The following is a 72,089-nucleotide window of genomic DNA, read 5'->3' on the forward strand; positions in this document are numbered from 1 at the left end:
AGCTAGATTCTAAGAAATTGTGGTAGGAAAGAAATGAATCGGTGAATCAGCTGGACTTTACATCCACTGTAAATATGAAGACTGGGGAACCTCTGGGGCCTTTCAAAGATGTGTTTGGATCATCCAGCTAGTGCTAACTAAAGGTTACATGGTCCCAGGGTAACTGATCTAGATTAAGCATAATTGGGCAGACCAGTTTCATCACCATTTAGATGTATAATTTGCCAGAGTCAAAGTGGCCAAAGGTAAGGCCAACAGTGCGGTGTCAAAGATTAATGCTACAGCTCATTTGCAGCCCATCAGTAACAATGATCTGGGATCAGCTCTGCCTGAAGCTTCTGCTGACTTTTGAGACAGCAATTTAGACAAAAAAATTATTCTTCCCAAATCTGTTTCTGCTGTAATACAATCACCCATATCTCCCTAATTAGGTAGCCACTATCAATAGCCCCTAAAAGAAGTCCTAATTTACAGCATATTTGGGAATCAAAATTATAATGTTGTGGTGGCTCTGGGCCTTCTCAAAGCTGATTTATCCTACAGGGTGGCCAACAGCCCAAGTCACAGGGACTCATCTCATTCCTGACTGCCAGAGTGAATGACTTTCATCATTTAGAACCTTAGAAATTCAATTGGCTAAGCCTGTGATTCCTTACACATGTGCCACTCTATGTGGTTATCCTGCCCGGAATACACTTTAATGCTAAGTGTCTGGCTATACTCCTAGTCCTAGGATCCTAAGTGGCATCCTGTTTTGTCTTTAATTTTCAGCAGCTCTAATAACAAATGCAGAAAGAAACGCTTAAGAAGCTAGGTATGACATCTATGGCCTTGAAAGCACACAAAGACTGAAAAAACAAACAAACAAACTCCTTTTAAAAATATTCTCTCTCTCTCTTTTTTTTTTTTTTTTTTTTTTTTTTTTTTTTTTTTGAGACAGAGTCTTGCTCTGTTGCCCAGGCTAAAGTGCAGTGGCATGACCTTGGCTCACTGCAGCCTCTGCTTCTCAGGTTCAAGTGATTCTCTGCCTCAGCCACCCAAGTAGCTGGGATTACAGGTGTAACCCACCATGCCCGACTAATTGTTATATTTTTTAGAGATGGGATTTCACCATGTTGGCCAGACTGGTCTTGAACTCCTGACCTCAGGTAATCCACCTGCCTTGGCCTCCCAAAGTGCTGAAATTACAGGTATGAACTACTGCACCCAGTCTAAAAATATTCTCTTTGATCCAGAGCTTAAATTTAGATAAATACTAGAATTAGACACTCCTGAAGAATACATAGGAATTCTTGCTTCCATTTTCTGTCTTTTATCAATCCATGTTTCACCAAGGACTACTGCCTGCATAGCAAACCCAGTAACTTTTAGATCTAAAACATATACATTTCATAGCTACTATTGTGTGTTTTCTAAACCCGTATTGTGATTAGGATCCTTTTCATTTTAGCATTTTCTTTACAGAACCTCGAACCATGCCATCCTTACATTTCACTTATTTTACTTGTCACTCTAAAGTTCTGGTAGCCCACATCTGAATTCTCATTTATCAGTATTCTACAGAATCACATTCTATGTATCTTGTTTGACATGGATTTCTATAAAAACACATATTTTAAAGTATCATATTATAATTATTAAGAGAAAAGCAAAAGTGCTGGCAATCACCAATCAATTCTGCTTCCATGCAGATAATTTTTCCACATAAGCTCACTAGCATCATCCTCAATGAAGACATAGATTTAAAAGTATATTGATGGCAATCGTATCACCACAGATTTGACAAAAAAGGAATAATAACACAAACAAGTGTAATTTTCTCCCCAAGCAAAGCCAGCAATCTCATACAAAGCTATGGACATATTATAGCTTAATTCCAGGGAGACTGGCAATTTTTAAAAAAATTTTTTTCTAATAAAACTGATATCCCTCTAGTTTTTTCTTTCTTTCTTTTGAGACAGGGTCTCACTCTGTCACCCAGGCTGGAATGCAGTGGCACAATCTTGGCTCACTGCAACCTTTACCTCCTGGGCTCAAGCAATCCTCCCATCTAGGCCTCCTGAGTAGCTAGGACCACAGGCATGTGCTACCACGCCCAGATAATTTTTGTATTTTTAGTAGAGACAGGGTGTTGCCATGTTGCCCAAGCTGGTCTCCAACTCCTAAGCTCAGGCAATCCACCTGCCTCAGCCTCCCAAAGTGCTGGGACTATAGGTGTGAACCACTGCGCCCAGCCACCTTCTAATTTTCTCTTTGTTTCACTGAGAAACTTAAAAAACAAAAAATGTCTTTCAAAGATACAAATCTCAGAAGAGGATATTATTTATGTCCAACACACTAGAGGAAAATAAAACATAGGGAGGCTAAAAATTCTGCAATTTCAAACCACTGCCAATGAATTCGATTTGAAACTTTCCCAGCAACCATAAAGACATGAGAAAAGCTCCAATTAGCCCTAGTGGATAAGAAGGTAAGTTATCTTCCCAAAGTAGTGACAAAGAGGTCCCCAATCAACTTAAAGAGGGCAGCAGAAAATAATTAAACATTACATATCCTTATTTCCTCTTTTACTGGCCATTTTGAAAATGAGGGACCCACAGTTTTGTCCACTCTCTTGATTAAAGTGAAGTTCAGAGGATACAGTAAAACCTATGTATCCTGGCAGGACGTGATGGCTCACACCTGCAATCTCAGCACTTTGGGAGGCTGAGTGGGAGGATGGCTTGAGCCCAGGAGTTTGAGGCCAGCCTGGGCAACATAGTGAGACCCTGTCTCTATTTTTTTAAAATGCGTCATTTAGATACAAATTTCCTAAGTTAATTAAACTGGATTAAAAATGCAAGTGGCTCTGTGAACTACAGACCTTATTCAATCTGACTGATTGCTAGAGTGACAGTATTGCATAGTGTTGAAAGCACTCTGAAATGATAGACTATTCAGGTTTGAATCTCACCTCCAATGCTTGCTGTGTGACTTTCGACAATTCACTTAAACTCTTTGAATGTTAGCTGCCTTATCTGTAAAATGAAGTAGAAATAGAAATTACCTCACAGGACTGTTATGATGCTTAAATGAGTTAGTCTTAGCAAAGCACTTAGTACTACTATTGTGGTTTATTCAAAAATGCTCAACATCCCTAGGTATCAGAGAAATGCAAATTAAAACCACAATGAGATAGTATCTGACACCTGTTACAGCAGCAATAGACATCAAAGATAACAAGGGTTGGTGAGAATGTAAGAAAAAGGGAACCCTTGTACACTGTTGGTGAGAGTATAAATTAACACAGCAGTTATGAAAAACAGTATGGAAGTTCCTCAAAAAACTAAAAATAGAACTACTATATGATCCAGCAATTGTACTCCTGAGTATGTATACAAAGGAATTGCAATCAACATGTTAAAGACATATCTGGGCATCCACGTTCATTGCAGCATTATTCATAATAGCCAACCTAAGTGTCCATCAACAGATAAATAGATAATGTGGTACACATACAATGGAATACTATTCAGCCTTAAAAAAGGAAATTCTGTCATTTTTGACAACGTAGATGAAACTAGAGAACTTTATGCTAGCTGAAATAAGCCAGTCACAGAGAGACAAATATTGCATAATCTCACTTATATGTGGAATCTAAAAAAGTTGAACTTACAGAAGTAGAGAGTAGAATGCTGGTTACCAGAGGCTGGAGGTTGGAAGTGGGTACTGCAGAGATATTGATCAAAGGGTACAAAGTTTTAGTTACACAGAAGGAATAAGTTTTTGAGATCTATTGCACCACATAGTGTCCATAGTTAATAATAATGTATTACATATTTCAACACTATTAGAAGAGTAGATTTGAAATGTTCTCACTCCAAAAAATAATAGGTACTTGATGTAATACGTAAATTAGCTTGATATGATCATTCCACAGTGTATACATAGATCAAAACATTACATTGTATTCTGTAAGTATACACAATTATCTGTAAATTAAAAATAAATATTAAAAAAGAATACTACTATTGCATAGTAAGTACTGGATATAAAACATTTTATTAATATTAACTTTGTTTCAAAATGACAGACACTGATAACCTGAAGAAGTATACCAAATTTGGTCAACTCTACCCATTCCTTCAAAATCACTGTGGAGCAAACATATGAACAGGATAAAAGACATTAAATGTCAAATATTTGAATAAAAAATTTCATTCACATTCTACAAAAGATGGTTATGAAAGTATTATTCAGTGCAAAGTTTTAGTTCTGAACTTGGAATTGTGTATAATAAAAGGAGTTTTACAGATTACCATTGCAAACCTGGTGCTATTCAACTGAAAAATAGCAACGATAAATACTCCAGTTAACATACCTTGAAAGCATCCACTTGTCTCCACTCCTTAAGAAGCCTCACTAAAACAAAGATAAAGAATGTAAAAAAGGGGGACAGAGGGACCATATACTCATAGAAACAAAGAAAACAGGAGAAGAGACAATAGAAAAATGCCACAAAAGTTTAGAAATCAGTTGACCGGGGTTGAGTCGCATCCACGCCCCCACAGAGGATACACTGACTGTGACCTTATTTGGAAATAGGGTCTGTGCGGATGTGATCAAAATAAGATAAAGTGACATCCAGGTATAGTGGCTCACGCCTGTAATCCCAGCATTATGGGAGGCCAAAGCGGGTGGATCGCTTGAGGTCAGGAGTTCAAGACCAGCCTGACCAACATGGTGAAACCCTGTCTCTACTAAAAATACAAAAATTAGCTGAGCGTGTTGGTGCCCACCTGCAGCCCAGCTACTGGGGAGGCTGAGGCAGGAGAATCACTTGAACCTGGGAGGCAGAGGTTGCAGTGAGCTGAGATGGCACCACTGCACTCTAGCCTGAGCGACAGAGCGAGACTCCATCTCAAAACAAAACAAAACAAAAATCTAAAAGTGATACTGGATTAGCCTGGGCCCTAATCTAATAACTGCTGTCCTTACAAAAAGAGAGAAAGTTAGACACAGGCAGATGCACAGGGAAAACACGTCATGACAGAGGCAGAGATTGGAGTGATTCATCTGCAAGCCAAAGAATGCCAAGAATTGCCAGCAGGCACCAGAAGCTAAGGCAAAGGCATGGCACAGATTGTCCCTCAGAGTCCCCAGAAGGAACCAACCTCCTGACACCTTGATTTCTGATTTGTAGCCTCCATAACTGTGAGGGAATAAATTTCCATAGTTTTAAGCCACCCAGTTTGTGGTAATTGTATGGCAGATTTAGGGAGCTAATATACTGGTGAACATATGGACTTACCAGAGAAAACTGAAACCCAGGTGTTTTCAGAGGTGATGCCTGGAAGCAAGCTCACTGACACGCAGAACCTCGCAAAGGCTCAGGAACTGGAAGTACCATACCTCTTCAGTGGGATGAGCTGAAAAGAGACCATTAAAAGTCCCAGAAGCAGTTAAGACTCCTAGATTTCCTCCCCTGGCAAAGCCAGGGAAATGTTCTCTATCCCTCATTCCCAACCTGAAACCTGCAAGATTATTTCTTTTGGGAGATATGGAACCAGGATATGGATTCAGGGACACCAGACACAGCTGAAGGTAAAAATGCTATTACGAAACAGTGGTGTAAGTGAAGGTATGCATGATAATTAATTCTTTTTTTTTTTTTTTTTTTTTTTTGGAGACAGAATCTCACTCTGTCACCCAGGCTGGAGTGCAGTGGTGCAATCTCAGCTCACTGCAACCTCCGCCACCTGGGTTCAAGTGATTCTTGTACCTCAGCCTCCTGAGTAGCTGGGACTACAGGCACATGCCACCACACCTGGCTAATTTTTTTATTTTAAGTAGAGACTGTGTTTCACCATGTTGGCCAGGCTAGTCTCGAACTCCTGACCTCAAGTGATCCATCCTCCTTGGCTTCCCAAAGTGCTGGGATTACAGGCATGAGTCACCACGCCTGGTGGAGAGTTAATTTTATGTGTCAACTTGACTGGACCATAGGATGCCCATGTATCTGGTTAAAGAGTATATCTGAGTGTCTATGAGGGAACTGAGTAAAAGAGATTAACCTCACCTATGTGGGTGGGCATCATCTTATTCATTCGGGGTCTGAATAAAACAAAAAGGTAGAGGAAGGGAGGATTCACTTTCTTCTAGACTTCTTCAACTGAATCTTTGATCTTTTACCATCCTTGGTGATCCTGGTTTGCAGGACTTCAAACTTGGACTGGAATCTACACCATCGGCTCTCTAGTTATCAGGGCTTCAAACTACAACATGGGCTTTCTGGGTCTTCAGCTTACAGACAGCAGATTGTGGGGCTTCTCAACCCCCATAATCACATGAGCTAACAGATAGATATAGGTACAGATATAGATATCTATTCATTCTGTTTCTCCAGAAAACCCCCAACTAATACCGTGCATCAGTGCATATAATGAAATTACTAAGACTCCCAGCCTCCTTCCCGTGCCAAGAAGGCTGTATATTCTCAAAGCAAGCAAATAGAAAATTACTCTCTAGAAGAAAATAAATAGCTGGTCTTTGCCCCATCATCTTACATCTTGTTCAGCAGTGAACAAGCCTTGCCTATGTCCCCAAAACACCTTTTTAGAGCATCAACTTTTACATATAAATTGACAGCAAGGATCACTACACAAGATGAAGAATGCCTCTAGCACAAACGACAGGGACCAAATATAAACAAACAACCAAAAAAAAAAAAAAAACCACTCAAAAGAATCAAAGTCAATGCAGAGTTATGTAGAAAGCATTTTAAAAGCCCTATAATTTACATCTTCAGAGATAGAAGGAGCTATATTCATGAAAAATAATGTAATGCTATAAAAGAACAAAGAATAAAAACTGCACTTAGAAATGAAGGTATAGTAAACGAAATAAAGTAATCTGATAGTCATTTGTCCAATTAAGTTGAAAAAGTCACAGAGAAAGTAGAATGAAAAGATGAAGAGATAGAAAATAGGACAGACAGGTAAGAAAAAACATCAGCCAAGAAGGTCTACAATCTAAATAACAAATTTCAAAAAATAAGAGATACAATAAGAGAGGGCGGGAAGAAATGATCAAATAAATAATATCAGGAGAATCCCCATAACTGAAGAGCATGTGTTTCAGGATTGAAAAACTGATCAATAGGAATGCAAAAAGACCCGTAAGCAAGACACTCGATTGTGTCTTAGAAAACTAGGAATAAAGAGAAGATCCTAAAGCTTCTTGAGACAAAACAAAACAGAAACCAAAGCAGGTTACATATCAAGAAATTTAGCGACCTGTGAAGGAGAAGGAAAAGCAATGACGTAGAGTTTCTCAACAATTCTGGGAGCTAAAATATTGTGGAGCAAGTCCTCCAATATTCCGAGTGAAAGTTATTTTCAACCTAGAACTCTGTGCTCAGCCAGAATAAAAACAGTTCCAGACATGCACGCTCTGTGGGAAAAAAGACCTGGAAGCAACCTCCCTCAAGGAACTATTGGTGGATATGTTCCACAACATGAGGGTATATAATCAAGAAAAAGACACACATTCCGGAAATAGGAAACTCACCTCCAGGAATGAGGAATAAGACCTTCCCAGGATGGATGTGAAGCAGACCCAAGGACATCAGTTGAGAGCTGTGCCTTCCAAATTTTGATGTGCATAGGAATTACCAGGGGATCTTGTTGCAATACAGATACTGATTCAGAAAGTCTGGGTACGGCCTAAAATTTGGCGTTTTTAACAAATTCCCTCAGGATGCTGGGGCTGCTGGTTCAGAGACTACACTCTGCATATCAGGGGTGTAGAGAAAAAACAGTCCAAATTGTACCAAGACGACGACGGGACAGAGACAGAGACAGAGACATTTATTTCCATCTCGGAGACAATCGGGAATGAATTAGTGTAAGTCAATAACCGTATAGTAGGGGAGGGAGAGGGATGGAGGACAAGGAGAAAAGGATTAATATTTCACGTAAACATAAATGAAGAAAAAACAAGGAAGGGGCTGTATTGAGGGCAGCCGCATACATCCAACCTTGCCTCTAGTAGACACCTGAAGAGGAAGGTTGGACCACCCTAACGGATTCAGATTCAGTAGTCTGGGGGGCGTCTCTGGAGTGACCCTGGAAGATGCTCCAGAAAGCCTAGATGCGGACCACAAGGACAGAAGACTCCCCTTTCCCTGCCCAGCAGGGTAGTAGGCAGGGCCTCAAAGCGCCCGGCGCCAGGCCTCAGGGGGCGGGGCATGGGCGGAGCCTTTTCCCTAAATTGGCGCGCCCGAGGGGCGCTGGGATTCGGATTGGAGGCTTTGGAACCCGGAAGCAGTTGGCAGCTCTCGAAAGCGGCCGCGGATCGGGGAATTCTGCTGGCGCCACCGCTGCAGAATGGTGGGCGGCGGCACGATGCGCAGGCCCGGCGCGGGGGCGGGGTCGCAGATACTGCCAGAAAGGGTGTGCGGGCAACGCGGGTCACTTTGGGTGACAGCCAGGGCACCAGGAGGCACCGCGTTTCATTCATGCAGTGACTGTTAAGCTTGCTGTGTGTCCGGGGGCCGCGGTTTGCTGCGGGGACCCTGCCCAGGGTTGCTGTTTAGCGCTCTGTAGGGGGTTGGACCAGGAAAGTAGCGCCTCTGCATATTCTGCCCAGCTCCTCTTGGCGCATTTCCTGGGGAAACTGATTAAGCCAACCCACGTTTCATTCATTCGCCCAGCCAGATATATTGGGAACCGATTACATACCAGACATTGTGCGGGGCGCTGCGGATTTGGGGTCAACCTGCCTGTCCCTGCTCAGTGTAGAGTCTCCGGCCTGGGGAGGAGGAGCACAAGCGAATATGCATTCTACTGTGACTTTTTTGTTTGGGATTATAACGCTGGTGTGTAGAAAGTGCCGTGGAAACACTGAAGGAGGATTTAACAAGTCCCAGGGGGTGTTAAAGAAGACTTTTAAGACAACTCTTTGAAAATGGGTTTTGAAGGCAGAGAAGTAAGAGTCTGAGACGTAAAAGTGTAGGAGATGTTTGAGCATAGCGGAGCGTTCGGCTTGGTTGGAGCCAGGGAAATGAGAAAGCAAGAGGGACCTGATCATAAAAACACTATGAGAGGGGAAGGGGAAAAAGTATGTGCATTATCTCATACTTTACTACGATTTCGGAAGTTATGTAACCACTACAGTAGCAATAAGGGGAATCAGGAAAGAACTGCCACTGTGGTAACTAAAGTTTTAGAAAACTTAGTCTGGCAATGTTATAAATCGGACACAGTGAGACATTCTTGGAGGGCTTAATGAACTAGTAAAGGGCCATGTATATAGGCATTCTTCATATTGGGTCATGCATTCTAGGAATACCAGGGTAAAGGAGAAATGCAGCCTCTGAAGGGGACAGCTCTCCTAAATTCTAGTTGTTAGGGATATGGAGATGCTGAACTAGTGTGTGAGTTAAGGCAGAGCTGAAAAACTTCTCTCTGAAGGTTTAGTGAAGAACTACTTTGGTGACCTGAGGTGCTTAACTAGAAATACAATACCACAAATGAAGGCAAGTCTATAGAGACTATAACCATAATGGCTAGCATTTGCATATTATGTGCCAGGACTGTTCTGTGTATTTTTACATATAATAACTTATTCCTTGTAACAATCCTATGATAGAGATACTGTATGCCCTTTTTGCAGATGAGAAAACAAGGCACAGAGAGTTTAAGTAACTTGCCTAAGGTTGGAAATCAGCTGGAAATACGTAGGGTCAGGAGTCGACCCAGGCAACCTAACCTTTAAGCAAAACTGCCCTTTAGCAAGGCAGATTAAGCCTTTTCTGACATCTTCAGTTGGAGCCAGTCTTTGAAAGTCTGACCAAAGACAGTTATAAAAACGGAAGATAGGATAGCTCAGGACTTCATATGTTCCTACTGTTCTATATTTGCAGTTGGAGAAGCAACATAATGAAGTGGTTGAGAATCTGCTGTGGCGCCAGGAGAGTTACTGCAATTACTAAAGACAATTTGGAGAACGGAAGTTTTGTGTGCCAATTTTCAGTGTGAAAAAACAGTTGGATGTAAAGAAAAGTAAATTCTGTGAAGCTGATGTCTCCAATGACCTTCGAAAAGAAGTAGAAAATCATTATAAGCTCTCTTTACCTGAAGATTTCTTTCACTTCTGGAAGTTCTGTGAAGAACTTGATTCTGAAAAACCAGCTGGTGAGTTGCTCCAGAATCATTCTTGTATAAATGGAAAAAGTAATGTAATAGGAAAATGGGATGGGTGTGGTGGCTCACACTCTGTAATCCCAGTTGAGGCAAGAGGATTGCCTGAGACCAGAAGTTTGAGACCAACCTGGTCAACACAGCAATACCTCTTCTCTACAAAAAAATAAAAATAAATAAAATAAAATAAAAAACTAGGCATGGTTGCATGTGCCTATAGTCCTAGCTACTTGGGAGACTGAGGTGGGGGGATCCTTCATTGAGCCTAGTAGTTCGAAGTTGCAATGAGCTATGATCACACCAGTCTCAGTGACAGAGCAAGACCCTGTCTCTAAAAAATATAATTGGGGCCGGGCGCGGTGGCTCAAGCCTGTAATCCCAGCACTTTGGGAGGCCGAGGCGGGTGGATCACAAGGTCAGAGATCGAGACTATCCTGGCTAACATGGTGAAACCCCGTCTCTACTAAAAATACAAAAAAAACTAGCCGGGCGTGGTAGCGGGCGCCTGTAGTCCCAGCTACTTGGGAGGCTGAGGCGGGAGAATGGCGTGAACCCGGGGGGCGGAGCTTGCAGTGAGCCGAGATCGCGCCACTGCACTCCAGCCTGGGAGACACAGTGAGACTCCGTCTCAAAAAAAAAAAAAATATATATATATATATATATATAATTGGCCAGGCATGGTGGCTCCACCTGTAATCCCAACACTTTAGGAGGCTAAGGCAGGCAGATCACTTGAAGTCAGGAGTTCAAGACCAGCCTGGGCAACACGGTGAAACCCTGTCTCTACTAAACATACAAAATTTAGCTGGGTGTGGTGGCGCATGCCTGTAGTCCCAGCTACTCGGGAGGGTGAGGCACAATCATCACTTGAACCTGGGAGGTGAAGGCTGCAGTGAGCCGAGATTGTGCCACTGCACTCCAGCCCAGGCAACAGAGCTAGACCCTGTCTCAAAAAATATATATATATAAAAAATAATTTTTTTAAAAAACCTAACCAAGAATATTAACAGCTCATAGAAAAGGAATATTTTCCAAGATGTTTCTAGTAAGAGAAAATATAGTAAGAAATATAGATTAATGCTATAATAATGCCACTGTCACCTATTTTATTGGCAAAGGTAAATAATTTCATCACGTTCTGGGGGAATGTGAAGGAAAGTAAGCACTTTCATATGTTGCAGGACTTTGAATATGATTTAACAGTTCTGCTTCCAAGAACTTGTCTTATGGATTAGATAAACTAAGAATTATGTTGGAGGATATTTAAACAAAAAAATGGGAAATGGCTTAAATGCCTACCAATAATACATATATTCAGTAGATCTTAATTGTTTTAAAAGAATGAGGCAGATTTTTAGGAAATAATAAACTATCATGCCTGAAATATGTTAAGTGAAAAAGAACAGTGTATAGAGTATGCTACCATTAGTACTTTTTTAAAGGGGGAGGGGGAGTATACACATATCCCTATATACTTTTCTATGTGCTTACTTTGTCTCTGAAAGGAGAAAGAAACTCTTAATGGGCTATGATCATTACTTTGCACTATATACCTTTTGCACTGTTTTAATTTTTTAACTAGTAAGCACTGTCGTACATTATTGGTGGAAATGTATATTTATACATATTCTGAATTTTGCCAATAGATCAGAACTGTGTAGCAGTTTCTTTGAAAAGTCATGTCTGTGTACAAACATTAGCAAAGATGTTCACTGAAACATTTTTAGAACAGAAAAAAGAAATAGTAAATGTCCATCAGTAAAAGAATAGATGGTTACCTCTTTATAATGCAGTATCATGCCCTATTAAAAATCATGTAAAATAACATTGAACAGCATGGAAAATATTCGGAAAATTTAAGTGGGTCAGGATGGAGGACAAAAGCAGATTACAAAACAATCCATCTCAGTTTGTTACATATTTGTATCTGTTCATGGGCGTGGAGAGTATGGAAATTTGTTACTGTATACTAGACTATTAACTGTGTTATCTTTGACTAATGAGATGGATGGTTTTAGTTTTCTTGTTGCTTTAAAAATTAGTATATGCTCTCCTAAGCTCCACTTGAGCTGAACAATTTTTCCTATCCAATTATCTCCATGCTTCTATTCACGTTATTACCTCTTACAGGAATTTTTTTTGCTTTCTTCATCCTTGCCTCCTTATAAAGGGTCCTGCCTGGTGTTCTCCCCTCCCTCTTAGAAGCAGCAAGGACCCATTTGAAGTTATACATTGTACATTGCACAGACTTCATGTCTTTGTGGTTTAGTAGTACTGACTGTGATCTGTGAATAGAGAAGGGAGATGGAATCATCTAGGGTTAGGGTTGGCCAAATAGATTGTCAAAGAGTCAAGGGAATCTGGTGTGCTAGCTGAGGCAGAGGAAAGAGGGATAAGAAATGTTTTTTACTTTTTTTTTTTTTTTTTGGAGACAAAGTCTCGCCCTGTCACCCAGGCTGGAGTGCAATGGCATGATCTCATTTCACTGCAACTTCTGCCTCCTGGGTTCAAATGAATCTTGTACCTCAGCCTCCCAAGTAGCTGGGATTACAGGCATAAGCCACCACACCTGGCTAATTTTTGTATTTTTAGTAGAGACGGGGTTTTGCCATGTTGACCAGGCTGGTCTGAAACTCCTGACCTCAGGTGATCAGCCTGCCTCACGCTCCCAAAGTGCTGGGATTACAGGTATGAGCCACCGTGCCTGGCCTGTTTTTTACTATTCTTAATCCACACATTTTTCTATCTTTCTCTCCCTTAATCTGTGTGTACTACAAGTAGTTGAGGCTAATTGCAGTGTGGTAATGGGCCTGTAGGAATACAAACCAGTCTTGCTTTGGCTAAAATAAGAAACAACAGGATTGTTTGAGATGTTAAGTTAATACAGTGGTAAATTTCAGAGGAAATCCTAAATGTAAATGCCACTTTTCTGTTACTCTGACTTCTTTTCCATTGAATGTTTGTAACTGACATCTTCACACATAACTCAAGATTTTCTTTTACTTTAGAAACTTTTTTAAGACAATTGCTTAGAAATAGTTTACTCACTAAAAGCATTATTTCCTATCTGTCTGCAGAAAGTATTGTCTAAATTTATTTGCTTTATAGATCCACTTTCTGTAAGCCTTTGACTTCAGTTAGTTGGTCCTTATGATATCCTTGCTGGAAAACATAAAATGAAGAAAAAATCAACAGGCCCGAATTTTAACCTTCATTGGAGGTTTTACTATGATCCTCCTGAGTTAAACTCAGTACCATTGGAGATAAACTCAGTACCACATTGGGTATTTCAGGTAAAGAATCTTTTCTTTGCCTCTAAAATACAGCTGCTGTCCTGCTAATGAGGATAAATAGTTATTCATTAGCCTCACCCAAGGTGAAAGGCACATTTTCCCCTATTGGTGGATATATGAGCCATCTGTTGTTCTTGCTGTTACCATTTTAACCTTCCCTAGGATGGGTAAACTCTTTAGGTTTAATCTCACTGGTTCTTCCTTTCCTTGTAAACTTTTTTTTCTCTTTTGGGTTCAGAAGAACTCTTTTGGCCCAAGATAATTTAGAGCAGCTGTTGTGACTTGTGCTTAATAAGCTATGTGCTTCCTGGTGCCAGAGTGGCAACTGGGAACTAAGAGTGATCTCTGGAGTCACACTGGTCCTCTTGTTTATTATCTGTGTGATCCTGTATCATTAGTGACTGTAACTTTCTGTGACTCAGTTTCCTGTCTTGTAACAATAGGGATAATTGTACATATGTGATAGGAATATTATGAGAATTAAATGAATGCATACAAGATACCTAGAAGGTTAAGAAATAGAGAAACTCCACTTGTCTGCTTGTACCAGTAGAGATGCTATCCTTTAAAGTGAAGATTAAATGTAAGGTAATAGAAGAAATGTGTCCAGGAAGAAGTACTGTAGTACAGTAGAATGCACATGGTGCTAGGAATTGAATTATACTGTAGCCAAGTATTTATCATATAAATGATACATCTGATTTTAAACACTTGTTAAGAGTTCATTACTTGTGTATAATTCAAACAGAAAGGTTTAATGTAGTCAAGATTTATCATAGATGTTCCTAAGAAACTTGGAGCTTAAAACGATAAATTTGTTTCAATTTTTAAAAATGCCCTTATAAAAGAGGCCTTTAAAAAGAGGGAAAAAAATAGGGGTAAATTGTCTGTAGACCTAAAATCCCACTGATAATATAAATTATGGGCAGCTAAATTTTTAATGTCTTTTGCTTAAACAGGGATTCTCCTGATGAACTTCTTGTATATGTTGGTATAAATGAAGCAAAGAAAAATTGTATAATTGTTCCAAATGGAGATAATGTATTTGCAACAGTCAAGTAAGAATATTTTATCTCAAATTCTCTGATGTTTATGTAAGTTTACAATTTTTATACTATATTAGTCCATTACAAAGCGGGTTTGCGGGGCTGGGCACAGTGACTCACACCTGTAATTCCAGCACTTTGGGAGACCAAGGTGGGCGCATTGCTAAGGTCTGGACTTCGAGCCCAGCCTGGCCAACATGGAGAAACCCCATCTCTACTAAAAATAAAAAATTAACCAGGGGCATGGTGGCACACGCCTGTAATCCCAGCTACTCAGGAGGCTGAGGTAGGAGAATCGCTTGAACACAGGAGGTGGAGGTCGCAGTGAGCCGAGATTGTGCCACTGCACTCCAGCCTGAGCGACAGAGTGAGACTCCATCTCGAAAAAACAAAACAAAGCAGGTTTGAGGCAAGCCTACAACTGTAGATTTCTAAAGATAATTTCCATGACTTTTGAAGGAAGTCTTATCTATACTGTTATTTTGTCACTCTTCACCAAAAAATACACGTTTTATGTAACTATTTTGCTTAATACTCGACCTCAGATGTTCCATGGCAAAATCAAAAGATTTTTTAGACATCTACTTTTAAACACTTGTTAAGAGTTCATTACTTGTGTATAGTTCAAACAGAAAGGTTTAGAAGTAAAAAGAGATGCTCATAAAATCCTTGGAATGGCTGAGGGGACAGGCTGAGCTTCCAGGAATGACAGTTGTGTGGCTCACAGTGGATTTTATGTCTCTGCCACCACCACCATCAGGAAGCTGGGAAATCAAGAACTGCTGCCACAATGGGTGGCTCTAGGACCATATTATCTTGGGTATAACCTGTACCAGGTAAATGGATGCCTTACCCGTTGCCTCTCAGCCCCCATAGAGCTAAGCACCAGGTGCTGGGATCTCAGCTACAGCTGCTGCAGAACTATCAGATGCCTCTACAGCTGTGCTCACTGATGGAGACCGTGGAAGCACAGCCTCCACCTGTTATCTCTTCTGCCTCTGAGACTTCAAACTGTTGCAGCTGTTTGAAAGAAGCTAGGTCCCGTGTGGAGCCTGGGCTGAAGAGTAGTATGGGAAATGCAGCAAACTTTCATGAGGAAGGGATTGGAATAGAGCTGAGTGATCCAGTCTATGCTATGTCAGCCACAGACGTGACTTGAAACAATTTCATTGTCAGCAGCTGTGTAGTTTGCATTGTAATGAAGAAAGCAAACTTTATCACTTCAAATACAAGTAGATTATGTTTCATTTGATCTCTTTTAGTACTATCTCTTTAAAGGGCTTTTGTTCCCTGTGATTTGATAATATAAATTTGCAGTAAAGCAAATTCAAACTAAATCAACCTAATACAACCACTAGACTGTGCTACATACATACTGGTGTATCTACGGGGCAACTACATTGTAGATGTCCAAAAATGCTCTTTGTTTTCTAATACCTCTCAGTTTCCTATAAAACCTTGCTTGGTATTTGTAATTTATAAGTTCTTTTAAACTCTTTGGATTTACTGTTCAATGTAAATTGGTGCCATCTTTATTAGAAACTGTTGCTTACTGTCTGTCTCTTGCACTAGCATGTAAGCTCCATGACGGCAGAGGCTTTGTTTTGTGCACAGTATCTGCCCCATAGTAAATGCTCCATAAATATTCATTCTACAATACTTTGGCACCTAAAAACACCTAATTTTTTCAGGCTGGCCAACATAGAGAATATCTTTAAAAAAAAAAAAAAAAAAAAAAAAAAAAACCTAACTTTTCATTTGTATTACTAGTCATGTTTGTCTTAATAGAAATCTTTTTTAAAAAGAAAGGTAATAGTGGTCGTCTAACATAACCCTAGACTCTTCTGGTATCTTTTTTAAAGCTAACTCGAGAACCCAAAGAAAAAAAAATACATGGGTAATAATATTTATAATTTAGGTGGAGATCAGCAAGTGACTACTTGAGGAACTGCCTTCAATAATTTGTCTCCAACACAGGAGTAAAAAAATTACTTGAGATATAACTATTTTAGTACTTTTCAAGTATAACGGTTTTAGTTTTTTGGGTACCACCTCCTTAAATCAGCTAATCAGAACACTTAATTTCTTTATATATTTTAAAATCTATTTTTATGGCAGATGGAGTAAGGTCTTTCAAGGCAGACCTTTGATCAACAAATTTTTATGCCCAGAGAAAGAATTGTCTCTGCAAGATTTAATAGTAACTAAAGAAATGAAAATTAAGCCAGCAAAGATTTTTAAAGGTTAAAGAATAGTACTAACCAATGATGATTAGGGTATAAGAACCCTTACTGATGTGTTAATTGGTAAAACCTTTGTAGAAAGCAGTTTGAAAAATGTTTAAACCACCGTATTCTAAGATTTCTTGACAGATGACATTGCCAGGCACCCTATGAAGTACACATTTATACCCTTAAGTTAGCAATTCCACTTACAGATATTCATCAAAGGGATTTTGGACAGGTACAGAAATATGTGTGTTTATTACAGATTGTTTATCAAATGAAAAACTGGCAACAACATATCCAGCAATAGAGAAGATTAGGTAAATATAAACTATCCATATACTATAATACCTTGGTATTGATTTGTTGAATTTGTTATGAAGTGGGCAAATAACAACAGTGTAGAATGATTCCGTTTCATACTGTCTAATGCATACGGAAATAAACATATTCAGTTTTTAAGTATCTTTGAACAACAAAGTTAGGAATGACTTGTTTTTTCCTTCTGCCTTATTTTGTTTCCTAAAATAACTAGGGTAAATAGTTTTGACCTTGGGTCAGGGACTTTTAGGGTCAAAACTATTTGTGATAACAAAATATTATTTTTGCACCAATGGCACAAAGGTAATGGTAGATAATACTGTTGTCTCCTTGGCAGGAATCAAGATAGTGCCACAAGAGTAGCAGCAATCATTGCATTATTCACAGCAGTAACATGCAAATGTATTTAAGAATGTTTGTGATGGAGCCAGACATGGTAGCTACTCGGAATGTTGAGGTGGGAGCATTGCTTGAGCCCAGGAGTTCAAGTTTATCCTGAGTAACATAGCAAGACCCTGTCCCTGGAAAAAAACGTCAGTGATGGAGTATACATGTGTTAGCTGTCTACCATTGAGTATATCTCTTCAACATTCTGTGATGAAATAGGAAATACATAGACAGCATTTCTCATACTGAAGTACTGTGGTTTGTCTAAGGGGAAAAAAAGCACTTGTATGATTGAGTTTTGAGATGAACTTTTTCCCACTTTTAGAAAGAGTGACTCACTGACAAAGTCTGGTTATTCGAGTCTAGATACTGGCAGAAATATTTTCAAATGAACCAAAGAAAACAACTATTTTTTGCCAGTGATAAAATTCAAGGTTTGGAACAAAAATAAATTGAGAAACTTGTAACACCAGCGTGAGCTTGATAGCTTTTTTTTCTAATGTTATGTAATGGAGTGAATTTGATATATAAGTTTCAACATTTACATCTGTAGTTTAGTGAACCACTATTTCCAAAGGGCCATTGCATGATGCCATATAACATGCATGGGTACAAATTCTTTTGCATTCAAGGAATTCTAATGGATTTAAAGTAACAGCACAAACTGTTCATGTTCATGGTTATGGCTTCAGTTGCACATTGCACCTTATCTTTAAGCATCACACAGCAAAGTGTTAGAGTAGGTTTAGGCAGAGACAAAAACTTAGAGACAGTTCATAATAATGTCATATGTATGGGAAGGCAGCTACCAAGTGCCTTCAATAGTGGCGGAGGTAAAAGGATATTTTATGTGGGCTTTGATGGATGCCTAAGAACTTACTAGAAAGAATGGGAAGAAGGATGTTTTAGGTAAGGGAGCAGTATGTGTGTGAAAGTGTGGAAATACATGGCACAGGGTACTTGAATGGATATATGCCATGCCACAGTGTTGCGGAAGACTGTAAAGATTGATTCACATAGGACTGACATCAAATTTGCATTTTATGATTGATATAAACATATCCTCTAGACATACAGCTGGTAATAATTGAAGGTAAGATTTAGTGTAACTGTGTGCTGTAATCAGAAGTTAGATTTTGGTGGCTTGGGTTTCTGTGACAGTTTATTTTTATTATTATACTTTAAGTTCTAGGGCACATGTGCAGAATGTGCAGGTTTGATACATAGGTATACATGTGCCATGCTGGTTTGCTGCACCCATCAACTCATCATTTACATTAGATATTTCTCCTGATGCTATCCCTCCCCCAGCCCCCCACTGCCCGAGAGGCCCCAGTGTGTGATGTTCTCTGCCCTGTGTCCAAGTGTTCTCATTGTTCAATTCCCACCTATGAGTGAGAACATGCGGTGTTTGGTTTTCTGTCCTTGCAATAGTTTGCTCGAGTGATGGTTTCCAGCTTCATCCATGTCCCTGCAAAGGACATGAACTCATCCTTTTTTATGGCTGCATAGTATTCCATGGTGTATATGTGCTACAGTTTCTTAATCCAGTCTATCATTGATGGACATTTGGGTTGGTTCCAAGTCTCTGCTATTGTGAATAGTGTGTGGCACTCTAATCTACCAGCTGTACTGGTAACTCTACTGGTTTAATCCACTAGCTCTCTGAACTTGGGTAAGTTGATTATCTTCTTTGCCTTTTTTTTTTTTTTCCTGATAAATAAGATGAAGCTAAGACTAGCACCCACTATAAATGTTCTAAGCCTTTTGATAACAGTGTTGTAGGGAGTACTACAAACTCTCAGATGCCGTCAGTGAATAAGAGTGAGTTTCTTCCTAGGAGCTGTTACTCCCTGCACCTTTCTTCTTGGGAGTCTGGCACCCCTTCCCGCTCTTCACTTTACTCCTGACCTTTTACATTGATGGCAAAAATCTTAACCTGTTTGTGATAAAATATAAAATTATTTCCGTAAGTGGCATTAGCATGCTGTATATTTACATACTTTTGAAAACTACTTTGGATTATTCTTTTGTATAAGCTTATAAAGTAGCTTTGCTTTCCTTTTACGTGTTCTAAATTTTTCTTAACACAAATTTCAACATTAAAAAAAAAAAATCTATTGACCTTATTGTAACAGTGTCCTCTGTTTCTTTAAAAATGAAAAAAAAAAAAGGCCAGGCACAGTGGTTCATGCCTGTAATCCCAGCACTTTGGGAGGCCAAGGTGGGCAGATCACCTGAGGTCAGGAGTTCGATACCAGCCCGGCCAACATAGTGAAACTCTGTCTCTACTAAAAATATAAAAATTAGCTGGGCATGGTGGCATGCACCTGTAATCCCAGCTACTCGGGAGGCTGAGGCAGGAGAATCACTTGAACCAGGGAGGCAGAGGGTGCAGTGAGCTGAGACCCTGCCATTGCACTCCAGCCTGGGCAACAAGAGCAAAACTCTGTCTCAAAAAAAAAAAAAAAAGAGATAGAATTTCATTTTTTTGTTTGTTTTTTGAGACAGAGTCTTAGGCTGGAGTGCAGTGACACAATCTCGGCTCACTGCAACCCCCACCTTTCAGATTCAAGCGATTCTCATGCCTCAGCCTCCTGAGTAGCTGTGAATACAGGCGCATGCCACCACACCCAGCTAATTTTTGTATTTTTAGTGAAGACAGGGTTTCGCCATGTTGCCCACGTTGGTCTCAAACTCCTGACCTTGAGTGATCCGCCCACCTCAGCCTCCCAAAGTGCTGCGGTTACAGGCACTGAAAAATTTTTTGATGTCTACTTTTTTTTCTGTTAGGTCAGACTTCTCCGAAGTAGTATGCCATATCTTAGTATCAAGTAATACAACTTAAAACTTGACTAATCTCAGTTTTGTAACTATTCATTATATCTTTATTGTAGACATTAGAGTGCTGATATAAATTTGAATCATATTTTCTCTCTCTGTGACTGGCAGTTTTTATTAATATTGCTTTTCTCTTATTTGAAGAAAACTATTAGGGATCTTGAGAAAAGTGTTGGTAAGTATTCTGTGGACTTATTCTTGCATGGAATTTGACATTTTTAAGTTGGCTCAACTTCCAACGGTCTTTGTACTTAGTATAGTGGCCTGCAACATAATGAGGACTTTTACTTCTTTTTCAGATTACTTTTGATGAAAAAAACATAAAGAAGTTAACAGATGAAAAGAAAACCAATCTCTTGAAAAACATAGATGAAAAACTCACAGAAACAGCCAGAAAACTGGGGTACTCACTGGAATGGAGAACCATGAAGATGAAACAGAGAGATAAGAAAGTATGACTTCAATCTGTTGGCCTCTTGTTTTGCTATTTAGCAGATTTTTTTCCCCTCTTGAATCCTTCCCATCTCTACCCTGCCTTTCTCTTCTTTATTCCTATCTTAAGAGCTGGATGCTGTCCCTTAGGGGTGCTAGGAGGATGGCACTGAAATGGGGATCAGATGGCTCCTTTGGGTTGGTACACTGGTTGAATTGCATCACTGGTGATATCACTGCTGTGGTTGAGTAACTCATGCCGGTATTTACCACTCTTTTAATCTTGTTTTATCAGTTAATCACTTCATAAAGTTAAGTGAAAGCTGCTTTGTACATAATGAAATTTACATAGGTACGTTTTCTTCAGTAAACATTTATATCAGCAGTGCTTCTTCCTTTTTCCTTATTGATCTCATCACTTCCTTTTGCATCTCTCCTAATGTCTGCAGTGTGAGGGGAGAATTTTGTAAAGGAGCAAATACTTCTTAGTGTTGGATTCTTTTGGTTTTCAGCTATAGATTTCAGATTAAGTTAATGACAAGCTGGAAGATTTCTGCCTTGGAGTAAATGAGAATTCTGTAGGAGTTTGTTCTTATGGCCTCTAGGGGAAAAATAACACTTGTCACTGGAATGAGGGCTCCCCAGTCTCCTGCAGCCTCTCACTGTTTGTCTGCCCTTGCTGGTTCATCTGAATGTTCTAAGCTAAATGGAGAACTTGTTATTCCTTAATAAACTAGCACTGGTAATGAAGTACCTTAGTGTACTTAGGCATTAAACCCTACTTCAGTTCCTTCTCTGATGTTGATTCAGCTTCAAGGGTGATATTCTGATAAGTTCTAGGCACTCTTTCTTTACTCCAATAGATTGGAAAGTTTCTTAAAACGTACGTTTTAATGTACAACATGGCATTTTAAAAGTTAAGGTTTTTTATTGCCATTTACCTTTCTGGTTATCATAGGAAGCTTCTCCCAACTTGTGACTAGGAGGAAGGGTAGCATTGGTAGCCTAATGTATTCCTAATTTGTTTTGACTGAAGTCTAAGCATCAATACACATAATAGCTGTTAGCCAATTATTTAATCAGTCTTATTTTTCTACCACAAGCTATATTTCAGAGGAGATTTTCTTAATTCTTCCCCATAAATAAGATATGATTCAGGTTTAAATTTCATACATATTTTTGTCCTAGACCCCGCCCCCATGAAGTTTCATTTTAGTATTTGTTCTTTATATAAAAACAGATGGTAAAAACAAAGACAAAAAAGAACTTACAAGACAATCATGTTTTTAATCCTCCCCCGTTGATGATTATACTTTCATACCCTTTTCTGTTATTGGAAGGTTGTTCTTCTATTGTTTTTGTGAGATCTTCATTTAATTCATATTTTTCTACTGAAGAAATAAGTTCCACTAGTATATGTGAGTTAGTGGCTTTGTCCTTGTGTGTGAGTGTAAGAACGTCTCCACTCTGGTATGATAGAGCACTGTATAGCACACTAGAAATCAGTGTTTCTATACCAACAGTAACTTAGCATACTTTGGAAGGCAGAGCCCTTATAAATTATATCATTTGACTCCCTACAACAAATCTGCAAAGTTAGGATTATCATCCTATTTTATAGATAAGTAAATTGAGGGTTATAGAAGTTTTGTGTCTTGCCCAAAATCTTAAATGACACATGGAAAACCCAACTTCATATTTTCCATATTTGGCATTCTTTCCACCCATCTTCTAACTAATTGGTTTTCTGCCACTTCACCTTTTCCATACCTAGATTTCTTCATAAGGAACATTGGTTAAATATGCATAAAATGATGGTGTGTCACTCCATCCACCTGTGATCTGATGCTTCAGGATGTCACCCATTCCTATACAGTTTTCCTACATTTGTAATCTTATTCTTCATAATAAAATTACAATTCTGATGACTTCTTAATTGATACCTCTTTATGGACAATTAGTACAGGTAATCATCTGAACATGTATCTACCATGTACAGGTAAAAAATGTACAGGTAAAAAATGTACAGGTAAAACATGTACAGGTAAAAAATCTGAACATGTATCTACCATGGTTCCTACTGTATGTTGTTCAGCCTGAGTTGGCAACTATAGCACTGCTGTCTTTTTCTTTATCACTGCTTTATGTTCTGCCTTTTACACTTACGAATATGTTATGTATATCGTTTCATATTGCCAATTTAAGATCTACCTCATAATTTTGAGTGGCTGCAGAATACTGTGCTTATGTTTAAAGTTTGGGTTGCTTAAAATTGTTCACAAATACAGACAACCCTGCCATAGATATCCTTTTATACCTTTATTCACATACTTATCTGGTTCTTTTTTTAGAAGAAATTCCTAGACATAGACATAGTATTACCAGGTCCAAAGAAGTGTGTGTGTGTGTGTGTGTGTGTGTGTGTGTGTGTGTGTGTGTGTGTGTGTGTAGTTTTTCTTTGCTTGTTTTTAATTTTGGGGGGTTTTCTTTAGTGCTTTTGGTTTTTCCATGCTGGTAGATATAAAATTCTGCATTGTTTTAATTAGCATTTCTTTAATTATAAAGGACATTAAATATTTTTTACTTTTGTTGGCCGTTACATTTTTTTTGACTGCCTGAACTCTACCCATTTTTCTATCAGGGTTAGAATTAGTCTTGTTCTTACATGTGTTCTAATTTGGATGTTAGTATTTTCCTTTGTTAAACTTCTTTATAATTTAAATACATTAATTTTCATTTACTGTTATATTTTGCAGATATATTTTATCAGTTAATTTGTCTTCTTGATTTCACTAGAGTTTATTTTTATACAGTCAACTTTTTCTTCTCCATCACAAAATTATTTTTTTAATTTACCATCTAGTAGTTTTATGATTTTATTTTTACATTTAATTCTGAAATCCGGCTGCAAATTATCTTTATATAAAGATTATGATAGAAGACAATGACTTCATTTTTTCCCAAGTGGTAAACAGTTGTATAATAACTTCCTTTGAATAATCTGCCCTTTCTGGCAGCTTAATAAAGGATGATGAAAGAAGCAAGAGACTGGGAGAATAGGGAGATTCGAGAGGAAAAGTCTTTAAGATATAGAGACTTAGGTGAGAAGCCTTTAAAATTGGAGTTTGCTTTTTGGGTTGTGTGCTTCCTCTGCCTTGGAAACTTTTCACTGAATTGCACAAAGCGGAGTATTTGTACAGATGTTTTGTTAAAGAAAGACCTAAAAATAATACCACTAACATGAATTAAAGGAAGAATGGAAACTGGAAGGGTTATGGTGGTAGTTGTAGTTGGGCCTGTTTTTGTCTTTGAAGACTACCACTTGATAAAAGCTCACTGGTTATGTGATTTGCCTCCACAAAAGACACTACAAACCTAGAAACTGCCCTACTTTTGGGAAGTTTGCAAACAAGCCTAATATTCCAGGTAAAAATAGGGGGCTCTGAATTTCGCAGGATTGAGGAGAGGAGTTCTGTCCTACCATATCTTCTTGCTGAAAAACTGTTTCTTACTGTCTTTCTTTTATACCCAGGTTCTTCTGTGCTTTCTACCAAGCAGGTACTTTGACCTTAGAGGAAACTGATATTTTGGCTTGCCTCCTAGGATGTATTGGGTTCTTCCTTAACAAATCAGGAGGCAGACTTCCAAGTGACTGGCTCAATTAAAGCCAATTATTTCACTGTTCTGTGATTACTTCAAGTGCTTGACTTTTAGCTAATTTTTGAGAAAAAAAAAAACAGTGTTAAATGTTTACCCTAGAGTCCAAATTTACTGAAATAAAATGCCATTGAATGTTACATTTGGGCAGAAATGTTGAGGGTTTATGTATTTGGGTTTTTTTTAATGTCTCTTTACCATGATTACATTTTATTCTTCTCTTTAACGTGGGTTGTGACAAAGACCTTTGATTGTGCAGGCTTGGTTGTTACAGTAAATGAAAATGATGTCGGGGACAGAGAGCTCCCTGAAACAGATGGTAATGTGTTTCATATGTAAACACGTGCATATATGGTAATGCATATGTAGGAAGGTTTTGCTTATATTGGGAAGTAGGTATGTCCATATACCTTTTGTGAGACAGTTGCTAGACCTTGGTAATAAAGAGTAAGCTTAGGTTTTAGAGTCAGTCATTCCTGAATTAAAACTGAGTTCGTAGCTGTGTGGCCTTCAACAAATTATTTAACTCCACGAAACCTTGTCTTTTTCATCTGTAAAATGAAGTTAATGATACTCACTTCATAGGGGAAGTTGGGGTATAAACAAGTATTAAGATACTTAGCAAAATGTTTGCCTCAGTGCTCAAAATTTGGTAGTTATTTTTAAGAATTTAAAGAATTTTAACCTATTGCCTACTTTCTTGGAACTACTTCCGAACCTTTGACATTACAGTCAACTTGCAAAATAGCAATTTTTCAAATAGTATCTGTTTTTATGGTTCTTTGTGAACATTTTTTCATCTGCATGTAAAATGATTTAGCTTTCAGAAGCCCAAGATCCTGAACTACTTCATATATAAGTATAAAAACACTTTCAAAATGGACCACTGCACATAATCTAGTTATTGGTATCTTGAACAGTGAGAATGAAAATCACTTCTCAACTCTTTTACTCTCATCTCCATTCCCTTATTGTGAACGGCCCTGTTGGTATTCCTCTATTGATCATCCTGTTCTGGGGGGATAAAACCTAAAGGGAAATCACACTTAGCACCTTCTCAAGGAACCATGTATTCCTGCCGAACACACATACTTGGCCATCTATTTTTCAGAACAGAAGTAACTAGCCTTGGTAGTTACCAGTCTCTGGGGTTGTGACCTGGACATCTGCATTTAAACCAGTTCTCTAATGCAGTTCTTCTCAAACTTTACTGTGCAGAGTCTCCAGCCAGTAGAGAGAGAGGTCTTAGATGGCAACTATTCATATGGACTTGTTTTTGCTGTACCCCTGCCACTTAGAGGAGTGCCATAGGGAAGATGAATGTGGCTAAGCTGTCCAGTGTGATGGCCACTGAGTACCTCACATGTGGCTGCTACAACTAAAGAACAAAATTTGTAACTTGTATTATTAATTTTTTACTCTGTGTGTGTGTGTGTGTGTGTGAGAGAGAGAGAGAGAGAGAGACAGGGTCTCACTCTGTCACCCAGGATACAGTGTAGTGGCGCAATTATCCTCTCGGCCTCCTGAGTAGCTGGGACTACAGGTCTGCACCACCATGCCTGGCTAATTGGTGTTTTTGGTTTTGTTTTCCACGTAAAGACAAGGTCTCACTCTGTTGCCCATGCTGGTCTCAAACTCCTGGGCTCAAGTGATCCACCCACCTCAGCTTCCCAAACTGTTGGGATTACAGGTGTGAGCCACTGTACCTGGCCTGTAATTGTGTATAATTTTAATTAGTTTAAGTTTGTAAATTAAAACAGGATTAAATGTTTCTTGTATTGATTATATGTTGACATAATACTATTTTGGGAATACGGGTTAAATATAATACCTTAATTTCACCTGTTTTTAATTTTTTTTAGCTCCTCCTCCTCCTGCCCCAGCTGTTTCTTTTTTCATGTGGATACTGGAAAAAATGTAGCCCATATTATATTACACTTGGACAGGCTGATCTGTCCTATATCTCCTCTTTGAAGCCAGAGGCAATTGGTCTCTAATGGGACCAGTATGGGCTCTAGCTACTGGTCAGTCTTCTGCTTCTACTCTAAGTCATCTTTTCTTCATATCTCTGCTCACAGAGAGAACTTTAAAAAGCATGATTACTGTGTCATTTGGGAAAGGTTAAGCACATTTGTTGTAGAGATGAGCAGTCTCTAAAACTTTTGGGGTGATGGATGTTAAATTGTAGTGCCCTGGAGTAAAGCCTGTTACCCTACTATACGTGTGGTTCTGGGGTTTTATGTCGAGTCTAATATTCTAGGCATTAGATCCTTCTGTATTTAGTTTTGAAGTGGTAGCAAAATGTAAGAATGAAGGACCTAATCTTCTTGCTCTTGCCTAGTGTCCTTTGCCAGGAGGTACAATTGACTGGCAGTTTGTTAATGTGACAATGATTAGCAAATCACAACTAAGTTTGTTCTTAACCCTTTGAAGCTTCTTACAATAACACTGTAAGGGGGGCTAAACTGGTTGTAAATCACATCTTCCCCAGTGTGTAGGATTGGGCAAGCTTTCCAACACCTTTGTTTCTTTCTCTTTACCTGTAAGCTGTGTCTGCACACGTGCACGAGTGCATACCCATCCACAGATCATTTAATTCTCATTTAACCTACTTTGTAACCAAGTCACAGAGAGGCAAAGCATCTTGCCCAGGTTCACACAAGCATTCTGGTTCCAAAGTCAGTGCCTAAATCAGTGCAGTAATTCCCAAACCATAAAATACATGTGACTCACCTGCAGACATTGTAAAACTGCACTCTATCAGTAGCTCCAGAATGAGATCTGAGACTGCATACCTGTCATGCTCCCAGGTGATGGTAATGCTGCTGCTCTACAGACCACCCTGGAAGGAGCAAGACTAAACCAGTAGCTCTCCAGCTTTAGCATGTTAAGAGTCATCAGGAGGGCTTGTCCAAACATACACTGGTGCTCTCCTCACCCTCCCCAAGTTTGAGTTACAGGGTGGGTCCTGAGAATTTGCATTTCCAACAAGTGAAGTTGATGCTCCTGATCAGTGGTATACATTTTGAGAACCTGCTGTAAACTATTATACTACTTTTCTTTTCCCACCTCATAGTTAGCAGTAAAAATAATCAAAATGTTTAACAGCCAGAATGACAGTCATTGACCAATCCAAGTAGTGCTTGACCTGCTAGAGAAGCCCTAGCCATAAATAAGTAGAGCCCTAAGATATGGACCAGTGAGTAGCAAACTTAATTGTTCTGAGAATGAAATAACACGTAAGAGTTATAAAAAGGTTTAGCACAGTACTTACCACATGTTAAGGGCTAAATGTTTATTATGATCCACAAAAAGGTGATATATGTAGATAATAGCAGTAATCTAAAATCTTTTGATAAACCTAAGGCAGTGACTCTTAACAGGGATTGCAAGGTGGTACATATTGGGGATGGGGGAGAGAAGGAATTTGAGGATAAAGGGACTATGACCTGAAAACCCACTTTCAGCATAGCTGTTCTTACAGAATCAGTTAAGGAAAAGAAAACTTAAACTTTTGACTGGGAATACACTGGAGAGAATAAGTATTTGTGGGCATAGTTTGGGCTGAGAAAAAGTTGATGAAATCTAAGGGAATAAGGAAACTCAAATTTAATTTGGTTTTATTTTCAGGATATGCCATTAGTCTTCTAGAGCAACAAGATTGCCTCTTTGAATGCCAGGTGCCTGTCCCTAAATTGTCCCTAAATCACTTGAGGGTGTAGCTAAAATGACTTTGGAAGTAACCTTTGTTAAACAAGTGCTTTTTAATATGTTTTCTGCTACTTATTAGGATATCTGCTATGTTCTCTGCTTAATGTTATATTTTTATTTTTCAGTATTTTCATAAAGTTGCTGGCCAGCTTTTACCTCTTGCATATAATCTGTTGAAGAGGAATCTGTTTGCAGAAACTATTAAGGATCATCTGGCAAACAGAAGTAAAGAGAACATAGACCAACTTGCTGCATGAGTAAGGTGGCTTGTTTGGTGTACAGTATTTCAAAGGACTAGTATTTAACTTGTAATTTTTGTTTTGTTTTTAAGGAATACAAAAAATAAACATTTACTAAAAACATTTGTAAGGTTCTTCTGCCTGGTTTTCCTTCTTTAATGTACAAGCAAATGGCAGTCAAATCATCTAAATGGTGATTGACCCTAATCACATTTTGGAAGACAACTGAAGACATCTGATATGTCACAGGAAGCCACTGTCTAATGCCTGTGGCTAACTAGACCATCCTTACAGAGTCCTGTTTCAATATTTATCATATGGGCAACTAAGAATATTTCTTCTGACTCTTGAGTTAATAGCTGTAGCTTTAAGGACTGGGTTTATGGTGGGTGAGGAGGGGAACAGAAGGAAACTCATGACACTACAATCAGCACTCTTCCAGGGTGCCTGACCCTGACCTACCCAAACTGCATTTTGGGTAGTGTCTCCAGGTGACTCCCAGCAAGTAGTCCAGTTATCCCATTAGGTATATTATTTTCAATCTTCTCTTGACTCTGTCATTTACTAATAAAGCCTAGTATATTGATACACAGTATACAGTATTAGTATAAGATAATAATCACTATGCCATTAATTTAGATTTTAAAGTTTTTCACTGCAAATGATTTCACTGGATTTTTAGTATGAATCTGTGGATAGCTGTGTTTTACTAGATCCAGATTTTCCTTAAACCTGATGATATGTCCTTCACCTTAAAAGTAGGGGGCAGGGCAAGGTGCAGTGGCTCACACTTGTAATCCCAGCATTTTGGGAGGATAAGGTGGGCAGATCATCTGAGGTTTGGAGTTCGTGACTGCCTTGACCAACATGGTGAAACGCCATCTCTACTAAATATACAAAATTAGCTAAGTGTGGTGGCACATGCCTATAATCCCAGCTACTTGGGAAGCTGAGGCAGGAGAATCACTTGAACCCAGGAGGTAAAGGTTGCAGTGAGCCTAGATCATGCTATTGCACTCCAGCCTAGACAACAAAAGCAAGACTCTGTCTCAAAAAAAAAAAAAAAAAAAGTAGAGGGCAGACCATGAAATGCAGAGTAGCTAACTTCATGGATGGGGCTGTGGATCGTATAAACTTTTTCCCCTTTCTATAAAGTTCAAGATACAAAAGCCCCCAAGTCATCTAGTTAAACCTCCACGTTTTGTAAGATTGGCTTAACTTCTCCGAAGTTCTTACTGTCAGCTGTCTCCTTAAAATATATTTGAGGTGCTTACTCTTTTTTATATAAGGGTATGAGTAGACAATTTAAAAACAACACTTAGAATTTTAAATATAAGTAGCATTCCTCAGCTCCCCAATTAGGCTGCAAGCTTCTTAAGGGCATATATTTTATGGATATAGATCCTCCTCAGTAATGCAAACCTTTGGAATTGCACTTATTGAATAAAATGACCCTGTCACATGTTTCTAAGTGCCAGATAGAATCAAACTGGCATGAGCTGGGAAACATAAGATGCTTGGGAGTTAAGGATTCTTGACTTCTCAGACAAAAAGCCTTCTGGGGTCAAAAATCTCTGCCACAACTGAAATCTGCTCCCTTTCTGCCAATGGCTCATGCTGCCTTTGGAGGCAGGTAAGATGCTTTCTTCAAGGTAGTCACATTTTGTGTAATAACCAAAATGAAACTGAAAACATCTTCAGCTTCCTTTTCATAACTGTACAGGAACTTTTACAGCTGTAATGGGGAGGCCTCAGGTTTTAAGGAACTGCCATTTTAATTATGTAAGTAGCTCCAGGCCTTGGAACCATCTGAACTATTAACTTGTTTTATATTAAAACATTACAGTAACAATTAACTCACACATATTTTATTAGAAAAGGTGACCAAGTCACATTGGTCTTAAATAGTTTTAGACCATGGATTTTAAATAAAATTTTAGAAGTTCTAGCTTTGTTCCTCAGATTTCTTTAGTTTCTAAGGTGCTCAACTATTTCTAAATACTGCCCCAATGTTAACACATTTAAAAAATACCAAATTCATGTATCTCCCATTAAAGATTTGTTTAGCTAGAAAGATTCCTTTAATTTTGCCAATTGGTGATCCAATAATCTCAACTGTGTAGTTGGTAGAATTTTTTTATATGCCTTATGATCAGTAATAAGGATTCCAGAAGGATTTCTTATCAAGGAACAAATGAAAGAGGACAAAAAAAGGTGAATCGGCTTTTCATCCATTCCTTACAGAAACCTAATATGAATGCGTATCTTCAGGAAGCTGGGCATATCAGAACCAAGACAGAAATTGGACACAAACCCTAAGAATATGGTGATTATAATTTGGATAACACAGTTGTGAATGGGGTTTCCTGAAGACAGTAACAAGAAATGTGGATTTCCAGTCTCAAACTCCAATCAGTTGGCTCGGAGGGCTACTAACCTGTTTCAGGAGGAACTGATCTTCCAACTGGTGAACATTTTTCATTGAAGAGCAAGCTCCCTGCAGGAAGATACCAAGCCTTCCTTATCTTTTTCCTTCACTAAAGGCAGAGTCCATTTAAACCTAATTAACTAAATATTACCTACCTAGGATCTGGTCACTCAATGGCTATAGTAGCTTCCAAATGGCATCTATATACCTCTGTTCTCTGAGAACACAGTTTAAGTGCCTAGGCTCTTTCATGAATAAAGAACCTTGATCCAATCAGGATTTAACAGAAAATCATCACCCAGTTCAAATTTAGCTAAGCTCGCCCCTCAGCGTTCAATAATGGAGTTTCCATGTAACCTCTCAAACATGTATGTAGAATAACACCCAAGGAAAAATGAAAGCTACAAAACAGATTGCTATAAACTACTCGGCAGTGTCCTAAGACCTTTGTATTACCTCAAACACTGACCTTACCAGCTTAATGTTGTTCTATCTAAACTATTCCTATCATAATTAATTTTAATGTCTGGATGGGCAAGGTGGCTCATAACTGTAAGCTCAGCACTTTGGGAAGCCAAGGTGGGCAGAGAGCTTAAGCCCAGGAGTTTGAGACCAGCCTGGATTAACATGGTGAAATTCTGTCTCTACAAAATATTAGCCAGGCACGGTGGTGCACACCTGTGGTCCCAGCTACTCAGGAGGCTGAGGTGGGAGGATAACGTGAGCCCAGGAGGCAGAGGTTGCAGTGAGATGAGATCATGTCGCTGCACTCCAGCCTGGGCAGTGGAGTGAGACTCTGTCTCAAAAAAACAATAATAATATATATGTAGGTGGTCCCTATAATACTAGCCTCTCAGTTCCTTGACTTACTCTTTCAATGATCTAGATTAGGGATTGATTGACAAACTAGAAACTAGTACCTTCTCAGTACCAGTAATGAAAACCTCCCAAATCTCAATTTCAAGCATTTATATTAAAACATTACAGTAACCATTAGCTCACATATATTTTATTAGAAAAGGTGACCAAATCACATTGGTCTTAACATCATCACTCATCCTTCCCTCTCTTTCCCACTAGTACCCCAACAATTTTTCAACACAACAGTCCCCAATAATTCACAAATGTAACCACCTTTTTCATTCTTCACCCACTCCATTCCTGATTCCCTCTTTACCCAGCCTTGAGATTCTATTCCACATCGTTACAATCCCTCCTCACATCCTCTGCTCCACTGCCCTTCTCTCCATTCGTTGTATTTATCTGTTAACCTTAAGCCAAATTTTTAAAACTGCCTATTCCTTACCTGAGTCTGCTCAGTATCAGGTGGCTGGAGAAAAAATACAACCATGGCAGCTCGTCTTATTTTAACCTCAAGTTGGCCATGCTGGATGCCCATCGATTCTACTTTCTCATCTCTCAACCCCCAACCCCCAACCCCATCCTCAGTTTATTTCACTGAGAAAATAGAAGCAACCAAAATACCTTCAACGGAATCCCACTGCCTTACCAACTACCCATTATGCTCTGCCTTTCCTACCCATTATACTCTGCCTTTCCTCCTTTCTATGAAGGTTGAATATGTGTCCAAGACCCCATCCTCCTTTCCCTACTCAAGGACCACTCTTCTATTTTTCCTCTCAAACATTTCTATCATTAACAAAAAAGCTGTAATTTCCTGCATCTTAAAATCCAATCAATGTCAGATTAATTTTCCTTGTCAGATGATCAACAGCAAAAAAAAAAAAGCTATAATATCCTGCCTCTTAAAACTATCACGCATTACTTTTCTGAAAACCTCATAGAGAATTGCAATAGTTCTCTTCAATTCTTCTTCCAATCTCTGGTGGAGCCACTCCTTTCAGGCTTTGGTTTGCCACCATTGTGCTGAACCTGCTCTGGGGGAAGTTATTTATTTCCACACTGGTCCATTGTGAGCCCTCATTTACTTCACCTATCAGCAACACGTGACAGTTAGTCATTGCTCCTTGAAATCATTATTCATTTGGTTTAGAGGATTATCCTTCTTTTTTGAGACAGGGGCTTGCTTTGTCACCCAGGCTGGAGTGCAGTAGCACCATCATAGCTCACTGCAGCCTTGAACTCCTAGGCTCAAACAATCCTCCTGCCTTAGTCTCCTAAGTAGCTGGGACTACAGGCACATGCTACCATGCCCAGCTCATATCTTCATTTTTTAATTTTTTGTAGAGATCTGGCCTATGTTTCACAGGCTAGTCATGAACTCCTGAACTCAAATGATCCTGTTCCACTTGGCCTCCCAAAGTGCTAGATTTATAGGCCTGAGCCACCACACCCAATTTATTTTTAATAAATTCACCAGTGGAATACCCTTCTTTGAATGTCACTACTCCCAACTGAACCTCACTGGCGGCTCCCTCATTTGCTGGTTCTTCACCTCCCCAAATCTAAACATAGGTATACATCAGTGCTCAGTCCTTGTACCTCTTCTCTGTCTGCACTCAATCCATGGTACTCTCCTGTCTCAGGATGATGCTGCCCCTGTGAAGCTCAGGCTGGGCCTTTCTCCTGAATTCGAGTCTGATACATGCTAATGCCTATGTGACACCCCCACTTGGAAGTCTAAAAGACATTTAAAATAATGTGTAAAACCAAAATTCCTCTGCACACGACACCCCACCCCCAAATCTATTCTTAAAGTCTTTCCCAACTCAGCCAGTGGCCATTCCATTGTTCTGTCATTACTCAGTCAAAAATTTTGCAGACATCCATGATTTCTCACTTACCACACTCCACATCCAACCCATTCACAAGTCCTGTCTATTCCACCTTCAGCATGGCTATAATCCAACCACTTTCACCACCTCCACCAGCTTCAGTCAGGTACAGATCTCCACCATATCTGACCTGAATTATTCTAAGAGCCTTCTAGGTGGTCTCCTCCTTCCACCCCTGCCCCCTTATAGTCTATTCCCAACAAGGGTACTCTGAGAACGGACAGACTGCCTCCTTAAGTGGGTCCCTGACCCCCATGTAACCTAACTGGGAGACACCTCCCAGTAGGGACCAACTGACACCTCATATAGGTGGCTGCCCATCTGGGACGAAGCTTCCAGAGGAAGGATCAAGCAGCAATATTTGCTGTTCTACAATATTTGCTGTTCTGCAGCCTCCACTGGTGATACCCAGGCAAACAGGGTCTCGAATGGAACTCCAGTAAACTCCAACAGAACTGCAGCTGAGGGACCCGTTAGAAGGAAAACTAACAAACAGAAAGGAATACCATCAACATCAACAAAAAGTAATCTACACCAAAACCTCATCTGTAGGTCACCAAAGACCCAAGGTAGATAAAACTACAAAGATGGGAAGAAACCAGAGCAGAAAAGCTGAAAATTCTAAAAATCAGAGTGCTTCTTCTCCTCCAAAGGATTGCAGCTCCTCGCCAGCAATGGAACAAAACTGCATGGAGAATGACTTTGACGAGTTAACATAGGTAGGTTTCAGAAGGTCGGTAATAACAAACTTCTCTGAGCTAAAGGAGGATGTTTGAACCCATCACAAGGAAGCTAAAAACCTTGAAAAAAGATTAGATGAGTAGTTAACTAAAATAAACAGTATAGAGAAGACCTTAAATGACCAGATGGAGCTGAAAACCATGTCATGAGAACTTCATGATGCATGCACAAGCTTCAATAGCCGATTTGATCAATTGGAAGAAAGGGTATCAGTGATTGAAGATCAAATTAATGAAATAAAGCAAGAAAACAAGGTTAGAGAAAAAAAGAGTAAAAAGAAATGAACAAAGCCTCCAAGAAATATGGGACTATCTGAAAAGACCCAATCTATGTTTGATTGGTGTACCTGAAAGTGATGGGGAGAATGGAACCAAGTTGGAAAACACTCTTCAGGATATTATCCAGGAGAACTACCCCAACCTAGCAAGACAGGCCAACATTCAAATTCAGGAAATACAGAGAACACCAGAAAGATACTCCTCGAGAAGAGCAACCCTAAAACACATAATTTTCAGGTTCACCAAGGTTGAAATGAAGGAAAAAGTGTTAAGGGCAGCCAGAGAGAAAGGTCGAGTTACCTACAAAGGGAAACCCATCAGACTAACAGCAGATCTCTCAGCAGAAACCCTAAAAGTGAGAAGACAGTGGGGGCCAATATTCAACATTGTTAAAGGAAAGAAAATAATTTTCAACCCAGAATTTCATTTCCAGCCAAACTAAACTTCATAAATAAAGGAGAAATAAAATCCTTTACAGACAAGCAAACACTTAGAGATTTTGTCACCACCAGGCCTGCCTTAACAAGAGCTCCTAAAGGAAGCAATAAACATGGAAAGAAACAACTGGTACCAGCCACTACAAAAACAGGCCAAATTGTAAAGACCAATGATGCTAGGAAGAAACTGCATCAATTAACGGGCAAAATAAACAGTTAACATCATAATGACAGGATCAAATTCACACTTAACAACATTAACCTTAAATGTAAATGGACTAAATGCCCCAATTAAAAGACCCACAATGGCAAATTGGATAAAGAGTCAAGACCCATCAGTGTGCTGTATTAAGGAGACCCATCTCACATGCAAAGACACACATAGGCTCAAAATAAAGGGATGGAGGAAGATCTACCAAGCAAATGGAAAGCAAAAAAAAAGCAGGGACTGCAATCCTAATCTCTGATAAAACAGACTTTAAACCAACAAAGATCAAAAGAGACAAAGAAGGCCAATACAAAATGGTAAAGGGATCAATTCAACAAGAAAAGCTAACTATCCTAAATATATATGCACCCAATACAGGAGCACCCAGATTCATAAAGCAAGTCCTTAGAGACCTACAAAGAGAATTAGACTGCACACAATAATAATGGGAGTCTTTAATACCCCGCTGTCAATATTAGACAGATCAACAAGATGAGAAGGTTAACAATGATATCCAGGACCTGAACTCAGCTCTGCAACAAGCAGACCTAATAGATATCTACAGAACTCTGCAATCCAAATCAATAGAATATACATTGTCTCAGCACCACATTGGACTTATTCTAAAACTGACCACATGATTGGAAGTAAAACACTCCTCAGCAAATGTAAAAGAATAGAAATCACAACAAACTGTCTCTCAGACCACAGTGCAATCAAATTAGAACTCAGAATTAAGAAACTCACTCAAAACCCAACAACTACATGGAAACTGAACAACCTGCTCCTGAATGACTATTGGGTACATAACGAAATGAAGGCAGAAATAAAGATTTTCTTTGAAACCAATGAGAACAAAGACACACTGTACCAGAATCTCTGAGACACAGCTAACGCAGTGTTTACAGGGAAGTTTATAGCACTAAATGGCCACAAAAGAAAGCAGGAAAGATCTAAATTCGACACCCTAACATCACAATTGAAAGAACCAGAGAAGTGAGAGCAAACAAATTCAAAAGCTAACAGAAGGCAAGAAATGACTAAGATCACAGCAGAACTGAAGGAGATGAGACACAAAAAACCCTTCAAAAAATCAATGAATCTAGGACCTGGTTTTTTTAAAAGATCAACAAAATTGATAGACCACTAGCAAGACTAATAAAGAAGAAAAGAGAGAAGATCAAACAGATACAATAAAAAATGATAAAGGGGATATCACCACTGATCCCACAGAAATACAAACTACCATCAGAGAATACTATAAACACCTCTACATTAATAAACTACAAAATCTAGAAGAAATGGATAAATTACTGGACACATACACCCTCCCAAGACTAAACCAGGAAGAAGCTGAATCTCTGAATAGACCAATAACAGGCTCTGAAATTGAGGCAATAATTAATAGCCTAACAACCAAAAAAAAGTCCAGGACCAGACAGATTCACTGCCGAATTCTACCAGTGGTACAAAGAGGAGTTGGTATCATTCCTTCTGAAACTATTCCAATCAATAGAAAAAGAGGGAATCCTCAGTAACTCATTTTATGAGGCCAGCATCATCCTGATACCAAAGCCTGGCAGAGACACACACAAAAAAAGAGAATTTTAGACTAATATTCCTGATGAACATCGATGAGAAAATCCTCAATAAAATACTGGCAAACCGAATCCAGCAGCACATAAAAAGCTTATCCACCACGATCAAGTCAGCTTCATCCCTGGGATGCAAGGTTGGTTCAACATATGCAAGTCAATAAATGCAATCCATCACATAAAGGACACCAATGACAAAAACCACACAATTATCTCAATAGATACAGAAAAGGCCTTCGACAAAATTCAACACCCCTTCATGCTAAAAAAAAATCTCAATAAATTAGGTATTGATGGGACGTATCTCAAAATGGTAGGCACTATTTATGACAAACCCACAGCCAATATCATACTGAATGGGCAAAAACTTTGGAAGCATTCCCCTCGAAAACTGGCACAAGACTGGGATGCCTTCTCTCACCACTCCTATTCAACCTAGTGTTGGAAGTTCTGGCCAAGGCAATCAGGCAAGAGAAAGAAATAAAGGGTATTCAGTTAGGAAAAGAGGAAGTCAAATTGTCCCTGTTTGCAGATGACATGATTGTATATTTAGAAAACTCCATCATCTCAGCCCAAAATCTCTTTAAGTTGATAAGCAACTTCAGCAAAGCCTCAGGATACAAAATCAATGTGTAAAAATCACAAGCATTCCTGCACACCAAGAACAGACAGAAAGCCAAATCACGAGTGAATTCCCATTCACAATTGCTTCAAAAAGAATAAAATACCTAGGAATCCAACTTACAAGAGATGTGAAGGACCTCTTCAAGGAGAACTACAAACTACTGCTCAGCGAAATAAAAGAGGACACAAACAAATGAAAGAACATTCCATGCTCATGGATAGGAAGACTCAATATCGTGAAAATGGCCATACTGCCCAATTTATAGATTAAATTTATAGATTCAATGCCATCCCCATCAAGCTACCACTGACTTTCTTCACAGAATTGGAAAAAACTGCTTTAAAGTTCATGTGGAACCAAAAAAGAGCCTGCATCACCAAGACAATCCTAAGCCAAAAGAACAAAGCTGGAGGCATCACACTACCTGACTTCAAACTATACTACAAGGCTACAGTAACCAAAACAGCATGGTACTGGTACTAAAACAGAGATGTAGACCAATGGAACAGAACAGGGGCCTCAGAAATAACACCACACATCTACAACCATCTGATCTTTGACAAACCTGAGAGAAACAAGCAATGGGGAAAGGATTCCCTATTTAATAAATAAATGGTGCTGGGAAAACTGGCTAGCCATATGTAGAAAGCTGAAACTGGATCCTTCCTTACACCTTATACAAAAATTAATTCAAGATGGATTAAAGACTTAAATATTAGACCTGAAACCATAAAAACCCCAGAAGAAAACCTAGGTAATATCATTCAGGACATAGGCATGGGCAAGGACTTCATCACTAAAACACTAAAAGCAATGGCAACAAAAGCCAAAATTGACAAATGGGATCGAATTAAACTAAAGAGCTTCTGCACAGCAAAAGAAAGTACCATCAGAGAGAATAGGCAACCTACAGAACAGGAGAAAATTTCTGTAATCTACCCATCTGACAAAGGTCTAATATCCAGAATCTACAAAAAACTTAAACAAATTTTCAAGAAAAAATCAAACCACCCCATCAAAAAGTGGGCAAAGTATATGAACAGACACTTCTCAAAAGAAGACGTTTATGCAGCCAACAGACACATGAAAAAAATGCTCATCATCACTGGTCATCAGAGAAATGCAAATCAAAACCACAATGAGATACCATCTCACACCAGGTAGAATGGTGATCATTAAAATGTCAGGAAACAACAGATGCTGGAGAGGATGTGGAGAAATACGAAGGCTTTTACACTGTTGGTGGGACTGTAACCTAGTTCAACCATTGTGGAAGACACTGTGGCGATTCCTCAAGGATCTAGAACTAGAAATACCATTTGACTCAGTCATCCCATTACTAGGTATATACCCAAAGGATTATAAATCATGCTGCTACAAAGACACATGCACACATATGTTTATTGCAGCACTATTCACAATAGCAAAGACTTGGAACCAACCCAAATGTCCATCAATGATAGACTGGATTAAGAAAATGTGGCACATATACACCATGGAATACTATGCAGCCATAAAAAAGGATGAATTCATGTCCTTTGTAGGAACATGGATGACGCTGGAAACCATCATTCTCAGCAAACTATTGCAAGGACAGAAAACCAAACACTGCATGTTCTCACTCATAGGTGGGAATTGAATAATGAGAACACTTGGACACAGGAAGGGGAACATCACACACCAGGGCCTGTTGTGTGGTGGGGGTAGTGGGGAGGGATAGCATTAGGAGAAATACCGACTGTAAATGATGAGTTGATGGGTGCAGCACACCAACATGGCACATGTATACCTATGTAACAAACCTGCACATTGTGCATATGTACCCTAGAACTTAAAGTATAATAAAAAAAATTAAGGTATTACTTTTTTTAAAGACATAATGCTATTGTACATGCAACAGACTACAGCACAGTGTAAACAGAACTTTTATATGCACTAAGATACCAAGACATTTATGTGACTTGCTTTATTATGACGTTCACTTTAGTGTGGTGGTCTGAACCAAATCTATATCTCTCAGGTAAGTCTATTTATATGTACCAATTGAAAAGAGAAAAATAGTTATTGATTAAATTTGATGAGGATAATAGAGATAAGAAGCACCATAAGCAAGATCATTTAAAGACTACTGAAAGAGGTTGGGCACAATGGCTCATGCCTGTTATCTCAGCACTTTGGGAGGCCAAGGTAGGCAGATCACCTGAGGTTAGGAGTTCAAGACCAGCCTGGCCAACATGGCGAAACCCCATCTCTACTAAAAATACAAAAATTAACCTGGTGTGATGGTGCACACCTATAATCCCAGCTACTTGGGAGGCTGAGGCAGGAGAATCGCTTGAACCTGGGAGGCGGAGGTTGCAGCGAGCTGAGATTGCGCCACTGCCCTCCAGTCTGGGCAACAAAGTGAGACTTTGTCTCAAAAGAAAAAAAATTTAAAAATAAAAGATAATAAATGACTACTGAAAGAGTAAGAGCTATAAACTCTTCTGAATATGAAATGAGCCAAACACAAAATGATGGCATGTTTGAGTCTATTAGGATCATTAAAAGGATACACAATAGAAAAAAATCAAAGTGTGTTTTATACTCTCTTGCCAGGTATCATCCTTCAGCCAGAGCTAAGTTAAAGGTAAGACTCAACAAAGGCCTTCCAATTGCCTCCAACTTCTTATAGATAAACTGACTGTGAGAGAGTTGGGAGTTACACAGAACACTTACTTATTGTAGAAAAAAACAGCTTTAACAGCTCTTTTAACTCGATCCCCTAAGAAAAAAGGTAAAACTTTAAGGCTTTTCTATCATTATTACTATTATTTTATTATTATTATTATTTTTTTTTTTTTTTTTTGAGATGGAGTCTCACTCTGTCACCCAGGCTGGAGTGCAGTGGTATAATCTCGGCTCACTGCAACCTCCGCCTCCTGGGTTCAAGCAATTCTCCTGCCTCAGCCTCCTGAGTAGCTGAGAACTACAGGCATGTGCCACCAAGCCCGGTAAATTTTTGTATTTTTAGTAGAGATGGGGTTTCACCCCATTAGCCAGGATGGTTTTGATCTCCCGACCTTGTGATCCACCCAGCTCGGCCTCCCACAGTGCTGGGATTACAGGCATGCAACCGGCCCAGGCTTTTCTATTATTTAAACTCTTGATCCACCCAGCTCGGCCTCCCACAGTGCTGGGATTACAGGCATGCAACCGGCCCAGGCTTTTCTATTATTTTAACTCTTAACTACAGACTGAGGACAAGAGAAGAGAGACCTTATTTCAAAAACTAATACCACTCCAATTTTGTAGAAACAAAGCCATTATTCCATATTAATTTATACCTGTAAAAGCACATACTATTACATGAAGTACAGGTGTAGTAATTTAAAGAAAAAGAATAAGCTGATATGTGCTTCCCCACATATATCACTGATAGTCATATAAGAAATTATGTTTACTGATAGATCATTAATCAACAAATTTTGTTATTTTATAAATCCAAAAGAAGCAATGTCCCAGGGCATAAGGCCCAGCTGCCTTAATTCCTTGAAGGAAAAAGGCATGTATTTATAGACCTAGTAATTTAACTGAGTCTGCAGTGTCCTTTCAAGCTAATACCCTATACTGGTATGAGGCAGAATAATGGCTCCTCAAAGATGTCCATAGCTTAGTTCCCAGAACCTGTGATTACATTACTTTACATGGCAAGGAGGAATTAAGGTTGCAGAAAGAAAGTCACTGCCTTAAAAAATAGATTATTTTCTGATATATCTGGGTGGGCCTGAAGTAATTACAAAGGTTTTTCAAACGTGGAAGAGAGATTTAGCAGAGTTTGTGTCAGAGTGATGAAACAAGAGAAAGACTTGACCAGCCATTGCTGGCTTTGAAGATGCAAATAGAGGGCCAGGCGCCAAGGAATGCTGGCAGCTTCTAAAGCCAGAAAAGGCAAAACAACGTACTCTCTCCTACGGCCTCCAGAATGCCCTATGAACACCTTAATTTTAGCAGCGAGATCCATTTCAGACTTCTGATCTCAAGAACTGTAAGATAATAAATTTGTGTGGCTTTTAAGCCACTAAGTTGTGGTAATTTATTACAATAGCAATGGGAAACTAATAAAAGTGGTTTTAAAACATGATCATGAATTCTCTGACACTTGTCCCACTAAGTGTATGTCCCTCCTCTGAACAGGGTGGGCCTCTGTGACTGCCTCAATGAATAGAATTAAACAAGTCATGCTGCAAGACTTCTTTGGCTACATTAAAAACAGCCGTCTTGGGACACTTGCTTTTGGAACCCTGAGCTATGGTGTAAGAAATGCATCTACCCTGAGGCCACCACCCTAGAAAAACCACAGAGAGAGAGAGGAAAAAGAAAGAGAGAGAGAGAGCACGAGCGAGCGAGCATGAGAGAGAGAGTGTGCGTGATTGATCCCAGGAGCCCAGGTGTCTGAATCTTTTCAGCCTAGGTGCTAGTCATGAATGTAGAAGTCTTTGAACTATACTCAATAATAATTTGATTGTACACTTAAAAATAATTAAGAGCATAATTGGACTGTTTGTAACACAAAGGATAAATGCTTGAGGTGATGGATACTCCATTTACCCTGAGATTATTAAGCACTGCATGCCCGTATCAAAATATTTCATGTACCACAGAACTACATATAAATACTGTGTACCCACAAAAACACTTTTAAAAAGGAAGTGGAAAAAAGGAACTTTGAGATGATTAGCCCTTGCCATGTCTAATAACAACTATGTGAAAGACCACAAGCAAAAAATGCCCGGCTGAGCCCTTCCTAAATGGCTGACCCGATATCAAGAACAAAATAAGTAGTTACCTTAAGCTGCTAAGTTTTGGGAGTAATTTGTTAAATAGCAACAAATAACATGCTCAACAATATATGCTAAGGAATTATCTTTTTCATTACTTAAAATTAAACTCAAAAGTACTTTTTTCAGTCATTTATGGAACAACAACCTCTGTCATTCCACATATGTTTTGAACATGCCAACATTGCCCAAATATCACCTCACATTAGCACCTACCTTGATACCAAAAGTGAATACTGTCATTATGATTTTAAATAGGAGAGCCAGGCATAACTTCACTGGGCTGAATATATTCCAGCGCCTGCTGGACTATCAGGAATGTCATCGACAATTTTACTGGCATTCATGCCATTTCAGTAGTCACAACGAGAAGAGGATTTCAGGGGACAACAGTCTGTAAAAAACTCTTTGATCAGTTCACTGGTGTTTACCCTAGTGTATGGATTAGGAAAGGCAATGACAGCAATAATGGCTGCAACAATAATGATTTCCAGAAGGCGATACTTTCCAAATTTGGTGGACTTGCGTCGAAGACACCGGGCAATATTTACCCTAATGAAAAAGGCTCCCCAAAGCCCTCCAAATACCCCTAGGAGAATAAAAGGAAACAGCTCAAAAAGGTACCATGGTGTGTGATACTCCACATAAAAAAGGACCAGATGGCTATTACCAAATGGATTGATGGACCTCAAAACAAATGCAGCCACTAAAGCAGCAGAAAAATGATCTCCATAAAGTTTTGAGAGGAAAATAATAGCTAACCAAAAAACACAAAAGAAAAATTAATGGTATCATTTTATAAGATGTTTCTGATATATTATAAATTGAATAGTAAATATCCTAGCTCTAAATTTTGCTGTAGTTAGAATTTATACACAATGGATTTTACTGTAATAAGAAAAACTGATGTTATTATTACTTTTGGAGATGGTGATCATCATTACAAATTCACAGTATCAATTTATTATAAATGTCTAATAAATGTTTAGAATATCTAGCACTGTTTTATTTTCAAAATGAGTTTCACATTCATTTTAATCCCTAAACTTTAATCCCTAAAGTATTGTTACCAAAGCATCTCAGCCATACTTCAACCTGTGCCTACAAACCACTTTTTGGAAACAGTGGTGGAAACAAATCGCATCAGCACTCAAGATTTCATTCTGCTGCAACTTTCCATAAGATCATTAAATTACTCAATTCAATTAAGCTAGATGAGAAACAGCATACTACTCATCTTACCGCAAATATATACCTTTTAGATCTAAAATTCAGCTAAAATAAAATTTTAAAAATATATCCATACATCATCATGTAAAAAATACACATATAACATCCTAAGTTCTAGAATATTCTTTGTAGATCATAGTAAATTAATCATTTAAATGCTGTAATGCCACAAATAAAAATCTCTGATTTTCTTCAATGTATCTCTACTTAGAAGGTTGATTTTACTAAATTATTTGATAATCATACTTTCATAATTTAAACTTCCCAATCTTGGTAATATATTAGTTTTAATAACTTGACTTCTTAGTAACTTTACACAGATCCTACTGCAATAACCATCACTTCTTTTCTACTACAGCTCAAATATATTTGCACCACAATCCAGTGGATTTGTTATATGACTGCATAGTTAATACAAAAGCTTCTTGAAACAATATGGCACTTAATTCTTTCTTGCTGCAATGTGTTGAGGATGGATCCATTTAATGTGGATGCAATAATCTAATATGTGATTAATTCTATAATTAACTAAATTGGAAACATGTTGTTGTATCAATTATTAATTCATCTTGAGACAAAGCAAGACTTACCTCCACTTGACTTATGATTAATTCTGCCCATGTTTTCCACCATAGACATTTCCCTGTCTTCAAATGTTGTTTCATTAGATCCTCAACAGCACTTTTTGTGGTTGTATCACAATGCACTAAGACAAATGCACTCCTTTAGGTCAGTCATCCAATCAGCAGCAATGTCTATTAATCCGGCCAAGGCCCCTGTAAAAATATGTTGGAGATGTTCAAAAAATAAGTCAACTTTTTGGGAGTCGAGAACAATCTAGTTAAAAGGTGAGTGGAAAGCAGGAGACTCCTAAAAAAAGGGTCATTTAAGAAGTACATATAAATTTAAGATTTTCAAATTTTAGTTATAAACATATATTTTAAAACTGTAAAAAGTTATTTTTTACAATAAAATTGCTATTTTTGTTTGGAATTTTTAAAAGTTACATCATTCAAATTAATTGTGACCCAAAAAATAGTGTTTAAAAGATACTGAAATATCTTCAAAAGACAGCTACTTGGCAGAAGGTTCACAAATCTGATTTTCAATCCATAACTTAATTAACAGACTTATAAATGTTATCAATTTCATTTAAATTTAATGTTCATTAGAAACAATTATTGAAATTCATAGTATTCGTATTTATAGTTTTTTCTTAAATTACAGAAAACCATATATCAAGATTATTTTACTGTGAGAATATAAAAAATATACAAATTTATGGTCCAATCTGGGTCCTTCTCATATAAAAAGATCAGTAGGTTACATATACAGAGGCCATCAAATTATTATGCATGCCAATGAGGATTATCAGTACTTACTTCTATTCTCTATAAAAAATTTAATTGTGTGGTCTTCTGAACATAATCTTCCATCATGGAAGCTGAAACTTGATTACAACTGGGCTTAATATTTGTTTTCAGGTCCTCAACAGCTATTTCTTAAAATCTCACACATTGGGACTTTGTGGCCACGCTGTACAGCAGGGTGATGAAGGGGACAGAGCCTTGAACTAGACGGCTTTAATTCAGACCCTGGCTTGGCCACTTACTAAGTTGTATGACCTTAGTAAGACTAAGTTACTTTTCTTCGGCTTCAGTCCCCTCATCTGTAAAATGGCGATAATGACAGCACTGGTATCATAGGATGCCATGAGGTTTAAATACATGCAAACTTTTCAGAACAGTGCACGACACATAGGAGGCACTCAATAAATATTGGCTATTTATTATGGTGTTAACATCAAAAGATACTTTATTGGTCACCTGATCCAAACCACTTATTTTACAGATATAGAAGCTGAGCCCAGAAAGATCAACCAAGCTGGATAAACACTAAAGTGACAGAGCTAAGACTAGATTTGGAAGCCTCCTGCCTCCTAGTCTTATATTTAAGAAGATTTTTTGAAGAAGAGAAACACATGCTTTTTAAAATACAACGGTACCTGGAAAAAAAATTGAGGAAAGGAAGGAAGAACGATTTATACTTCTGTTAACTAAAAAATGATGGCTTGAAAATTTTTCTTTGCCTGGTGCCAATCCTATTAGCGTTACTACTAGCCATTTGTAACCTGACCATGCATCATACAAACATTTTGTCATTTCCTATGCTGATTCTTTCTTTTTGCTGCTGATTTGAAATTAGAAACGTTTCTGTTTCATTTTTCAAACTGTGAATAGAACCCACAATTCTAGAATCTAACAATTTTTCTCATTTACCATACATAGAACAGTAATTTCTGAACGAAATAATGGAAAAGGTAAGTTTGGGGCAAAATCACTACCTTATAGACAGTTACTATACCTGTAAACCAGATGACAAGTCTTTACTCAAGATCTGCATTTTATTTTTTATTAAAAGGGTCCACAAACTACATAAAATCTGACCAAGATTGTTTTAAATTGAATCAAATTTGAACTTCAGTTGGTGCACATAACTGTATTTTATATATATCTTCTGTAAGACAATATGGTTTGAATTGTCTGTCATTCTCTTATCCTAGCAGTTAAGTGGATTATAATGTTCTTTAAAAGATAGGATCTGTGTATAATAATACCATGCCCATAAATGCAATGTGTTACAGAATAATCATGCGGACAAAGGGACCCCCTCAAAACTTATAGGCCTTTTAACATGCAGGTTTGGAGAGCGCAGATCCCATTGGTAGAGTCTAGAGGTTCTTTTTTACTGTGTAAGGCAAAAGTGTCCTCTACTGGATATAGTGTAGGAAGTTAGGAGATTAACAAGAGAGTAATAGATTTGATCCAGATCGCACTATACTAAAACACAAGAAGGTAAGTCTCACCTTTCTTACAAAGAATGTACTTCTAAACCTATCCCTAACTAGTCCACACCTCTTCTGTTCTACTAGGATTGTTGCTTTAAAAAGCCATATTCTCAGTCCAGGACTTCAGTGCTCAACTGTTCTGAAGGAGGGCTGCAGCTGGAATTCAATGACCCAGTCTATCTCAAGCATCGGGTCTATTTGAAGTCACAATGCTCCATTAAAATGACATAGTCAGTTCCAAGTTGAATGAGGCAATTTTACTCCTTCTACCCTATAAGCAACCAAACACAGATATTAACCATTTTTTAGAATTAGAAATAGGTTATTTCTTTCAAAAATAATCACTAACCTCCATGTTGCTTTTCCTCAATAAAAATAAATGTAATGTGTAAGAAAACATGATAATATTAAGTCATTTTCAGACTGAGTCACTGCTGTTTTCTTTATATAATTGCTTGCACAGCACCACAATCAGGTCACTTAAGTAGCTGCTTGATAGTGTACCAAGTAAAAAAGATACACGTACAGAGAATTCAATCAACACTGTTCCTAACAAAAATCTGGAAATCATTTAAATGTTCTTCAATATAGCATCACATAAATAAATTGCAGTATACCTCTGTAATGAAAAATTCTTCAGCAATTAAAAAAGAATCAGATAGATGTAGTGTTATGCAGGAAAACGGCAAGATGCCTAAAAGTATGCTAAAAGTCAGGAATTATATATATGCGCCTATATTTTTAAAAATCAGAAGATAAACCATAAAGTTAAAAATGTAAATTATTACTTTAAGGGGAAGAAGACAACAGGTTGGATGGGACAGAGATAGAAACTAGACTTCTTTGAACATACTTGTTTTGTATGTTTAACTTTGGAACCATGGAAATGTTTCATATATTTATAAAAAAAAAAAAAACTAAATCTAAAAAGCAAATCTTAAAAATTGAAGTAAATTAAATGAATCAAAGGTACATCTAAGTGGTAACATAATGACACAGAAGAAACTATCCCAAGGGACTTTACGACAAAGTAATTTGTATGTAAAACTGTGGTGGAATAAATAAAGGGTAGGCCAGACACAGTGGCTCACGCCTGTAATTTCTGCACTTTGGAAGGCAAAGGCAGGAGGAATGTTTGAGGCCAGGAGTTTCAGACCAGCCTGGGTAACATAGCAAGAGCCAGTCTCTTCAAAAATATATATACATATATATATTAGCCAGGCACGGTGGTGTGCACCTGCAGTCCCAGCTAACTGGGAAGCTGGAGGCAGATTACCTAAAATTTTTCAGTGGGCATAATGTTGGTGATGGTGTTGGTACTGTTATTCTGACAATGTCGTATGTGTGTATTGTGAGGTAAATGAAATGACTGTGATGTTCAGATTTTTGGCAAGACTTAAAGGAAATGCAGATTTAAGAATAGAGGTTTAGCCCTATAGTTATGAATTTAAATTAGAAGAGTCATATATACTTAGAAGGTTAGAAACAATTGCCAACTCAGAAATAACAAGTACCACCTAGTGCCCAGATTGTACCTGTATTATATTTTCCTTCAATGGAATCAGAGCTCCTTGGAGAAATGGCTGATTCCAGGTTTACTGCAGGAAATGTCTACGATGAATTAGGATTAGGATTAGGATTATCTAAGGGCATGACAAAGGACAAAGATAGCAAACTAAACAAGCTCCCACTAATCTGAAATGGAATAACATGAACATCAATAACGATAATAACTGTGATGATTAAAACACAAATATACTTAAATCCATGAGTCCATGAAGACACAGAAACAACAACCAAACAAGCAAAAAAATCTCATTGGTCAACTTTGAGGATGCTAAGGAACCTAGTATTTCAAGATTTCTCCCTTTTCTGTACCATCTGTACTTCAGGGAATCCAAATGGTTGATGTGGGGTAAACTCTCTATGGAAATATGCAAGCTAATAAATAAAAAAGGAACAACAATTAAACTGCTACCATTTTGTAAAATACTGAAATAGTAACATTTGAAAGTACAGAATGTCAACTTGCTTCAAAATAATCTGGGGTAGGAAGGCTACAAGTATAACAAAGAAGTCACAGAAAAAAAGAATTAGGTTGCGTATATGTACTGACGTAGAAAGACTTTAAAATTTAATGTAGGTCAGGCACAGTAGCTCCCACCTGTAATCCCAGCATTTTGGAAGGCCGAGACAGGCAGATCACTTGAGGCCGTAAGTTTGAGACTAGCCTGGCCAATATGACGAAAACCCATCTCTACTGAAACTACAAAAATTAGCCAGGTGTGGTGGTGCACACCTGTAATCCCAGCTACTTGGGAGGCCGAAGCATGAGAATTGCTTGAGCCTGGAAGGCAAAGGTTGCAGTAAGTCGACATCACACCACTGTACTTCATCACACCACTGCACTTCATCACACCACTGCACTTCAGCCTGGGTGACAGAGCAAGACTTTAATCAAAAAAAAAAAAGAATGTTTTAAGAACAATAGGAAGAATATAAATGTGTGGAATTTTCCAGTTTTAAAAATTTTTGTTTATATAAGCATGGATCAAAATGTCAAAAAATATTTGATTGGTCTAGATGATTAACAAAATTAGCTAGGACACGTATTGGCTACTTCATATATTGCTATATTATTTGCAATGCTTTTAAAGACTGAAGACTAACCATTAACATACTCAGAGAAAAAAGTGTTTTAGTTTGTTTTGAAGGATGACAGGGTCTTGCTCTATCATCCAGGTTGGAGGGCAGTGAGGCAATCATAACTCACTGTAACCTCAAACTCCCAGGCTCAAGGGATCCTCTTGCCTCAGCTTCCCAAGTAGCTAGGACTACAGGCACAAGACACTATACCCAGCTAGTTTTTGTTTTGTTGTGTAGAGATAGAGTCTCCATATTTGCCCAGGCTTTCTCAAACTCCTGGGATCCAGCGATCCTCTGCCTCAGTCTTCCAAAGCACTGGAATTACAGGCATGAGCCACTATGATCAGCCTGTTTTGGTTTCCTTTGGTCTCAGTTTTCTCTAAAATTTTATGAACATAGTGTCATGGATATTCTCCAGGTACTTTAAAATACACTTAAATCCCAACTCTATTTACCTAATGATCATACAAGACACAGGATTTATAGTGTGTCTGATCTAGGCACTTTGGATTAAAATAGTGATTTTCAAGGTGCGGTCCGCAGACACCTTGGAGGATCCCTGAGACCTTTTCACACTGTAAGTCCTGTGTCTTGTATGATCATTAGGTAAATACAATCATATTTAGAAGTATACATTCAGAGACATTATCAGTATTCAGGTTGGGATTTAAGTGTATTTTAAAGTGTGGTAGCTGGAGAGTATCCATGACACTATGTTCATAAAATTTTAGAGAAAACTGAGACCAAACGAAACCAAAACAGGCAGGTCATGGTGGCTCATGACTGTAATCCTAGTACTTTAGAAGGTTGAGGCAGAGGATCGCTGGAAAATACTGTTTACAAAATAATACAAGACATTATGTGCCTTTTTCACTGTGTTAATATTTTTACTGAAAATGCAAAACCAATGGCAAAACTGCTGGCTCCTTAGCAAAAATCAGGCAGTGGCACTCAAATGTACTGGCAGTCATTACATTCTTGACTGCCATGCTTCCCAGTAAAAATAAACAAACAAACAAATAAATAAATAAAATGCCAGTTTCAAATAAGAGCATCTTTGATGAAGGAGTAAAAATTGCTACGCTTCAATCACTGAGTCTTTTTAATATTTTGTGTGATTAAATAAGAACTATGCATAAGTAACTATGCATAACTACATATGTCTGCTGCATGTGGAATTATGAGGTTATGTCCTAAAGAAAAGCACTTGTGTAATTTATCTGAGTTGCAAAATAAACTAGACGCTTACATGGAATACCGTTTTTACTTGAAAGAGTTACATCAAATTATGCTTTTTCAAACTTGGGAATTTGACAGGTGTTTTCTCAAAAATGAAACAAAGCAATCCTGTCATTTTTAAGTAAAAAAAAAAAAAAAAAAGTGTATTTGTTTCCAATGATAAAATTTGAGCCCTCTAGTAAAAATTAGAATTTTAGAAAACTTGTATCTATCACTGTGAGGATAGGTTCCCAATACTTAGAGACTTTTCTGAAGAGATCAAAGGTAAAATTAACAAATGTGAATTTTAAAATATTGTATTATACAATAAAAGTGTCAACATGTAAAAGATCCACATAAATCAGTGAATCAATATTTTCCAAATGATCACTGCCAAAATCATATATTCCAAGTTCAAGGTTTAAAATCAATGGATTTTAATGTAACAGAAGACAAAGTTCATTGATGCAGTTTCAAAGCACATCTTCCAACTAATCTTTAAGAAACTAACAACTGTCACTTTGATGTAGTATCAAAGAAGAATATTTGCAATAATCTTAAAAGACTATTGTAATACTCAATAGCTTTTCCAACTATATTATCTGTGTATAAGGTTATATTTTCTTCATAAACTTCCATAAAAACAACATATAACATACTGAATGCAAAAGTAGATATGAGAATCCAGCAGTGTTTTATTAAGCCAGACAATAATGAGATTTATAACAAATATAGTGCAATGTCATTCTCTCAGCAAGTTTTTTTTGAAAAAATATTTTTGTAAAAATGTTATTTATGTTAACATGTAATGGATTTTGTTACTGTTATTTTAAAATGAATCAGTTTTTTTAAAAAGTCCTCAGTTTTAGTGTCTAATATGGTAAATATCCATTGATAAAACCACGTAAACCAAGGCTCCTTGGGGGTCTTCAATATTTTTAAAGAGTTTCAAGGGGATCTGACACCAAAAAGTTTAAGAATCACTGGATTAAAGCACTGATCTCATGTACTGTATTTTTAGATACGCCCTAAAGGTATATATCATCTGATGAATCTCAGAAGCTGTACCTTTCATACACAATATAGTATAATTTCAAGTTCAGGTTTCACACACATGTATACATTAACATGGAAGCTTATAATTAATTTGTGTAAATAGTCATTTTCATTGACAAGTAAATTTCCAATACCAAAATTATATAGGGCCTTTTGAGATTTGGGATTTTATTTTTCTAAAATATTTTCTACATTGGGAGGCTGAGGTCAGCGAATCACTTGAGGCCAGGAGTTTGAGACTAGCCTGGCCAACATGGCGAAATCCCATCTCTACTAAAAATACAAAAATTAACTTGGCACGATGGCACACACCTGTAATTCCAGCTACTTGGGAGGCTGATTACAAGAATCGCTTGAACCTGGGAGGCAGAGGTTGCAGTGAGCCAAGATTGTACCACTGCACTCCAGTCTGGGCAACAGAATGAGACTTTGTCTCAAAAAATACACATTTTTTGTTTTTTAAAAAATGTATTTTGTATAAAAACTAGGCATATTGGCACACATATGTAGTCCCAGCTACTCAGGAGGCTGAGGCAGGAGAATCACTTGAACCCAGGAGGCGGAGGTTGCAGTGAGCCAAGATCACGCCGCTGCACTCCAGCCTGGGCAAAAGAGTGAGACTCCGTCTCAAATAAATAAATAAATAAATAAATAAATAAATAAAGTACTTTGGATTACATTAGCAGTAAGTCATGACCACAAACCAAAAGGATCCAGAGAAATATCTCAGAATCGAATACTGGAAAAGGGGATAAAAGAAAACAGTAAAACCCCACAAAACTATCTGCCCCCAGTAGATTTCTTCTTTTTCAATAGGTAAGAGTTATGCAATGAGTTTCCTTTTTTTGCCTTAGCTTCTGGACTGCTCAAAACCAAAAATCATGCTGACCTCCATATCTTGAACTTGGCTTGGTCTTTCCCCCAGCTCCTGTGCTGTATTTTTCCCTTTCCTTCTTATTTTGTCTTCCTACTGTATTTCCTTGTTTTTTTAGCTACCTGAAATCCTTTCTGGAAATATATGGGGCATAAGTAAACTTTAAAAAGTTAACACAGAAAAAGAAAAAAATATTTATCACGTATGAAATGTAGACATTTACTTATACTAAATGTAAACATATTTTGGCAGCCTGAGATCATTGGCAGAAATACGTTACTAAATGATCTAATTATGCACTATATTTTCTTAAATTACTAAAAACACTTCCTCATCTATGCCTTTCTCTGTCTTTACATTTGTCTTGCACCCAATCGATAGTATGGAAATCACCATATGTACCAACACCTGGAATTGGTTCATCCAAAAGATCCAGTAAATGTGTAGAACTGTTAATGCTGCCTCCGTTTGTCATTGTATAATGAGTTCCTACAGAGGAAAAAAGGAAAGATGAATGTTTTTGAAGAGACAATAGTGAGCTATGTGACCTTCTGAGAAGTTCATTAAGTCATACAGAAATGATATCACTTGAAATCATTTCAATTAGAGAAAAATGTTAAGAAAAATTATCCTAAACTTGGAAATAAGGCCAAAAGATTACGGCGTGTCCTTTTAAAGTCAAACCCAAATGTCAACACAATTAGCCTGCATAATATCACCTGATGCTCTGGAAAATTTTAAAAGACTATTTACTACTGATTAGGGAATAGACTCTGTATAGAAAATGATTTGTAAAAGATATACTGAAAATAGTAATTTGTATCTGCTAAAATACAAATGAATTATGTCCAGTAGCAAAAATAACCCTTAGAGTTGTGGTTTTATTTGTTTTTGCCCTGCAAGAATTTGCTTTCTTTCACTGATGATACACACTTCAGTCTCATACATCCTCCTCTGAATCAGCCCTGTCATCAGGTTGGTTCCCTCAGTAGAGTCAAATTAACTTGGCACATGTTCACTATATATCTTATATGAGTATCACAGACTTGAGAAATGTATCAGGAAGGACATTAAAAGATAGCTTAAGAAAAAGAAACACAAGTGGCTTTTAAATATGAAAATAAGCTCAATCTAACACATAAAAAGAAATGCAAATCAAATCCACGATATCATTTTCGTCTATCAGATTATAAAGATAAAGCGTGTGAATGCACTAAGTTAGCGAAGTTTAAAGAAAGAGGCCCTATCACAAAATTAGTAGTTTAAATATGAACCGGAATAATCCCTTTGGGAAGGCAAAAACTAACAAAATTTAATATACACAGATGCTCTTCAATCTAGCAAGTTCACTTCTAGGTTTTTTTTTGTTTTCTTGCAACTACACTTGCATAAATCCTTGAATAAATCCATAAATTACACACAATGTGGGCAGAACATCTTACTATGTGCTATAGAAAGAAAACAAAAACATATTAATGCCAAAGTGCTTATAATCTAAAACAGGTTGGCAAAGAGCTAGAGTAAATATTTTAGGCTTTGGATGCCACACGGTTGCAACAACTCAATTCTGCCATAGCAGCACAAAACAAATCATAGATAATATGTACATGAATGAGTCTGAATGTGTTCCAATAAAACTTTATTTACAGAACAGGTGAAGCACAGGATTTGGCACATGGCTCATAGTCTGTCAATTCCTGATCTAAAGTGTGTACAGCAGACTTTACAACTGAAGACTTCTATTCAGAATTTTTTTATATAAATAGCACTTTTCTATACAGTGTCAAAGATACAAAGATAATTTAAAAAAAAAAAAAACTGTCCCTGACTTCCAGGTGCAATATATTATAATCTTTTTAAAAGGAAAACAGTTTAGACTGTAAAAAACAGGCTTGGTAAGAAATATGATGATCCCGAGTGAATATTATTAGACTTGACAGTGGAAGTAAAGAGATACAAGCATTTTGGGAGGCAATTTGGAAATACTTGTCAAAATATAAGGGTTCTACTTCTAGGAATTAATGTCACAAGTGCACAAAAGCTTAAATATTTTATTGAACCATTATTTGTAATACCGAAAAATTCATACCAATGTAAATGTATCATCTATTGTCAATGAATTAAATTATGTACATTTACATGCCATGTTAGATACGCTATAATGCAGCTAGTTACTGAAGGAAGAATACAGGTATGATCAATAGTATAGTCTGATATAAGACAACTTATGCTACAATTATATTAAGTAGTTTTTTTGCCAGGCACAAGGGCCAGTGCCTGTAGATCCCAGCATTTTTATATGCAAATTACTGTGTAAAATTTATTTTGGTTTAAAAATTATGCTTCATGTTCTAACCCAATGCAGGGAAGCTAAGAACCTTGAAAAGGGTTAAACAAAATCGTGTAGAGAACATAAATGACCTGATGAAGCTGAAAAACACAGCACAAGAACTTCATGAAGAAGTGTCAATAGCTGCTGAATCAATCAAGTGGAAGAAAGAATATCAGCGATTGAAGATCAACTTAATGAAATAAACAAGAAGACAAGAATAGAGAAAAAAGAATAAAAAGTAACAAACAAAGCCTCCAAGAAATATGGGACTATGTGAAAAGACCAAACCTACATTTGATTGATGTGCCTGAAAGTGATGGGGAGAATGGAACTAAGTTGGAAAACACTCTTCAGTATATTATCCAGGAGACATTCCCCAACCTAGCAAGACAGGCTAACATTCAAATTCAGGAAATACAGAGAACACCACAAAGATACTCCTTGAGAAGAGCAACCCTAAGACACATAATCTTCAGATTCACCAAGGTTGAAATGAAGAAAAAAATGTTAAGGGTAGCCAGAGAGAAAGGTCAGGTTACCCACAAAGGGAAGCCCATCAGACTAACAGCAGATCTCTCAGCAGAAGCCCGACAAGCCAGAAGAGAGTGGGGGCCAATATTCAACATTCTTAAAGAATTTTCAAACCAGGATTTCATATCCAGCCAAAATAAGCTTCATAAGTGAAGAAGAAATAAAATCCTTTACAAACAAGCAAATGCTGAGAGATTTTTGTCACCACCAGGCCTGCCTTACAAGAGCTCCTGAAGGAAGCACTAAACATAGAAAGGAACAACCGGTACCACCCACCACAAAAACATACCAAATTGTAAAGTCCATCGACTCTACGAAGAAACTGCATCAGCTAACAGGCAAAACAACCAGCTAGCATCATAATGACAGGATTAAATTAACACATAAAAATATTAATCTTAAATGTAAATGAGTTAAATGCCCCAATTAAAAGACACAGACTGGCAAACTGGATAAAGAGTCAAGACCCATCAGTGTGTTGTATTCAGGAGACCCATCTCATGTGCTAAGACACACATATGCTCAAAATAAAGGGATGGAGGAATATTTACCAAGCAAATGGAAAACACAAAAAACACAGGAGTTGTAATCATAATCTCTGATAAAACAGACTTTAAACCAATAAAGATCAAAAGAGACAAAGGAGGGTTTTACATAATGGTAAAGGGATCAATGCAACAAGAAGGGCTAACTATCCTAAATATATATGCACCCAATAGAGGAGCACCCAAATTCATAATGCAGGCTCTTAAAGACCTACAAAGAGACTTAGATGCCCACGCAATAATAGTAGGAAACTTTAATACACTACTGTCATTATTAGATCAATGAGACAGAAAATTAACAAGGATATTCAGGACTTGAACTCAGCCCTGGACCAAGCAGACCTAATAGACATCTACAGAACTCTCCAATCCAAATCAACAGAATACACATTCTTCTCAGCACCTCAATGCACTTATTCTAAACTTGACCACATAATTGGAAGTAACACACTCCTCAGCAAATGCAAAAGAGCAGAAATTATAACAAACTGCTTCTCAGACCACAGTGCAATCAAACCAGAACTCAGGATTAAGAAATTCACTCAAAACTCAACAACTACATGGAAACTGAACAACCTGGTCCTGAATGACTACTGGGTAATTAACAAAATGATGGTAGAAATAAAGATGCTCTTTGAAACCAATGAGAACAAAGACACACTGTACCAGAATCTTTGGGACAGATTTAAACCAGTGTGTAGAGGGAAATTTACAGCACTAAATGCCCAAAAGAGAAAGCAGGAACGATCTGAAATTGACGCCCTCATATCAAAATTAAAAGAACTAGAGAAGCAACAGCAAACAAATTCAAAAGCTAGCAGAAGACAAGAAATAACTAAGATCAGAGCAGAACTGAAGGAGATAGAGACACAAAAAAAACCCTTCAAAAAAATCAATGAATCCAGAAGCTGGTTTTTTGAAAAGATCAACAAAATAGATAGACTGCTAGCCAGACTAATAAGAAAAGAGAGAAGAATCAAATAGATGCAATGAAAAATGATATAGGGGATATCACCACCAATCCCACAGAAATACAAACTACCATCAGAGAACACTGCAAACATCGCTATGCAAATAAACTAGAAAACGTACAAGAAATGGATAAATTCCTGGACATATACACCCTCCCAAGTCTAAACCAGGAAGAAGTCAAATCCCTGAATAGACCAATAACAAGCTCTGAAATTGAGGCAGTAATTAATAGCCTACCAACCAAAAAAGTCCAGGACCAGACGGATTCACAGCCAAATTCTACCAGAGGTTCAAAGAGGAGTTGGTATCATTCCTTCAGAAGCTATTCCAAAAATAGAAAAAGAGGGAATCCTCACTAACTCATTTTATGAGGCCAGCATAATACCAAACCAAAACCTGGCAGACAAACAATAAAAAAAAAATTTCAGGCCAATATCCCTGATGAACATCAATGTAAACATCCTCAGTAAAATACTAGCAAACTGAGTCTAGCAGCACATCAAAAAGCTTATCCACCACGATCAAGTCAGCTTCATCCCTGGGATGCAAGGCTGGTTCAACATAGGCAAGTCAATAAATGCAATCCATCACATAAACAGAACCAATGGCAAAAACCACACGATTATCTCAATAGATGCAGAAAAGGCCTTCGACAAAATTCAACACCACTTCATGCTTAAAAACTCTCAACAAACTAGGTATTGATGGAATGTATCTCAAAAAAATAAGAGCTATGTATGACAAACTCATAGCCAATAGCATAGTGAATGGGCAAAAACTGGAAGCATTCCCTTTGAAAAGTGGCACAAGACAAGGATGCCTTCTCTCACCACTCCTTTTCAATATAGTGCTGGAAGTTCTGGCTAGGGCAATCAGGCAAGAGAAAGAAATAAAGGTTTTCAAATAGGAAGAGAGGAAGTCAAACTGTGTCTGTTTGCAGATGACATGATTGTATATTTAGAAAACCCCATCATCTCAGCCCAAAATCTCCTTAAGCTGATAAGCAACTTCGGCAAAGTCTCAAGATTCAAAATCAATGTGCAAAAATCACAAGCATTCTTAGACACACAGAGAGCCAAATCATGAGTGAACTCCCATTCACAATCGCTTCAAAGAGAATAAAATACTTAGGAATCCAACTTACAAGGGATGTGAAGGACCTCTTCAAAGAGAACTACAAACCACTGCCCAAGGACATAAGAGAGGACGCAAACAAATGGAAACATATTCCATGCTCATGGATAGGAAGAATCAATATCGTGAAAATGGCCACACTGCCCAAAGTAATTTATAGACTCAATGCCATCCCCATCAAGCTACCAAGGACTTTCTTCACAGAATTGGAAAAAACTGCTGTAATGTTCATGTGGAACCAAAAAAAGAACCTGCATCACCAAGACAACCCTAAGCAAAAAGAACAAAGCTGGAGGCATCATGCTACCTGACTTCAAACTATACTACAAGGCTACAGTAACCAAAACAGCATGGTACTGGTACCAAAACAGATATATAGACCAATGGAACAGAACAGGGGCCTCAGAAATAATACCACACATCTACAACCATCTGATCTTTGACAAACCTGACAAAAACAAGGAATGGGGACAAGATTCCCTATGTAATGAATGGTGTTGGGAAAACTGGCTAGTCATATGCAGAAAACTGAAACTGGACCCCTTCCTTACACCTTATACAAAAATCAACTCAAGGTGGATTAAAGACTTAAATGTAAGACCTAAAATCATAAAAATCCTAGTAGAAAACCTGGGCAATACCATTCAGGACATAGGCATGAGCAAAGACTTCATGACTAAAACACTAAAAGCAATGGCAACAAAAGCCAAAATTGACAAATGGGATCTAATTAAAGAGCTTCTGCACAGCAAAAGAAACTACCATCAGAGTGAATAGGCAACCTAGAGAATGGGAGAAAAGTTTTGCATTCTATCCATCTGACAAAGGTCTAATATCCAGAATCTACAAAGAACTTAAACAAATTTACAAGAAAAAAATCAAATAGCCCCATCAAAAAGTGGGCAAAGGATATGAACAGACACTTCTTAAAAGAAGACATTTATGCAGTCAACAAACATGAAAAATGCTCATCATCACTGGTCATCAGAGAAACGCAAATCAAAACTACAATGAGATACCATCTCACACCAGTTAGAATGGCGATCATTAAAAAGTCAGGAAACAACAGATGCTCGAGAGGATGTGGAGAAATAGGAATGCTTTTACACTGTTGGTGGGAGTGTGAATTAGTTCAACCATTGTGGAAGACAGTGTGGTGATTCCTCCAGGATCTAGAACTAGAAATACCATTTGACCCAGCCATCCCATTACTGGGTATGTACCCAAAGGATTATAAATCATGCTACTATAAAGACATACGCACATGTATGTTTATTGTGGCACTATTCACAATAGCAAAGACTTGGAACCAACCCAAATGCCCATCAATGATAGACTGGATAAAGAAAATGTGGCACATACATACCATGGAATACTATGCAGCCATAAAAAAGGATGAGTTCATGTCTTTGCAGGATGTGGATGAAGCTGGAAACCATCATTCTCAGCAAACTAACACAGGAACAGAAAACCAAACACTGCATGTTCTCACTCATAAGTGGGAGTTGAACAAGGAGAACACATGGACACAGAGAGGGGAACATCACACACTGGGGCCTGTCAGGGGGTGGGGGGCTAGGGGAAGGATAGCATTAGGAAAAATACCTAATTTCTCTTAGGTATTTGATGGGTTGATGGGTGCAGCAAACCACCACAGCACATGTATACCTATGTAACAAAACTGCATGTTCTGCACATGTACCCCAGAAGTTGAAGTATAATTCTAAAAAAAGAAAAAAAATTTTTGTTTCACAGGTATGCTTATGAATACAGAGAAAACAGTGTGACCAAACATGAGACAACATATTAATAAAGCTTATCTCTGGGGACTAGAATTGACAAATGCAGAAAATGAACTTTCATTTTCTACTTTGTACTTACAGGTGTACATATATGTATAAGCACACACACAGTATTTTCACAGGACCGTGGATACAGCTATAAAAATAGAGACATTCTAATGAATTCAATCATCATTTAAGCAAGAGAGCAACAAACTGTTACCAAAAGGCCCAGATTCTAGTCCTGGACAGCTGAGTAACTTTAGATAAGTCACCTTTAAATATTAAGTATCCATCAGCATCCTTGACAACTATATGATATATTCTACAGCTTCTAATAAAGATATGTAAGCAAAGAAACATTTAAATATTTTCCAAAGCACTATAAACTTTGAAAGCCTCATACATAATTTCAAATCGGTGATTTTAGCATAAGTGATTATAAATTATACCGTCAAATTATTTTGTAATGTAGATCTTAATGCCAAAAATTACCTAGAGGTTACTACTGAAAATGTAACTAATTTTTTGATACAGAATATAAGGAGTGTCATTCTATACTAATGTTTAAAAAATTATAAAAATAAAACATGAGACATGTTTATTTTATTATAGGAATTTCAAGGAATGGAGCAAAATTCCCAGACTACTCTTGGAGTCTTTCCAGTTTAAACAAACTCATTCTCTTTTGTTTGCAGATAAAGAAACAATTATATATGTTAAAGCCAGAGTCTGAACTTTTCATAATCACTATAAACATTCTTAGACTAGAGCAAGAGATCATTTGAAATCAATTTGTGGGGTGGGATAAGGGAGGAATGCACAAAGAACCATGATGCCAATACTATTAACTAATTTTATTACTGCTGAGATATGAGCCAAATAAACTATAGAGTAGGTTTTTTTAATAATTCTAAGACGCAGTAAGAACAAGACATGAATATAGAAGGGGCTAATATTTTAAACAATACAATAGTCCTAATAAATGTTTGTTTGCTTCTACCAGGTCCAACAGGGTTCTCGCTTACCTCCCTATTTATTACATTTAAATGCCTGCCTTGGAAGCCAGGAATGGTGGCTTACGTCTGTAATCCCAGCACTTTGGTAGGCTGAGGAGCACGGATCGATTGAGCTAGAGACCAGCCTGGGCAACATGGCGAAACCCCGTTTCTACAAAAACTAGCTGGGCATGATGGTGCACACCTGTAATCCCAGCTACTCAGGAGGCTGAAGTGGGAGGACTGCTGGAGCCTGGGAAGTAGAGCCTGAAATGAGCTGTGATTGCACCAATGCACTCCAGGCTGGGCGACAGAGCAAAACTCTGTCCCCAAAAAAAACTGTGCCTTGGAAGGATGTAAAACTTCTAAAAGGAGAGTAGTACACTGATTTCAGTGTTTTAGCAGAAGTACTCCAAGAATAATTTATACCATTCTTGGCCAAGGGTTTAAAGGCCCAATCCCTGCATCATGATGCCCATGTTCATTTATATACAACACATATTCAAAAGCTTAAACCTAAAGCTTTAATAAAGCTCTTCCCCGCCCACCCCCGCCCACCCCCGCCATCCTAATTTTATGTAGTAACTTCCACTCTGTAAGAGCTACCTGAAAGGCCACACATTTTCTTGAGAAAGAACAATCAGAGAATAAATATAACAGGAACATTTATAATATCTTGACATATATGAGAATCTCTGACTCGGCTTTCCATATAATATTAAAACTGATCATTTAGAAAACGCATTTGCAGGGAAGAATCAAAATCCTCTTAGGGCTTTCTGGTAAGATGTACAGTACTTCTGTGGTATTCTGACCAAAAATGCATAAAATTAATCTTGTAAGGAAAAACCAGATACACCTGAACTAAGGGAAACTCTGCAAAATAAATGGATTGTATTCTTCAAAAATGTCAAGATTATAAAAGATAAAGAATGACTGAGGAACCGTTCAAGATTAAAAAAGAAATGACAACTAAATGTAACATGTGCTCCAGGATTAGCTCCCAGACCAGGAAAAAAAAAAAATCTTCTTTCTTTTGTACTAAAGGACAGAGTGGAACAACTGGCATATTGGAAAATGGTCTGCAGATCGTGTCATAGTATGGTATCAACGTAAATGTTCTGATTTTGAAAAGTGTAGAAGTGTACATTAGCTATATAGAAGAAAATGTCCATTCATGAGGGAATACGCACTGAAGTATTAGGAGTAAAAGCACATTGTGTCTGCATTTTACTCTTTACATGGCTCAGAAAAAAATATATAGTGCATACATGCCCTATATCTATATAAAATGCTACATATTATATATTATGCATATAATGGCATATATAATACTTGGAGAATAGAGACATAATGAACAAATATGGTAAAATATTAACATTTCAGGAATTGGGTGATGGGTATATGGGATTCTTTGTACTATTTTTAAACTTCTGTAAGTCTGAAGTTACTTTCAGAAACAGCCTACTATGAAATATTTTGCAAACTTCATTTTCCTCCCTACGTTTCCCTTCTCTGGGTAGAGCTGAAGAAACATGTACTACTGATCTTATACTCTTTATGCAAAAACATAAAAAGTGAAATTTCTATGCCACTTAACAAGTATCCATAATACATCACTAGCCCCATTTAAAGAATTTCCAGGCTATTTGTAGCATGGAGATAATAAGCAAACAAAATATACATTTCTCCGATAGACTTATGAATAACGAAGTAGAAAAGTACAGACTGCTGTTCTCATTTTTATGAGGTAGAAAAATGTACAATAGTGCAATAAATATTTACATTAAGCATGTCTCTTGCTTTCAGTGACTTTCAAATAATTACTCTGTGGTAACTACTCTAAGAATTTTAATTTACAGAACGATTCAGCAATTCAAAATATCTGAAAACCAGAAAAATTTCTAATATTTAAACATTTACTTGTGTATATGACATTTCAAATATTTTCTCTTATAATTTGTTCTACCAAACATGGAAATCTAAGTAGTAGGAAGAAAGCAAAGAAAAGGAAAATTTCTATTCTAAACTGGACAGAAGACACTGTATTTCTTTTTTCTTTTTCTTTTTTTTTTGAGACGGAGTCTTGCTCTGTCGCCCAGGCTGCAGCGCAGTGGCGCAATCTCCACTCACTGCAAGCTCCACCTCTTGGGTTCACGCCATTCTCCTGCCTCAGCCTCCCGAGTAGCTGGGAGTACAGGCGCCCGCCACCACGCCCGGCTAATTTTTGGCATTTTTAGTAGAGATGGGGTTTCACCATGTTAGCCAGAATGGTCTCAATCTCCTGACCTCGTGATCCGCCCACCTCGGCCTCCCAAAGTGCTGGGATTACAGGCATGAGCCACCGCACCCGGCCAAGACACTGTATTTCTAATGTGATCACAGAAATGCCTATATACCTTACATGAGAAGTAATTTCAAAGGTATTATGTTTTCTAACAACAATGGCTTTAAAATAATCCTATTAAATTATTTCTTTGCATATAGTTATCTGAAACCTAGATTTGTATAAAGTACAACTTATGTAGGCTAAAATGAGATAAACACAAAAAAATTATACATATGTTAAAATTTTTTAAACGCAACAGTATAAGTTATCCAATTTACCTCTCAATTTCATCTTACGCATGAATAAAGGATTATCTTTTAGGTAGAGTCCCAGCATAAATTAAAGTTCTCCTCTACATAAAGTTCATCTCTTCTTTTTCCTATAATAATATTTCAAAGGCCAGGCACGGTGGCTCACACCTGTAATCGCAGCACTTTGGGAGGCTGAGGCAGGAGGATCACTTGAGGCCAGGAGTTCAAGATCAACCTGGCTAACATAGCGAAACCCCAACTCTACTAAAAATACAAAAATTAGCTGAGTGTGGTGGCGCACACCTGTATTCTCAACTCCTCAGGAGCCTGAGGTGGGAGATGGCTGGAGCCTGGGAGGTGGATGTTGCAATGAGCCAAGATCACCACACTGCATTCCATGCACCCCAGCCTGGACAACACAGTGACACCCTGTCTCAAAAAATATATGTGTGTGTGTGTGTGTGTGTGTGTATGTGTGTGTGAAAGTTAATTAGGAAACGATAATATGGCTTTTCTAAAACTGATATCTGGAGGAAATTCTACAAGACAAAGAGACATCTTTAGGATGAAATACAGATACTAGTGAGACAGCAGCTTCCTTGGTTATGCCTTTCTTTCTCTCCTCAGTAAAAGCACTTCTTACAGTTAGATTTTAATAATCTAAAATGACAGAATTTACCCTGGACTTCCCAGTTCTCCAAGCATATGCAGTTCTCACTTATCTGTGAAGACAGTAGTAGAGCTGTAGTGGAATACCTCCAGGAAGCAAGTTTCCTTAGTCCACACCATTTTCCTGTCCCCTCCACATACCTTCCCTGCACCAATTCAGTCAAAGACATCCATTGTCATAGGAAAAGAAATACACAGCAGAGCATGGAGAACACGATTTGGTATTATGGTATCCCAGTTTCAAATGCAGGCTTCTGAAACCTATAGAAGAGACAAAATCTTTTTTTTTTTTTTTTTTTAAGTTCTGGGATACATGTGCAGAATGTGCAGGTTTGTTACATAGGTATGCATGTGCCATGGTGGTTTGCTGCACCTATCAACCCATCATCTAGGTTTTAAGCCCCAAATGCATTAGGTATTTGTCCTAATCCCTTCCCTTGCCCCCCATCCCCTGACAGGCCCCGGTGTGTGATGTTCCCCTCCCTGTGTCAATGGGCTCTCATTGTTCAACTCCCACTTATAAGTGAGAACATGTGGTGTTTGGTTTTCTGTTCCTGTGTTAGTTTACTCAGAGTGATGACTTTCAGCTTGATCCATGTCCCTGCAAAGAACATGATCTCATTCTTTTTTATGGCTGTGTAGTATTCCATGGTATGTATGTGCCACATTTTCTTTATCCAGTCTATCACTGATGGGAATTTGGGTTGGTTCCAATTTTTTGCTATTGTAGATAGTGCTACAATAAACATACATGTGCATGTGTCTTTATAGTAGAATGATCTATAATCCTTTGGGTATATAACCAGTAATGGGATTTCTGGGTCAAATGGTACTTCTAGTCCTAGATCCTTGAGGAATCGCCACACTCTCTTCCACAATGCTTGAACTAATTTACACTCCCACCAACAGTGTAAAATCATTCCTGTTTCTCCACAGCCTCACTTGCATCTATTACTTCCTGACTTTTTAATAATCGCCATTCTGATTGGTGTGAGATGATACCTCACTGTGGTTTTGATTTACATTTCTCTAATGATCAGTGATGATGAGTACAACTTACAAGGGACATGAAGGACCTCTTCAAGGAGAACTACAAACCACTGCTCAAGGAAATAAGAGAGGACACGATATAGGGGGAGGGGGTGGTGCCCAAGATGGCAGAATAGGAACAGCTCCAGCATCCAGCTCCCAGCGTGAGCAACACAGAAGATGGATGATTTCTGCATTTTCAACTGAGGTACTGGGTTCATCTCACTGGGGTGTGTCAGACAGTTGGCGCTGGTCCGCAGGTGCAGCCTGAACAGCGAGAGCTAAAGCAGGGCAAGGCATCGCCTCACCGGGGAAGTGCAAGGGGGAAGGGAATTCCTTTTCCTAGCCAAAGGAAATTGAGACACGCAACACCTGGAAAATCGGGTAACTCTCACCCCAATACTGCGCTTTACCAAGGGTCTTAGCAAATGGCACACCAGGAGATTATATCCCACACCTGGCCCAGAGGGTACCAGGCCCACGCACCCTCCCTCATTGCTAGCATAGCAGTCTGAGATCTAACTGCAAGGTGGCAGCTAGGCTGGTGGAGGGGCGCCCGCCATTGCTGAGGCTTAAGTAGGTAAACAAAGCCACCGGGAAGCTTGAATTGGGTGGAGCTCACCACAGCTCAAGGAGGCCGGCCTGCCTTTATAGACTCCTCCTCTGCGGACAGGGCATAGCTAAATAAAAAGCAGCAGAAACCTCGGCACAGGTAAACGCCCCTGTCTGACAGGTTTGAAGAGAGCAGTGGATCTCCCAGCATGGAGGTTGAGATCTGAGAATGGACAGACTGCCTGCTCAAGTGGGTCCCTGACCCCTGAGTAGACTAACTGGGAGACATCCCCCACTAGGTGCAGACTGACACCCCACACCTCACACGGCGGAGTACACCCCTGAGATAAAGCTTCCAGAGCAAGAATCAGACAGCAACACTCACTGTTCAGCAATATTCTATCTTCTGCAGCCTCCGCTGCTGATACCCAGGCAAACAGGGTCTGGAGTGGACCTCAAGCAAACTCCAACAGACCTACAGCTGAGGGTCTTGACTGTTAGAAGGAAAACTAACAAACAGAAAGGACACCCACACCAAAACCCCATCAGTACGTCACCATCGTCAAAGACCAAAGACAGATAAAACCACAAAGATGGGGAAAAAACAGGGCAGAAAAGCTGGAAATTCAAAAAATCAGAGTGCATCTCCCCCTCCAAAGGAACACAGCTCATCACCAGCAACGGAACAAAACTGGACGGAGAATGACTTTGACAAGTTGAGAGAAGAAGGCTTCAGTCGATCAAACTTCTCAGAGCTAAAGGAGGAGCTACGTAACCAGCGCAAAGAAACCAAAAACCTTGAAAAAAGAATGGATGAATGGATAACTAGAATAATCAATACAGAGAAGACCTTAAAAGAACTCATAGAGATGAAAACCATAACATGAGAACTACATGACAAATGCACAAGCTTCAGTAACTGACTCGATCAACTGGAAGAAAGAGTATCAGCGATTGAAGATCAAACGAATGAAATGAAGTGAGAAGAGAAGTGTAGAGAAAAAAGAATAAAAAGAAATGAACAAAGCCTCCAAGAAATATGGTATTATGTGAAAATACCAAATCTACGTCTGATTGGTGTGCCTGAAAGTGACAGGGAAAATGGAATTAAGTTGGAAAACACTCTGCAGGATATCATCCAGGAGAAGTTCCCCAACCTAGTAAGGCAGGCCAACATTCAAATTCAGGAAATACAGAGAATGCCACAAAGATACTCCTCGAGAAGAGCAACTCCAAGACACATAATTGTCAGATTCACCAAAGTTGAAATGAAGGAAAAAATGTTAAGGGCAGCCAGAGAGAAAGTTCGGGTTACCCACAAAGGGAAGCCCATCAGACTAACAGCAGATCTCTCGGCAGAAACTCTACAAGCCAGAAGAGAGTGGGGGCCGATATTCAATATACTTAAAGAAAAGAATTTTCAACCCAGAATTTCATGTCCAGACAAACTAAGTTTCATAAGTGAAGGAGAAATAAAATCCTTTACAAACAAGCAAATGCTTAAAGATTTTGTCATCACCATGCCTGCCCTACAAGAGATCCTGAAGGAAGCACTAAACATGGAAAGGAACAACAGGCACCAGCCATTGCAAAAACATGTCAAAATGTAAAGTCCATCGATGCTAGAAACTGCATCAACTAGCGAGCAAAATAACCAGCTAATATCATAATGACAGGATCAAGTTCACACATAACAATATTAACCTCAAATGTAAATGGACTAAATGGTCGAATTAGAAGACACAGACTGGCAAATTGGATAAAGAATCAAACCCATCAGTTTGCTGTATTCAGGAGACCCATCTCACATGCAGAGACACACACAGGCTCAAAATAAAGGAATGGAGGAAGATCTACCAAGCAAACGGAAAACAAACAAAAAGCAGGGGTTGCAATCCTAGTCTCTGATAAAACAGACTTTAAACCATCAAAGATCAAAAGACACAAAGAAGGCCATTACATAATGGTAAAGGGATTAATTCATCGGGAAGAGCTAACTATCCTAAATATATATGAACCCAATATAGGAGCACCCAGATTCATAAAGCAAGTCCTTAGAGACTTACAAAGAGACTTAGACTCCCATACAATAATAATGGGAGACTTCAACACCCCACTGTCAACATGAGACAGATCAACGAGACAGAAAGTTAACAAGGATATCCAGGAATTGAACTCAACTCTGCACCAAGCAGACTTAATAGACATCTACAGAACTCTCCACCCCAAATCAAGAGAATATACATTCTTCTCAGCACCACATCACAGTTATTTGAAAACTGACCACATAGTTGGAAGTAAAGCACTCCTCAGCAAATGTAAAAGAACAGAAATTATAACAAACTGCCTCTTAGACCACAGTGCAATCAAACTAGAACTCAGGATTAAGAAATTCACTCAAAACCCAACAACTACATGGAAACTGAACAACCTGCTCCTGAATGACTACTGGGTACATAACGAAATGAAGGCAGAAATAAAGATGTTCTTTGAAACCAATGAGAACAAAGACACAACACACCAGAATCTCTGGGACACATTTAAAGCAGTGTGTAGAGGGAAATTTATAGCACTAAATGCCCACAAGAGAAAGCAAGAAAGATCTAAAATTGACACCCTAACATCACAATTAAAAGAACTAGAGAAGCAAGAGCAAACACAAAAGCTAGCAGAAGGCAAGAAATAACTAAGATCACAGCAGAACAGAAGGCGATAGAGACACAAAAACCCTTCAAAAATCAATGAATCCAGGAGCCGGTTTTTTGAAAAGAACCACTAGCAAGACTAATAAGGAAGAAAAGAGAGAAGAATCAAATAGATGCAACAAAAAATGATAAAGGGGATATCACCACCGATCCCAAAGAAATACAAACTACCATCAGAGAATACTATAAACACCTCTATGCAAATAAACTAGAAAATCTAGATGAAATGGATAAATTCCGGGACACACACACTCTCCAAAGACTAAACCAGGAAGAAGTTGAATCCCTGAATAGACCAATAGCAGGCTCTGAAATTGAGGCAATAATTAATAGCCTAATAACCAAAAAAAGTCCAGGATCAGACGGATTCACAGCCGAATTCTACCAGAGGTACAAGGAGGAGCTGGTACCATTCCTTCTGAAGCTATTACAATCAATAGAAAAAGAGGGAATCCTCACTAACTCATTTTATGAGGCCAGCATCATCCTGATACCAAAGCCTGGCAGAGACACAACAAAAACAGAGAATTTTAGACCAATATCCCTGATGAACATCGATGCGAATATTCTCAATAAAATACTGGCAAACCGAATCCAGCAGCACATCAAAAACTTATCTACCATGATCAAGTGGGCTTCATCCCTGGGATGCAAGGCTGTTTCAACATACACAAGTCAATAAATGTAATCCAGCATATAAACAGAACCAAAGACAAAAACCACATGATTATCTCAATAGATGCAGAAAAGGCCTTTGACAAAACTGAAGAGCCCTTCACGCTAAAAACTCTCAATAAATTAGGTATTGATGGGATGTATCTCAAAATAATAAGAGCTGTTTATGACAAACTCACAGCCAATATCATACTGCATTGGCAAAACTGGAAGCATTCCCTTTGAAAACTGGCACAAGACAAGGATACCCTCTCTCACCACTTCTATTCAACATAGTGTTGGAAGTTCTGCCTAGGGCAATCAGGCAGGAGAAAGAAATAAAGGGTGTTCAGTTAGGAAAAGAGGAAGTCAAATTGTCCCTGTTTGCAAATGACATAATTGTATAGTTAGAAAACCCCATTGTCTCCAACCAAAACCTCTGCAAGCTGATAAGCAACTTCAGCAAAGTCTCAGGATACAAAATTAATGTGCAAAAATCACAAGCATTCTTATACACCAATAACAGACAAACAGAGAGCCAAATCATGAGTGAACTCCCGTTCATAATTGCTTAAAAGAGAATAAAATACCTAGGAATCCAACTTACAAGGCATGTGAAGGACATCTTCAAGGAGAACTACAAACCACTGCTCAGTGAAATAAAAGAGGACACAAACAAATGGAAGAACATTCCATGCTCATGGATAGGAAGAATCAATATCGTGAAAATGGCCATACTGCCCAAGGTAATTTATATATTTGATACCATCCCCATCAAGCTACCAACAACTTTCTTCACAGAATTGGAAAAAACTACTTTAATGTTCATATGGAACCGAAAAAGAGCCCACATTGCCAAGACAATCCTAAGGCAAAAGAACAAAGCTGGAGGCATCACTCTACCTGACTTCAAACTATACTACAAGGTTGCAGTAACCAAAACAGCATGGTACTGGTACCAAAACAGAGATATAGACCAATAGAACAGAACAGAAGCCTCAGAAATAATACCACACATCTACAACCATCTGATCTTTGACAAACCTGACAAAAACAAGAAATGGGGAAAGGGTTCCCCATTTAATAAATGGTGCTGGGAAAACTGGCTAGCCGTATATAGAAAGCTGAAACTGGATCCCTTCCTTACACCTTATACAAAAATTAATTCAAGATGGATTAAAGACTTAAATGTTAGACCTACAACCATAAAAACCCTAGAAGAAAACCTAGGCAATACCATTCAGGACATAGGCATGGGCAAGGACTTCATGTCTAAAACACTAAAAGCAATGGCAACAAAAGCCAAAATTGACAAATGGGATCTATTTAAACTAAAGAGCTTCTACCCAGCAAAAGAAACTACCATCAGAGTGAACAGGTAACCTACAGAATGGGAGAAAATTGTTGCAATCTACTCATCTGACAAAGGGCTAATACCCAGAATCTACAAAGAACTCAAACAAATTTACAAGAAAAAAACAAACAACCCCATCAAAAAGTGGGCAAAGGATATGAACAGACACTTCTCAAAGGAAGACATTTATGCAGCCAACAGGCACATGAAAAAATGCTCATCATCACTGGCCATCAGAGAAATGCAAATCAAAACCACAATGAGATACCATCTCACACCAGTTAGAATGGTGATCATTAAAATGTCAGGAAACAACAGGTGCTGGACAGGATGTAGAGAAACAGGAACACTTTACACTGTTGGTAGGACTGTAAACTAGTTCAACCATTGTGGAAGACAGTGTTGCAATTCCTCAAGGATCTAGAACTAGAAATACCATTTGACCCAGCCCTCCCCTCACTGGGTATATACCCAAAGGATTATAAATCATGCTGCTATAAAGACACATACAGGACTGTGATACTATTCACAATAGCAAAGACTTGGAACCAACCCAAATGTCCATCAATGATAGACTGGATTAAGAAAATGTGGCACACATACACCATGGAATACTATGCAGCCATAAAAAAGGATGAGTTCTTTATAGGGACATGGATGCAGCTGGAAACCATCATTCTCAACAAACTATCACAAGGACAAAAACCCAAATACCACATGTTCTCACTCATAGGTGGGAATTGAACAATAAGAACACTTGGACACAGGAATGGGAACATCACACACCAGGGCCTGTCATGGGGTGGGGGGAGGGGGGAGGAATAGCATTAGGAGATATACCTAATGTAAATGATGAGTTAATGGGTGCAGCACACCAACCTGGCACATGTATACATATGTAACAAACCTGCACATTGTACACATGTACCCTAGAACTTAAAGTATAATTTTTAAAAATAATTTTTAAAAAATTTTAAAAAGATAATGGCAAGAATAGTGCTTCACATTTACAGCTGGTCATTTAAATCTCTACTGGGTAAATGAATGGTATAAAAGAGGCATATGCTATTAAAATTTATTATGCCTTTCAGTCATATTTAACTGTCTACACTGCAAAGACTTATAAGTTAGTACCAAATCCCAAAGAAGTTTACCAAAGATACACAACCAGGCAGCAGCAATGCTAAGCCCATTACTCAATTCACTGTTTTCTGTTGCCATCTCAAAATAAAAAACCACATCCTTAGTTAGAGATGATCAGGTGGACATTAAGACATCTGTGTAATTGGAAACAAGTTTCACATTCAATTATTATGTCTACATATAAGATGAGCTGTATAGTACATGAATAAAAAGATTTATTAAATTTGCTAAATTTCATATTTAATACATTTAAAAATTTATTAGAGAAATTAGAGTAAACCCATTTTATGACCTAAAGTTGTAAAGGGCTACAAAGAAACTAGAAACTAAACATATATTAATTTAAAAACAAGAAACAAAACCTTAAAGTACAATTTAAGCTACAAGTCTCCTGCATAAACACAAAGCCGAGACCTTGATGCTGGGAAAATAGCCAAAATTACAAACTTAATCAATGTGGCAGGTAATCTGTTCACACTTTGAAATCCTGATACAAAGCATTTCGGACAAGCCATGAGATGGCATAAAATTAACCATACTAAAGTATCAGTTATTTTTAGAAAATCAAGCTAAAGGTAGTAACATGAACCAGATTTTATTGAAGATTTGAAATTCAGACACTGCGGGCAAAATACATTTCAAAACAGGCTTTGTTTTATACTATTGTAGAAACAAGGAGTTTTTGACACCAAATAAAGAATCTTTTATTGCTCCTTTAATTTATAGACACTTAGACGAATTAATTTTTAAGAAGAGGTTTAATTTTCTAGTTGGATAAAATATTAGGGCTAATAAAAGTATAATAAGGATCTGAATCCTAAAATCACTTATAAAGAGCCTACAGAATGTCCCTCTGGCAATAAGAATATCATATAACATCTAGACTTTCAAATAATGTGCAAAAAATGCTAACTACTGATAATTTTCAGAGGGAAGAAAAAGGAAAAAACATCTATTATAATAGAAACCAAAAAAAGCTTTATTTAGATACGTTGCTGAGCTAATGAATGTCAAAAA

General features: G+C 38.1%; 1 protein-coding gene, 1 long non-coding RNA gene and 1 pseudogene across 6 annotated transcripts; 1 reads left to right on the top strand and 2 right to left on the bottom strand.

Annotated features, from left to right (window-relative positions):
- Positions 1-2,203: 2,203 nt before the first annotated feature.
- LOC108582398 lies at positions 2,204-7,635 on the bottom strand. The gene is made up of 4 exons (XR_004177884.1): positions 7,549-7,635; positions 5,291-5,408; positions 3,656-4,401; positions 2,204-3,017 (listed from the first exon to the last, which is right to left on the bottom strand). It is a non-coding gene; the product is annotated as an uncharacterized LOC108582398 (long non-coding RNA).
- Positions 7,636-8,109: 474 nt separating this feature from the next.
- LOC101011970 lies at positions 8,110-28,467 on the top strand. Of its 5 annotated transcripts, none has more exons than XR_638466.3 (5): positions 8,292-8,369; positions 9,905-10,175; positions 14,434-14,568; positions 20,594-20,746; positions 28,220-28,467. XR_638466.3 is itself a non-coding variant. In XM_031654259.1 (2 exons), exons 1-2 carry the CDS (start codon positions 8,131-8,133, stop codon positions 10,017-10,019), a joined length of 354 nt encoding a protein of 117 aa, XP_031510119.1. In that variant the 5' UTR covers positions 8,110-8,130; the 3' UTR covers positions 10,020-10,330. The 5 variants fall into 5 exon arrangements, 1 of the variants encoding a protein (XP_031510119.1); XR_004177883.1 differs by having other exon boundaries at positions 14,434-14,532; XR_004177882.1 differs by lacking the exon at positions 8,292-8,369 and adding an exon at positions 8,383-8,857.
- Positions 28,468-40,549: 12,082 nt separating this feature from the next.
- Positions 40,550-43,308, bottom strand: LOC116270092 (annotated as a pseudogene).
- Between the last annotated feature and the right edge of the window lie 28,781 nt (positions 43,309-72,089).

The sequence above is a fragment of the Papio anubis genome, chromosome 13, assembly GCF_008728515.1.
Source record: "Papio anubis isolate 15944 chromosome 13, Panubis1.0, whole genome shotgun sequence".
Lineage (NCBI taxonomy): Eukaryota > Metazoa > Chordata > Mammalia > Primates > Cercopithecidae > Papio > Papio anubis.

Bases quoted from the DNA above. Each gene is read 5' to 3' on its own strand.
- LOC101011970 (XM_031654259.1), top strand. From the start codon at position 8,131: ATGCGGACCACAAGGACAGAAGACTCCCCTTTCCCTGCCCAGCAGGGT. The intron at 8,370-9,904 runs GTGGGCGGCGGC...CTATATTTGCAG, and splicing joins GGCGCCACCGCTGCAGAATG to TTGGAGAAGCAACATAATGA.